The 72,089-nt window shown below is 43.7% G+C and overlaps 1 protein-coding gene and 3 pseudogenes across 1 annotated transcript in view; 3 read left to right on the forward strand and 1 right to left on the reverse strand.

Moving 5' to 3' along the window:
* Positions 1 to 5,660, forward strand: part of LOC123441072 (ABC transporter C family member 14-like) — a 7,495-nt gene extending 1,835 nt beyond the window's left edge. The window contains exons 1-11 of the mRNA XM_045117594.1: positions 1 to 305; positions 1,156 to 1,476; positions 1,599 to 1,685; positions 2,021 to 2,656; positions 2,737 to 2,901; positions 3,015 to 3,309; positions 3,976 to 4,181; positions 4,295 to 4,600; positions 4,711 to 4,774; positions 4,990 to 5,229; positions 5,336 to 5,660. The exon at positions 1 to 305 is cut by the window's left edge and continues 1,835 nt beyond it. Of these exons, the coding sequence (XP_044973529.1) occupies positions 1 to 305; positions 1,156 to 1,476; positions 1,599 to 1,685; positions 2,021 to 2,656; positions 2,737 to 2,901; positions 3,015 to 3,309; positions 3,976 to 4,181; positions 4,295 to 4,600; positions 4,711 to 4,774; positions 4,990 to 5,229; positions 5,336 to 5,442 (2,732 nt within the window). The 3' untranslated portion in view covers positions 5,443 to 5,660. The remainder of the gene's footprint in view (positions 306 to 1,155; positions 1,477 to 1,598; positions 1,686 to 2,020; positions 2,657 to 2,736; positions 2,902 to 3,014; positions 3,310 to 3,975; positions 4,182 to 4,294; positions 4,601 to 4,710; positions 4,775 to 4,989; positions 5,230 to 5,335) is intronic.
* Positions 5,661 to 17,123: 11,463 nt separating this feature from the next.
* LOC123442246 lies at positions 17,124 to 23,755 on the forward strand (annotated as a pseudogene).
* A 324-nt stretch (positions 23,756 to 24,079) lies between these two features.
* On the reverse strand, positions 24,080 to 24,454 carry LOC123442247 (annotated as a pseudogene).
* Positions 24,455 to 28,435: 3,981 nt separating this feature from the next.
* LOC123442248 lies at positions 28,436 to 36,111 on the forward strand (annotated as a pseudogene).
* Positions 36,112 to 72,089: the final 35,978 nt, after the last annotated feature.

The following is a 72,089-nucleotide window of genomic DNA, read 5'->3' on the forward strand; positions in this document are numbered from 1 at the left end:
TGTCTCTCGGCAGGCTGGACAAGTTTCTCTCGGACGCCGAGATCGACAGCGCGACGGTGGAGCGTCTTGGCAGCAGCGGTTCCGGGGATGAGGTGGCCTTGAAGGTGAAAGATGGAGTGTTTGCATGGGATGTCGAGGGCAGTGAGGGCGGGGAGAAGGATGTCGGAGGGGATGAGCCGGTGCTGAAAGGGATCGAGATGGAGGTGAGGAAGGGTGAGCTCGCGGCGGTGGTCGGCACCGTTGGCTCGGGCAAGTCGTCGTTGCTATCCTGCATCATGGGAGATATGCATAAGCTCTCCGGCAAGGTGAGTGTACTCCTTTACTTTTATATGAAATAGCAACACCAGCAAACACTTGCATTAGATTTATGAAGGATTCATAGGATTTCTGAAGGAATTTCCAATGATTTTAATCCTCAGCAAGAATATGTATATACATGACATGAGTTGTCTGATTTGTAGGATTGCAATAACCCACATGATTTTTGCTTAGAATTCATTTGCATTAGATTTTGTAGGAAAAAATTTCATCTACTCCAACCTTGATTCTTGTGATTTTATATTGAATTAACACAGTAAGTTGGAACAAAAGGTAATTAATGTGATGATGTGAAGTTGTGAACAAGATGTTTTTTTGGGTGGACTATGTTATGGTAGGATGGATTTCTGTACAAATTTACTTGACAGTGGAATCTTGAATTGGGTTGTCCATCAGTCCTACAGAACTACATGCTATACTTATGTCACAGTCTACAAATGCAAGAATGTACAAAATCATTTGAGAGTACAAACTACAAAGTTGCAACTAGCTTAGAAGACACTCCGCGCACACTCTTTCACTCGAGTTCTCCGATTTACAGATACGCAATGTAGAAATAAATGTCACTTGCAGTCCAATCCGAAACCGCACATGAGAATAAGAAATTGGAGGGGGAAGAAAATTGTAGCTGTTCGACAGGAGAGCGTGCAAATTTATTATAGAAAAAAAAATCATCATATGGACAATTAGCTCCACTCTTGTCATATATAGTAGATTGCAGATGTTGATATGAGGATTCAGGAATTTATACATTAACATTGCAAAGCTTTTCAGTTTTTCAAATCAGTTTAGTACTTTTTTGCCTGACAAACATATTGTATTTTGTCTTTGATATAGGTTAGCATATGTGGGAGCACAGCATGTGTCAGTCAGACAGCTTGGATTAGAAATGGAACCATTCAAGAGAACATCTTATTTGGACAGCCAATGCATCTAGAAAAGTACGGGGAAATCATACATGCTTGTTGCTTAGAAAAAGATCTAGAAATGATGGAGTTCGGCGATCAGACTGAAATAGGGGAGCGTGGGATCAACCTCAGTGGTGGCCAGAAACAGCGCATCCAGCTGGCTAGAGCAGTTTATCAAGACTGTGATATATATCTTCTTGATGACATATTCAGTGCGGTCGATGCTCATACTGGCTCAGCTATATTCAAGGTAAATATTATCTATTTTGTACTAATAATGGACAGGTGACAAACCCTCTAAAGAAATGTATGTTATGTAGGTACTTTAGCCGGTTATTAAACAGCACACTAACACTTAGTCCTCTTCTGCAGGAATGTCTCAAGGGCATACTGAAGAGCAAGACTGTTTTGCTTGTTACTCACCAAGTGGATTTCTTACAAAATGTGGATACCATATTCGTAAGTTCTATTTTTCAACTGTCGGATTGATTTTGGAGAAAATAGAGTATACATATATTCTTGCTTCAGAAATGAAGTGATTGCAGAGCATCACTAGGAATGTTTTTTTTTCTTTGGTTCAGTAAGTAGAGAAAGAACAGCTGAATTCTTCATACCTATGGTTCTTAAAAACTTTCTTTAATTGTATGTTTAGTTGTGTTTACTTGCCAACATATGCCACACTTATGGTACTATGAAAGATAGCACGGTGGTAAAATTAAAAAAAAAGATAGCACGGTGATGATATCGACAGATAACAGAGATGAAACTGTATTAACTTGTGTGTGAACATGCAGGTAATGAAAAATGGTGGGATTATTCAATCAGGCAATTACGTGGATTTACTAGGTTCGTGTTCAGATTTTGTGGCTCTTGTTGCTGCTCATCACAGTTCCATGGAAGCATCTGGGGTGCAAGGCCACAATATTCAGAACACTGAGAATTGTCCAGCCACCACGACGTCACAGGAGACCCCTTCTGTTAACTCCAACTCGAGTAATGTAAACAACGATACAAATACTGTTGTGCCGAGCAAAGAAGCAGGTTCGTCGAAACTGATCCAGGAAGAGGAGAAGGAGAGTGGACGAGTAAGCTGGCATGTGTACAAGCTATACGTCACGCAAGCTTGGGGCTGGTGGGGAGTTCTGCTCATTCTAGCATTGTCAGTGCTGTCAGAGGGCTCTACAATGGCAAGTAACTACTGGATGTCGTATGAAACATCAGGGGGCACCATATTTGATATCTCAAAGTTTCTTCGTGTCTATGTTTTGATAGTTGCTGTTTCGATTGTGTTTGAATTTATCGCCTTTATTTTCCAAGCATTTTTGGGACTTAAGTCAGCCCAGGCCTTTTTCAGCAAGATGTTAGACAGCATTCTGCGAGCTCCGATGTCGTTTTTTGACACCACTCCTTCTGGACGGATCCTAAGCCGGGTATGTCTTCTGAGGCCATAGATTTAGTGTTTTTACCCGTCATGTATATAGATAGAATCATGTGTTTATTATTTTTCCAGGCATCAGAGGACCAGACTAAAATAGACGTATACCTTTTATTCTATACGGGTGCTGGCATATCGATGTGCATTTCATTGGCGAGCAGCATTGCAGTTACCTGCCAAGTAGCATGGCCGTCACTCATAGCAGTGCTTCCCCTACTGCTTGTGAACATTTGGTACCGGGTATAATCCAGCTACTACAATGCATCTTAATTAGAGAGTGATATCATTCTTCATATCACTAAACCTTAACTGAAACATGGCAAAAACTTCTTTTTATTATTATTATTTTCCAGAATCGTTATATTGCAACATCCCGAGAGCTAACTCGTCTTCAAGGAGTAACAAAGGCACCGGTTATTGATCACCTCACTGAGAGCTTTTTGGGCTCTCCAATTATAAGGTGCTTCGGGAAAGAGGATGAATTTTATCAGAAAAACTTGGACATGATAGATTCGAATTTGCGCATGTCTTTCCATAATTATGCAGCAAATAGGTGGTTTGGGTTTCGCTTGGAGCTAATCGGCACACTTGTGTTGTCTATAACTGCTTTTCTCATGATCAGCTTGCCGAGCAATTTCATCAAGAAAGGTATTATTAAGTCTCGGTCAACTTAGTATTTATAGAATTGCTTTTCATAGGACAGAGTAGAATTTATGGCCCTCATGTTCTATATGTTTCCTTGGTCTAAATTTACTTTTTTCATTGAATCCGTCATCAACTCTATAAGAAATTGAATCTTGTGCAAACTGTTAAGCATGTAGGTATGTGAAGACTGAAGTTGCAACTGATAGAGTAACAAAACATACTCTCATATTGAATTATCCATTCATTCATGTCGCACTCCAATTACATTATGTCACAGAACTAGAGTAATCGGTATCGCAATCCAGAGACCCACCGTCGAACCAGATTCTTAGGAAGTCACAGACCATGAACCGAGTGAATTATGGATCTGATAAATCTCATGTTACACAAGAACAATCAACTCATTTAGCAGAAAAATCAGGCATTGAGATTGTAACACATTCATACCTGTAATAAACTACTCCCTCCATCCCATAATATAAGAACGTTTTGACACTACACTAGTGTAAAAAACGCTCTTATATTATGGGACGGAGGGACTAGTTCGTGCAACTGCTAGCAACTGGGCAAAGTTTCTTAATTTTCCGCCTTTCTGGCTCTGTATAATTATGTGTGGCCTTCAAATGCGTTATGACATTCCTTCATTGATATTTACTATTTCTAATGTAGAATTTGTCGGCATGTCTCTATCCTACGGTCTTTCTCTCAACTCGTTGGTGTACCATGCAATTTCCATAAGTTGTATGATAGAAAATGATATGGTCTCTGTGGAAAGGGTGAATCAGTACAGTAGCCTTCCTTCTGAGGCAGCAGTTTCTCTGCGTTCCTCACCAAATTGGCTCCGACGAGGAGACATTGACATAAAGGATCTAGAGGTCAGCAATTCTTCTTTTCTTTTCTTGGTTCTTCCTTTAGCAAGCTTCTTTTTGTAAGCTACTATTCTCTAGGTGACTGATAGAAATGAGCCACAAAATGCTGTTGTTTTCAGGTCAGGTATAGACCAAACACACCTCTAATCTTGAAAGGCATTACAATAAGCATCCGCAGTGGAGAAAAGATTGGCGTTGTGGGAAGGACTGGCAGTGGCAAGTCAACTTTGATCCAGGCGTTGTTCAGGCTTGTGGAGCCGGCGAAAGGCCAGATGATCGTTGACGGAGTCGACATTTGTACTCTGGGCCTTCATGACCTGAGGTCTTGCTTCGGTGTGATTCCTCAGGAGCCCGCGCTCTTCGAAGGAACCGTGAGAAGCAACATTGACCCAATTGGGCAGTACTCTGAGGCTGAGATATGGCAGGTAACAGGGTATAGCCGATGTGTGTTTCAATACATGAACTTCCCTTTTGACACGCTGAGTAATTCACTATTTTTCTGTTGACCTTAATATGTTTGTTCGTATATATGCAGGCCCTTGAGCGTTGCCAGCTGAGAGATACAGTAGCTGCAAAGCCTGAGAAGCTTGACGCACTAGGTATGATATGATTCCTTACCATATGGAAATCTTGATCCTTTGTAGGATCATGACTAGGTGGTCCATAGATACAAGTCTGTTAGATAATATAACTTTTTTTTGGTGTGTGTCAGTGGTTTTCAGAAATTACAACACAAGTTTGATGATTCTTAGTGCAATGTATGCATTCATTTCTTGTTCTTTAGTGACAACAGGAACTTATTGTTTGTCTGCAGTTGCGGACATGGGGGAGAACTGGAGCGTGGGGCAGCGGCAGCTCCTGTGCTTGGGCCGTGTCATACTGAAGCGCAGCCGGGTGCTGTTCATGGACGAGGCCACCGCCTCTGTCGACTCCCAGACAGACACAGTCATCCAGAGGATCATCCGGGAGGAATTCCGTGAGTGCACTGTCATCAGCATTGCTCATCGTGTCCCGACCGTCATGGACAGCGACAGAGTTCTGGTGCTGGATGCAGGTAGGCTGCGCCCCTTTTCTGTTACATACACGATGGAATCATACTATGTGTTTCTCGTGTCTTCCACACAAGGAGACTGAATCATGTGTGTATTTTTTTGTTTCAGGGTTAGTGAAAGAGTTTGATGCACCATCCAAGCTGATGGGAAGGCCGTCAGTTTTCGGGGCGATGGTTCAGGAGTACTCGAGCCGCTCGTCGCAGGCAACCGACTGATGATGTGCATGTCTACCTAGCAAAGGAAATAACATAGATAAGATCTTCCTCACAAAAAAAAACATAGATCAAGATTCAAGCTGAAAAGGTTTAGAAAAACAAGCAGTCGTAGGAAAAAATGAATTCTAGAATGAAATCTGTAAAGCATGCAGCCGTAGGACAATAAGCATATCTGAGTTCAGTATGCCTAACAGATATAGAGGATATCTGTGAACTTCCCTAACTTCCCTAACTCTGAGTTCAGTAGGCGCTCCAGAATCAAGATCCAGGGCTTAAGGTCGCTTTTAGCCATCGCTTGGAAGGAGGCTCCACTCGTGTTGTGTTTTTCGAGAAAAGAGGGCTCCGATTTCATTCTAACAGAAAACTTGATTACAAGCTGGAGTACGAGACTAAGGATTCCTGGCGGTTCAGCCAGCCCAAAATAAGGAAGCTCATACAGCTATCACTCTCACTCTCCCTAGCAAACATATACATTTCAAATATCATTGCGATTTCTCCAGATAGTCCAAAAGAATAGCAGCCATACCAATAGAGACTAGATGCTTATAAACTTTCAGATAAAAAAAAAATTAGCCATGCTCCATAACTGTTATTCAGATCAATAGGAGACTAAAAGCACACCGTCAAACTCAATATAAGTCATTAAAAAAAACGCAAGACAAGTCTGGATGAGCACGAGAGAAAAAATGATGGTCCACAGTTTCATCTTGTCCACATAACGGACGAGCATTGCTATCCTTTTTCAACATGTCATCTTTGTCAACACACTATTTTTATATGATGACGAAAAAGGATTCCCCTGCTTTATATTATAAAGCAACCAACATCGCTACGTTCGAGATCACCGATACAAACACACGCCCACACCTCACTCAACACACACACCCAAGGCAAGATATAAGGGTGCCGGACACCGACACACCATCCCAACAAGTAGAAAGCACACTACAAATGAGCAAAGAAGAACCGCTTTGAGCCGATGGAGACCATCACAAGTGTGATGTACCGAGGAGGGCTAGACGGTCAATGTCGGAGCAGGGACTCTAAAACGACAAGCCGCCACCGTCTGATCCCGCGGATCAAGTTTTCATCCACAACAATACGAAGGGAGTGGGAGCACCGCAACGGTGCTTGAAAGGAAGGAACGACGGCCATCGTCGCCGCCATCGTCGGTCAGTCCAAAGACTGGGCAAGCGATGTACCCCAATGCTCTGACCCCTTTGATGAAACCCCGCTCCACCAACCACCCACATCCATGCCGCCCAAGCAGCCATGTCCGCTTGCCCGCATCCGAGCCGCGCAATCTGCCAAGACTAGCACGTCCCCCACCGCGAGGGCCGCTGCCCTGCATCCAGACCACCCCGAGACCATCAAAGGGGATGGCCTTGGACAGCTCCGCCAACCCCAACCAGCGCCGGAACCGGCAGCGACCATCCCGCCTCAAGCACCACCAGGAAAGCGACCAGAAAGAACCATGTCGGAGAAGGGGGAAGGGGAGGAGCGACACACGACCACGACTGGCACCCCCCCTGTGCCAGCGATGGGCGGCTCGGCCATGCCGGAGCCCCCATCCCTCCTAGCACCCTGCTTCACGCCAACACAGGTACTGGCGCAGACCGATGAGAGACCACTAGCAGCCCTCCGCCCTTCGAAGAAGGGGGGGGGGTAGATCCACCGCCCCCATGGCCAGGGATGGGCCCACGAGTAGCCTTCCCATGCCACATGCCGTCGTCCAGATGCCGGGGAAGAAGAGCCCAAACAGAAGCCGGGACACACACACACACCACCACTGCCGCTGCCACGCCACCAGCATCGTCAAAAGAATCACAGCCGCACCAGTCGCCCGTGGCCCCTGTTGGCCTCAGCCCTAGCCGCTAGATGGGCCACCGGCAGTAGGTCTGGCTGGATCTGACCGGGCCAACGCACGCGAAACCACCCGGCGAAGAAGCCCCGTCACCACCGTGGACCGCTTCGCCAGCAGCTGTCGCGCCGCCACCAAGCAGCAAGCAGAGGCCGCGCCACCGCCGGACGGTGCCATAGTGCCCGTGCATGGCCGGCACCGCGCCCCTGAGCCCTGCCGTAGCCTAGCACCTCCGGCGGACAACCGTCCCGCGCCGGCTAGGGGTTTCGCATAGAGGGGAAAGAGGCGGACCCGTCGCCGACTATGCGGCCGGGCTTCGCCCGCTGGCTCCTCTAGGTAGCGGGGAGGGAGGGGCAATCAGAGGAGTGGGTGAGAGTGGCGGTGGCCGTGAGATCCCTTGTCCGCTCGTGGGAGCTAGCGGCTCGGGGGAAAAAGTCCGCCCCCCTTATTTTTGTACAATTTAATCTCATGAGGTACTTTAACTTCCCACATAAACTTGCATGGAAAGTTACTATCATTGGTCCCATTTTTGATAGAGATTTGACAGAAAATTTACCATCAGCGGTAAGCATCCATCTAATGTTATCTCTATGATCCGATAACGCTATTTCATCACATTCTTCCTTCAATTCATTCCACACCTTCAAAGCATCCCCCCATAGTGTTGTTTGAAAATTTATTATATCCCACCCTTTTACAAACTTAGTAGAAACAAAAATGTTCCTATCAAAACCAATATTTATAAACTACTAGCATGAGACTTATATAAAGGTCTAAACCTAGCCACCAATCCCCCAAAACCTGGTATTTTTACCATCTCCTATAACCTTCTTACATTCTGATGGAATGTCTAGATTTATAGTTAATGCCTGACAGACATTTACCTACCATCTTTACTATTAACGGGGAGTCCGCGCTTGTGATGGTATCTTTGGTGCTTGTTTGTTCGTCTATCGTGCCTCCTCCCAATACCACGGTTTGCATTAGCTCAATCAAATCTTACCAACACTTCAACTAAATCAAAATCAAATCTGTTTTATTACCCTATCCATACCAAATCCAATCAAATCTTACCAAAACCTCAACTAGATCAAAACATTCCTTACCTTCCTTGTCCATACTCAAGTCAAATCAAATCTGACCAAGATCTAGAATATGGTAGATGCAAGGTATATGTCGGACATGAGTGTTGAACCACTAGAATATTTATGCCCTCATTGTCTGCCACAAACACTGCTCAGTCTTCATTTCCAAAACCATTTAGCCAACAAGACCTTGATCATATGTTACAAATTTAAAATGTCTACTTGTTTTTTGGCTAGGCAAACAGTGCCTCAATTAATCAAGTGTTTTTTTTCTCATCCTCTTGCCAAACCATCCTAGGGTTATATGACATGAACTTAATACAAAATTTTATCTTCAATTGAAGGTCACGTGCATAGTATTTTAGTTATGTGCTATGCCCCCAAACGATAATTTTGTCATACATGAAGGCAGACAATCATGATTCTGACTTCTTTTGACGTTTTTGTACAAAATCCAAGTCCTAATCCGCTCTATTTTGGCCGACATTTGGCAGGTCAATTACTTAATGATGAAAAAAAACTAGGTGTACACTTTGCTGGCTATATATTTTGGAATACTTGACAAAGCGTACACATCGCAGCCGATGATAACTTATGGCATGGTTTTGTCGAGTGCCTGGCACACGATGCTTGACAAAGCAGCCACGTGTCAGCACCTGGTGATGTCTGGCAACTCCCACATTCCAAAGTTTGCCGAGTACCGGGTGGATGACACTCAGCAAGATGGACAACATGTGGTGCCCGCTGGTAGCCCCTCTAGTGCCGTTGGCTGTCGCTTTAGCCAAGTGCCCGGTTTGTTGCACTCGGCATATCCCTCTGTGAGTCTTTGTCGAGTGTCAAGTGTCTCGTAGCTGGCACTCAGCAAAGTATGGACACTTGACACTAGTGGTCACCCCTCCATGCCGTTTGTGCACATTTTTGCCGAGTATCCGATTACAACATTGGATAACAAAACAACCAAAAAGGATGGCTTTGCCGGCCCGACCACTAGAGTGTGCCGTAACACTCAGAAAACATTTGATGAGTGTTTCCCAACTTTTGCCGCCAATTTCAACGGTATTCACTATCATCCACATATAATCCCTCTGTTTTTTATTTACTTTGCATACTACCTATGTCCGGAGTTAGACTTTACAGAGTTTGACCAAATTTATAGAAAAAAAATATAAACATTTACAATAAAAATACAGTGCTCGTTAAAATATATGCAAAATAGTATCGATTTGGGATTATAGACGCTAATAAAATTGGGTCCCGATATTCACCACATGTGTGACATATTAGACATCCGTTCACACATTATGTGTAGAGTACGCAGGAGGCAGCCCACACGGGTCGTGTGTGGACGAACAGTAGAACTACCAACACGTGTGGGCACAGCTACTTTGTGTCACAGGCCCAACAAGTACTATTCATCCCTATCCGTGCATGTGGTGCGAAGTAAATCTGCCCACATGTTCTGACGGAGCTATGTTAGTTACCTGCGGGATGACATGTTAGTTACCTTCAGGGATGGCAACTTAGTTGGACGGGATGGCAAATATAGTTGTAAAAACATGTCAACTCTCTCAATTTTGGTTAACTATAGTTATCTGCGGGATGATACTTTAGTTACCGGGGATAGCTGCCATATGTGTTTATCTAGTTGTCACGTATGGTTCAATCATAGTTGCCATGTTGCCATGTGTGTTTACCTGGTTGTCACGTACGCGCAACTACAGTTGCCATCTAGTAACCAATCATAGTTTCCATATGTGTTTACCTAGTTACCACGTACACGCAACTGCAATTGCCATCTAGCAACTTACGAGTGTTGTGTTGGTGAAGGGCACTTCACCCACACGCGCGTGGACTAGGTGATGACTGTGTGGGCAAAAAGTGATTAGCCCACACGGCACAGCTAACAACCATGCGATGCGGGTCGTGTGGGCGAACTCTTCAATGCCCACACACACGATGATGTCTACGTGGCACTGAAATTCCAACAGATTTCTTTAGGATTCGTGCAAAACAGAATCTACGTAGATCGACGCGTATAGGTGAAATGCAAACATGCCACACGTGTGGGGTCATCGTTTGGCATAAAATTTTCTATAAAAATGGTCAATATTTACAAAGTTTGCCCGGACAAGGTAACATGCAGAGTGAACAAAAATGGTGCTAGTATCAAAATCTGACCAATTTTTTCATTAATGAGTGGAATGCATTCAATTTGTTTTTCATAAGCTTGGGCAGGTATAGCAACTTCCCAGGGATGTCTGGTTTTCCATAGCTGACTATTCTCATGTATGCATTTCACATTGCAGCCTGCAAAAGGTAGCGTTGTAGAGGGAAGTACACAAAACCTAAAAAAATCAAGTAATTAATTTGGAACTCTGAGTTTCGGCTGGTCTATGTATGGATAAGGCCCCTCCCTTATCACCTGTATTGGGGCACAAGATTGTCATCAAGATTTTTATCTATTCTTATGCCAAAACGATAGTGTTTTCTTACCAGTCTAGACTTTAGGTGACCTAATCTGTCTAACACATCGTGAATGATATAGCGCCTTGAGGCAGTGGTACCGCATATTTTGCATGAAGGAGGTTGTACCACTTTTCGTTTCTCTAACCATGTATCACAGATATTCAGGATCATACATTTTCTACCATGCTCGTTCACCTTTTGTTCATGTAAAATATTAGCATATTATTGTACATGATAATATGCATTGATTCAGGATACATCATTTCATTCCACGTTGACATTTTCTATTTTGTTGTGTTTAGTCGAGGGTAACTTGTTTCCTAACTTATGCTAATTATTTTCATTTATTATAAATCATTTTCTCAACATACCATCAACAATATTTTTTTTAGGAGTGACTATGGCTTAGTTTATTAGATATTGGTTTTCTAAGTTAACACTTGATTCACAAACACTTATTTCAAATATATTCTTTAACTACGGTGACATTTAATTCTTTGATTTTGAAAATATTACCTCATAAAAAGTCTTTAGTTAATTGATTGTTTCTAGATAAGAGGAAATATAAAATGACAAAATTGTGTGCCTCCACATATTAACTTCCGGTATTTGAATGAATAGTAGCATATGTAGGTGTTTTCATTTTTTCTATTATTCTTAAATATCTTGGCATGTATGTACAATCTGACAAATATCTTGATAGGAATTCTCAAAGTGCATAGTTTTCTATCTTATGTGTAGTGAATGGAAGAATTTTAAGTATGTATTATGTCTACTAGGTGTTTGTTGTCGAATTGTTGCCTTTCCTTGGTCCAAAAATCTGATAAAATAATTTATGCGTACATTGTACTTTGTGTGAAACATGATGGATAGTGAACCAAAGTGCTTCTTCTCTCACCAAGAGATACAAGAAGACTCTCATATGTTCCTAAAGTGTGTCGGCAATGAATAATGTTCTTATGATATTGGCATTCATGGTATCTATCTATTGTATACTGAAAATGTAATATAAGTCAAAATAGAGATAGGCTAGAAATTGTTCTGTGGTTGGCTTCTAGGACGAGAGCACGTAGTATAGCGGTCTCGGTTGTAACATGTATCTGATAGTTGTTGGTCATGGTCTTGTCTTGAATGGTCAGTTGGCTTCGCCTAGTCTTAGGCTTGTAATTATTATTCATTCTATCAATGCATCAAGATTTGAGACGCAAGCTTGGTGTTTTCTAAAGAAATAAAAATGGTAAATATCCAACAAAAGACAACCTGATTGGCGTAGTTATGTCTGGTATTCCCGTTGATTTTTATTCCATGATTCTTTTTAAGTAAGAGCTTGGTAGATCATCAAGAGAGCCCACCTCAATTCAAATGGCTATGGAAAAGAACCTACCAGCTCAATCACAAAGTGTTCTTTTGGCTCCTACTCAGTGATACAGTGAATGACGGAAACATTTTGACTAGGAAAAACAAACATCTGCATAGCTATATCTGTATTTTCTGCCGAAAAAGATGCTGAAAAACCATCAACTAGCTTGGGACTATTTTTTGCTCAACAATATTGGGACCTTCATGTCTTCAAGCAATAAGGGTATCTTCCAGCTCGATTAAATCATCATCTTTAGGGATAGTCCCAGTGTACCTTGCTTAATGGAAATTATTGCAGTAGTAGCTCGGAGCATATCAAAAACCACATGGTTGAAAGAAAATTTGTAATTTTATCTTTACCTCCGTCCACTCTACTGAAAAATTAGTAATGGTCCTTGAACTCCAAAACCAGCAAAGCTTAGTCCTTCAACTTTCAAAACTGGATAAGTTCAGTCCCTCATGCCTCTTTGGGTGGTTTCCATATGATGTGAACATCAAATTAAAAAAATAGCAGAAATAATAAATCTGATTTTCTTTCTGGCATCGAAGGTACTCGGTTGTGCAAAGTGCATGCACATATTTAAAAATAATTTGAATTTATTGTAATAGAAAAGTGAATAGTAAATTGTAAAAAAAATAGCAAAGCAATTTAAAAATAATATGAATTTATTGTTGCAGCCAAGGTTCTTTGGTGCGCGGGCTGCATGAAAATTTTCATGGTGTTTGTACATTTTAGGAGCCCGTGGCCAAAAATAAATTTGGCTCTAAAAGAAATTTTAAAAAGTGCGCTCTTTTTTTGGCTAGAGCTCCTTGGATGTCATTTGATCATGGAAATTTTCAGACACTTTATGCACCTGAGGATGATGCCAAAAAAATCTATTTTCAAAATTCTTTTGCTTTATTTATTTATTGCTCACCCCAGGGCAAATTCTGTCAACTTTTTCCCATAAGCTCCTCGAACGTCCAAACACCATGGAAGTTTGCAGCCATCTTGTGCACCCAAGTATCTTCGATGTAAAAATAGTTGCACGTTAGACGGAAACCACCCGAAGAGGCACGAGAGATTAAAAATATCCGGTTTTGAAAGTTCAGGCACTAACTTTTGCTGGTTTTGGAGTTGACAGACCCTTTTTAAACTTTGGGAAGAGTTGAGGGACGAAAAATATACTTTTCTCTTTCTTTTTTTATTTATATAAACTCATTCTTTGCTAATACAAATACAGTAGGCAATTCTCCCACTGGTCCCCTCAATAGAAAGTATGTCCACGCCGCAATAATTTGCTTCTCAGCGTGAAAGGGCACAACAATTTGACGCAATTTCTTGAAATTAACACAAATGTAACAATGTGACAGTCTCTTGATGATTTGACACATGAAGCAATATTCCATCTCGATTCATAAATTCCACTTTTGTTGGGCATATAAATCGATCGTGTCCCAAGTATTATCCATACCGAAGTCAGTCAACGTATGTCCACACACATATATCACAATCGGCAAGAGCGGAGGGACCACATTGAAATATATGCCTGACGTTTCGTACGGACTAAATTGTAACATTAAGTTGGAAAATGACTTCAGGATCACACACATATTATCCTGCTCTGTTCTTTTGCAGAAAGAGGCAAGGCCCAGGCACATCGCAAACTAAGTCTTTTAGCGCTTCTTTGATTCAAATGAACTTCGTAGGATTTTGGATCATTCGAAATTATTTTTTCTACATAGGTTGTTCGATCTGCAGGATTGAAATCATCCTTAGGAAAATTTCGAAGGATTGCTTTGCACACTATTTCGAAGGGTGTACAATTTATTTGTTTTCTTGGCAAACACTTTAATTACAAATTCTTGTCATTTGCTAGTCCTATAGGATGAGGAGATGCCACTACAATGATCCAATCCTATGTTTCTATATATATTCCCACATTTTGAAAATCAGGACCTAATTATTTTACGTAAGGCAATGCTCAGCACAATCCGTCATCTCGCTCCGAGACTGGAGAGCTCACACACCCAACGCCACCTATAGCTAGCCGGCCAGCTGCGTCCATGCATCTCCATCATGCAGTGTGTAAGCGCTCCCTGTGGACTGGGCAAAGGAAATGGTCAGTCTTGATGAACATGAGCATGCACGTCCTTCTCCTTGGACGCAGAATTCAAGCTATATTCCTCCTTACTCATCTCCTCCATCCACGTTGCACCGTATACATCAAAGGCTACATAACTCCTTCATACTTCCGAAGACCAGAGGCGAAAAGTTGCAGTACTAACTGCATATATTCAGAGATCTATGTATGATGTTTATCTAGCAAACAAAAAACTGGACCACGTACTCATTAATAATTTGTGGCCAGTGTCTATCAATACCAAAAGTATGGGCAACCACGTCACAGCCATGGCTGAAACCTCACACTCAAAGAGTTAATGGCAAATAGACTCTCCTTGTATGTCCAACAAAGGTAGTGAGGTTGTCTCTGTCCTAGTCGGCAATTTCTTGTTGCAAAAAAATAAAATAAACAAAATGAAAGGTATATTCACTTATGTGTTTTCCTACTCACATCCTGCAGTAAGCCGAACCAATCAAACACATGCCCATGTGAACGATAGCCTAAGTACATCACTATTATTATGTGAGTACCATCATTATGCTTTTTAACTTAGTTCCATTGCATTCTGGAAAAAAATCATGCTCCAATACTCGGGTGACTTGTAGAAGGCGGTCAACAATCTCTAAGCTCACGATGATCGCAAAAAAGTAGTTAGAGCAATCGTCGCTTCACCTTCACATATGACCCATTTCTTCTTAAAATCTAGATTTTCCCTTTTACGATTGTCTGTTTTCTAATAAGAAGTGTACATCACAACTTCTGCAAAATCTCCTCAAAATTTTATCACGGCATATTGATGCCATATATGATGACAACATTACAAGTTTCATGTTTTTCAGACAACATTAGCAGTTTTAATTAAAAACCAATAACCTCTATGTTCGGAGTCGAGTCTTCGTACCCTGAGGTTTGGGTTTGCTTTCCTTTCCTTTGATAAGGCCTAAACATGTTTTCACGAACAGAAATACGGGTTTCAACCTAATTTTGCCATATTTTCATGCAACTGAAGTTCAAATTAATTATATACACTAAATGACGACAATATAGCAAACGAACCTCGAAAAATGGACAACACTTCGTAGTAGACCGAGTAAGAGGAAAGATTGATGGGGCGTGGGGTAAAGAAAAGACCTTAAATTATTTAGGGAGACAAATGGTGACAAATTAAATAAAAAATAGAATGAAAGGAAGAAAATAAATAAAATGCAAAAGATAAATTTGCCGAGAGTACCCCACTCGGCAAATGAAAAATAAAACGAAAGAAATGAAGTGTAGAAAAATGAAAGGCTTTTGCTAAGCTCACAACTTGCCAAATGAAAAAAAACAAGTGGAAAAACAAGAGTAAAAAAATAAGAATGCTATATCTACTGCGGCCATCAGGGACACATCTCTAACCATTTGTCGAGTTCTAGGTTCTCAGTTCGAGGTTTCCAAGCCCTTAGTCTTTGCTGGTTTTTTTACCGATGCACTTGGCTTTCTTTAGGTTTGCCAATCTCGATAAAATGGGCAAAGTTCCATACTCCCTTCGTCACGGATTAGAAGGCGTGCATGCAAATTCTCTAGGACCTGGGTGGTTATTGATTGGCTGTGAAATGAGTTAAAAAATAGCATTCACACTACGCATGCATATAGAAATAGTACAACGGAGTTCTAATTAGCTGGTAGGAGTAAATGCAACGCGTCTTAATCTTTGTCTATTTTAGAAACGCACGCAAGTCTAACTGTGCCTTCTAAACCGTGACGGAGGGAGTATTTCGGTAGTGTGTAGCAATAGTAATGGACGTTTGAGTAGGACGTGCCCTCATTGTATAAGGTGGGCACTGGGTTTTTTTTTTGCAAGCATCAGTTGATTCCAATGAGGTTGGAGACGGTGGTGACGTGAGGAGCTCCACGATGAGCATCGACCCTGGCATGGCGCGGCTGAGCCAGGATCTCGTCAAAGACGGCAACGACACTACAAGAAGTAGGGGGGGACGGAGGCGAGGATGTCAAGGCCAAGAGAGGTGCATGCTTAGATGGCTGCCTTTGACAGTGGCAAGCAGAACGATGTGTGTGTGTGTGTGTTGGGGGGGGGGGGGTCGAGGAGAGCATGGGGTGGAAGAAGTCATATGGCAAAGGGTTGGGAGGCGGCACGGCAAGAGGAAAATCAGGCAGGGAAAAAGTAAATAAAGATCGAAGAACAGTTGCCACACGATCTCAGCCATTGGGTAAAGATCCTAAAAAATCCATGACCCTATTTTTTTGTAATGTAGCTGATGAATAGATGGTCATTGAGAGTAGGTTTCAACTCTCGGGTGTCCCTACACCCTCTATGAATAGTAAATTCAAAAATATAAAAAAAAAACTTTGTGACATCAAACATGCTCAAATTTTGTAGGTTCTTGCAAGTTCTAATGCAGAAAAAATATTTGAAGAGCTCTACACAAGAAAATGATTTCGGTAACTTTGAGCACTGAAATCTGAAAATCAAGCATACACCTTTCTTTATATGATATTTCATTATGAAAACTCGCAATAACCTTCAACGTTTGAGCGTATTTGATGTCGCAAAGTTTCAGAATTTTTGAAACTTCTTTTATATCTGATTGAATTTACTGTTCGTAGAGGGGTAGGGACACCGGGGTGCTATCACACCTTTCTCATTTTATATTCCTTTAGATATCCTTTTCTATATTTATATATGTAAAAGTTTGACTTGACTAATCCAAATAGTATTCCTCGTGTCAAGCTTGCAATTGTCTCTAGGGCCTTTGTCCACTCTACTTGAATCAAACTAATAAATAGTTCTCCACCCCAGCATGCATCGTCCTCCATGAGCTGACATGTGTTGATCACTAGCTTAACTCCCTCGGGTTTCTGCTAGCTGCAGCCATGGCCCATGCAAGAAGCATCCTCATACCCACGTACTTCCTGTTTCTAGCCGCCTACACGACTGCTCACGCCGCCGCGCTCTCCTTCGACTACAACTTCACCGTCCCCGGCGACCGCGAGCACCTCAAATTCATCAACGCCTCCTACGCCGGCCGCGCCCGGATCATCCTCACCGACGACAGCTCCAACCTCATCGGCCGCGTCGTGCACCGTAAGCCGGTGCGCCTCTGGGACGACCGCACCGGCAGGACGGCCAGCTTCACCACCAGCTTCCGCTTCGCCATCGTCCAAGACAGCAACATGACAGACAACCTCTCACGAGGGGACGGCATGGCGTTCTTCCTCGGTCCCTTCCCGGCGACGACCCCTCCTCCGGGATCGGACGGCGGCCTCCTCGGGCTCTTCAGCAACCCCAACAGCACGGGCGCCGCCGACTCGCGACGGCCGCCGCACACCCTCGCCGTCGAGTTCGACACGCGCTGGAACGATGGCTGGGACCCCACGAACGAGGACGGACCCGATTACATCGGCATCGACGTCAACGGCATCAGGTCCAACCGGACCAGGAGCCTGCCCCCGTTGAGCCTCCATGGCATCATGTGGGCGAGCGTCACGTACGACGCCGAGTCCAAGGTGATGAAGGTGGCGCTTCGGAAAACCGAGCTGGCCTCCGAGTCCAGCACCACGTACGAGTTCAACGCGACGATGGATCTCAGGGACGACGCCGGCCTTGTACAGGACGCCGCCGTCGGATTCTCGGCGGCCACCGGTGTCCTCTGCGAGTCGCACCAGCTGCTCGCTTGGTCCTTCCACTCAACAGGTAACCCATTTCAAATCTAACGATGTCACCATGCATGAACGAATTTCTAATCTTCCGATCGATAAGGTGTACCAATATGTCACCAGTAATTGTAACACTGGCGAACGTTCCCTGTAACTGTAATAAACCATTTTTACTGTAATAAACCATGCACAAGAACGTTCCCTGTAACAGGCAAGCGAACCATTTTTACTGTTAGTTTTAGACAAGCTTTAAACTCACCAGCCGAGTTTAAACTGTATTAGTTTGATGTTCTCTTTTGCATGTGGCACTCTAAACTCAAGTAATAAACCTACCGTACCCAACTATTATCATAAATCATCCCTAATCTGATGCGACATTCTCATCACCCCATCTGATCGAGCTCCTTCTAGAAGTTACACATCACCAAGCAAGGGTCTTGATTGCATTATTATCGATCTTATCCGCTCGTGCATGACAAAACCTACGACCCTGCTATTGTTGCATGGCAACATCATGTCATCATGTGCACCTGCCCCGGCGCTCACGTCTGTACGGACTACGGACAATCGTCTTCATGCTCAATTGCCAGTCCACATCATGATTCCTAAGATCTCAGAGCTGAGACTGAGGGGACTATGATGAAATCCATATTGTTAATTAGACTAATTTTTAAATGCAACTTCCGTGCTATTGCTTTTTCAATTCAATTTTGATTATGTGAGAAAGAGGAACACATTTTAAGAAAGGAAGAAATTCACTCCCAATGAAGGTACATGCTTGGCTCACATAAACTATGTTTGATATTACGGTCGATTCTTGTAAATCCTAACCCCGTTTACCCAACCCATTTCCTCCTATTTTAGTGGTTCTGTGGATAGTTTTTTTTTTCTTCTTCTTTTTTGTCAATAATTTTATATTATTTAATAGATAATCACATCACAACATCATTTAGCTACCTAAAACTAAGCGCTAACCTCCCAAAGTATCAAAAACAGGAGCAATTTACTCCTTCTCCCATTCTCGCATGCATCGATTGGCTTATGTAAGGTGAAAATTATAGTGAAAAATCAAATAAAATTTGAAAGTTTTAATACATGTAGATTACATGATGAAGTAATTAAAATATGCGTGCATATATTGGTTGCAAAATATTAACATTTCAATGTATGCGCTAAATATCTTTATTTGATTTGCATAATTTGTAGATGGTCATACCTATTGGAAGAATATGTGTATAAACTACAAGATTTAGGATTCATATCTTAACATTTTAAAACAACAATTTTTTCCTTCACAAAGATTGACAAACCCGAACATGATGATTTAGAGAGTTTGGTGAGCATAAAAGAATTAGCTTATATATCAGTCAAGCCAATGTTTCAGGAACGTAAAACGGACTTTCTATATATTTGAAATTTTGTGTAGCATAAACTCTTAGAACTATAGTTAAGCTAGATTTATAAATAGTAGGATAAATAGCAATCTTGACACATGAAAAGAAACATCTAACAAAGTGAGCTAATAAACCCAATAAATGGAGATTATCCCCAATAATTTGTGACTTTATGTAGCCTATTGGTTGGTGTGGACGCCATTCGACTCCGCTCACTAATAGCATACATCAAAGAGTCGAGATCGCATAATTGATTGCGCGGCAGAAACTAATATAAACATAAAGCTTAGGCATCCTCTCGCCATTAGCATACTTAAGTATATATCTTTCAGTACTATAATGTCTTATGTATTAACTTCATTTTGACCCAGACCAAAATGACCCAACACAGAATGTATTAACTTCATTTTGACCCAGACCCTTGCTTGGTGATGTGTAATAAAAACAGAAAGCTTCTTTTCTATTGTGTATGTACGTGAACTAGCTTGTTTCCTGCTGGTCCATCACAAAATGTACCACCTTGTCACGTGCACCTGCATGGACTCTCACGTCCGTACGAGCAATCGTCTTCATCTTCAACTGCCACACATCATGCTTCCTAATATCTTAGAGCTAAGATTGGGGGGGGGGGGGGGGGGGGGTCATGTTGAAATACATGTTGTTATTGATGTTTAAATGCAATTCCATTGTTATTACATTTTCAATTTAAATCTTGGTTATGTGAGAAAGAGGCGAATTTTTTTGAAGGAAGAAATTCACTCCCGGTGAAGCTACTAGTTTGACTCACTTAGACTATGTTTGATATCACAGTGGATTCTTGTAAATCATAATCCCGTTTACCCAAGCCTTTTCCTCCTATTTTAGTGATTGTCTGAATAGGTTTTTTCTTCTTCTTTTTGGCAAAAAATCATAGTATTTTATTAAATAATCACATCACAACATTATTTAGCGAACTAAAACTAGGCCTTAACCTCCAAAAGTACCATACCCTGGAGTAATTTACTCCTTCCCCGGTTCGCACACCCACCGACCGGTTTATTTAGAACAAGATTATGTTGACAGCAAGTCCTAAAACTTTAATATTTCAATACATGTAGTTTACAAGATAAAGTATGTTTGTGTATATATTGGTTACAAATATTAACATTTGTGATGTATGTGGTAAATATCTTTCTTTTCTTTGCATAGTTTGTAGATGGTCATACTTTTTATAAAAATGTGTGTATAAACTACATTATTTCGGATTCATATTCTAACATTTTACAACAACATTTTTTCCATCACAACGGTTGGCAAACCGGGACGTGATGATTTAGAGAGTTTGGCGAGCCTAAAAGAATTAGCTTAATATATGAGCCAAGCCAATGTTTCAGGAAGGAAAATGGACATTCTATATTTTTCAATTTTTGTCTAGGGTAAATTTTCAGAATTATAGTTAAGCTAGATTTATGTTTTTATAATGACCTTACCATTTAGCACAAAAAATACAATAATTGATTGTTATTTTGCTAACAGATCCATCTCACACGGAGACAAAAATGTGGGTGATATTCCTAGCTGTCACGGCAGTTTTGTTAGCCGGTTTACTAGTGGCTCTTCTCTCTCTTATCTATACTACATTTATAAAAAGACCAACACGGTGCCTCGACGGAAATTGTTTGCAAGGTAAACATATGTATCATGGATTTTATTTAGTTATTTGATTAGAAAAGGTTCTCTATCAATTCCCTTCTCTTAACTAACCATGTTATTCGATCATGGAAAAATCAAAGTTGCGAGAAAATTCTCCTACTCTGAGCTGGTAGCGGCGACGGACAACTTCTCGCGAGATAGGAAGATCAGCAAGGGTTCCTTCGGTGACGTGTACAGAGAGTTGCTACCTATGCCGGACCTACGGGAGGTGGCAGTGAAGGAGATGCGGCAGCCAACATTGAAACGGAATCGGAAGAACTATGTGCATTAGATCGAGACCCTATGCCAGCTGCGCCATATATAAGAACCTCCTACAGCTCATTGGCTGGTGCGATGATGGTGGCCGGTTGGTGCTCGTCTACGAGCTCGAACCCAACGGTAGCGTCAGCGACCATCTCCACGACGGCGGTGCTAGCGGCAGAATATTGACATGGCCGTAGAGGTACAATATCCTTCTCGGTATCGCGGACGCCATTGACTACCTCCACAACGGTGCCTATGACTCAACAAAGAGGTACGTGTTGCACCGGGACATAAAGCCCAGCAATGTGATGCTGGGAGAGGGCTTCGAGGCCAAGCTCGGCGACTTTGGACTCGTACGACAGGTCATCCGCCATGGCGGCGGGGGTACTCCTCGGACAACCGTTATCGGGAGCATGGACTACATGGACCCCAACTACATTGAGCTCGGCACGCTGAGCCCCGCCTCTGATATATACAGCTTCGGGTTGGTGCTGCTGGAGGTGGTCACTGGGGTGAGACTCAGCCTGGACGTACCGAGCGGGCTTCGTGGCCTGCTCGTGGACCGTTCGGTCCGAGCCGGCTCAGTCCAGGCCCGACCACAAAAACCGTCCGGTCCGGTCCCTCAAAACAAGACCGAAATTTGCTCGGTCCGGTCCGGTTAAAGCCCGGTCCGACCGAGCGGACCGAACAGCTCACCGGCGGCATGGCGAGGCATGGCGGGGGCATGCTGGAGGCATGGCGGGGGCGTGCTGGAGGAGTGCCGGGGGCGTGCTGGAGGTGTGGCGGCTCAGGCGTGGCGGGGGAGATGTGCTATGCCGCCGCCGCCGTCCAGAGCACGAGATGGAGGAGGACGCGGCCACTGTCCTTTCCAGGACGAACCACCATGTACAGGAGCTTCGCAAGCATCGGATCTCCTCCCCCCCGTAACAAATCGATGGGATTCGCCGCGAGTCAGTCGGGATCTTGCTCCATCTCCAGCTTCGGCCGTCGCCGTTCGTCGTCGATTCCGTCGCCGTCGCTGCTTCTCCGACCTCCCCGACCTCGGTATCGAGCTCTACATGAGTGCCCGCACCTATTCCCTCTGTCTCCGCTTCCGATTACGACCTATAGCCTTTGATAGCCGATACCATGGTCACCACCTCGCCGCCGGTGAGCTGTTGGCCGGTCCGCCGGTCCGGCCCGGGCTTTTGCCTCGCCGGTGCGGTCCCTGAAAAAAGGACCGCCAGCCTACTCGGTCCGGTCCGGACCGGACCGCCGGCGGCCGGTCCAAACGTCGGCTCGGACCGGGACCGGACCGGCCCGGACCGTGTCCACCCTGAGGTGAGACCGTCTATCCCGGGAACGGCGGCACATCGGAACACCCTCATCGCCGCCGTCACAGAGTCTCACAGCAGAAAAGCCATCCTCGAGATGGTAGATGAGCGGCTGAAAGGGGAGTTGAATCAGTGGTGGTGGCAGATGGAGCGTGTCATGGTCACCGGACTGACATGTGTTGACCCGGCGCGTGATGAGCGACCATCAATCAAAGATGTCATCGACCTGCTCTCCAAGCACGAGCAATCTCCTACATCCAGCCGTTACATGAGAGATGCTTCAATGAGGCCCAGGGATCGATTTCCTTTCATACTAACTAGGAATGTGGCTCTCGCAAATGCAAAGGTAACATCTTTAGCATATTGAACATGACCGTGAAATAAATTTATGACTTCATAGATATTAAATATGTGGAATTTTAAATCATATGGCTCAGTAGGCGTGTACAAGATCATGTTAAGTAAAAGAACTCTAGTGTGGTAACTATTTTGAATTATGTTAATTTGTGGGCAATAATAGTTGTAACATTTCCGAAAAGACCACGTCACTATACTACGAAACTTCGTCTATTCTTAAAGTAGGTAGTGCTATTGTGATGTGTTTTTATGAGAGAGCCTCCAGCATACGGAGACAACTGATACGTGTAGGGGCAGTGGCGGAGCGTGAACCAAATATTTTTGGGAGGATAATGACTGAATACGACATAGAAAAGGCTAGGGAGATCAAAGAGACTAGAGGATAAGTAGAGCGATTAGGTGAAGGATAAACTTATTTGGCAGAATTTCTTCTACCAGGGGGGGGGGGCAAGGCCCCTGATTGTTCCCAAGACGCTCAGCCATTAGGTAGGGGTAGGTACCGATCGAGTGCCCACTAGTCCAAATCTAGGGCGTGAGAGAAATACTGGGCTGATATATATTACTTTCAGCATAATTGTGTATATTGTGTCTAGGAGACTGGGACCCTCCATTTGGGGATATATTGTGTATAGAAGCTGGGCATAGGTTGGGAAAATAGAAAACAAAAACAAGCGTGACATGTTGGATCTTCAATGGATTTAAAAATGTTCAGAGATTTTATAAATAACGTTCATTAATTTAAAATGTGTGTTAACAGTTAAAAACTGTTCGTGTAATTTTTTAGAAGTGTTCATGAGTTTCAAAAATTGTTCACGTAATATTTTAGAAGTGTTCACGAGTTCAAAAAATTGTTCATGTAATTTTAGAAGTGCTCACACATGTATTCATACAAAAAATCATGTACTTTATATGTTGCATTTTCTCATGTTGTATATTCTTCAGATTATCTCTTTTGATTTTACACCTATGACAGCAAAACTTACAACATTTTCCTGTAGAAATGATCCACCATCATACCCCTAATTTTATGCCTAAACTTCTGCCTTTTGTATCTCGATCTACATTATTCGGCTTTGCCACGAAGAGAAGCACATCATCCATCGGTTACCTACTCGCTAGAGGAGCGGTTCACGTATTCCTGAACCATCGCCCCAAAGGCCAACGACCTTCCCATCAGCTTGGATGGAGCATCAAACTCTTTCACTAAACCTGAAACAGTAAAATACATATAGAACAAAAACAGAAGCGCAATTTCTTTGTTGAAAAAAGACTCTTGAAGAAGCTAGAAGTAGATCATTATCCGTGTAATGCCAAAGCGTACCTGCATCCAACACAAGAACTCTGTCACTGTCCATGACAGTTGGGACTTGGGACACGATGAGCAATGCCCGCTGCTGACAGTGCACTCTCGGAACTCCTCCCGTATGATCCTCTGGATGGCCGCATCTGTCTGGGTCTCGACAAAAGCGGTCGCCTCATCCATGAACTGGATCTGGCTGCGCTTCAATATGACTCGGCCGAAGCAGAGAAACTGTCTCTGTCCCACGCTCCAATTCTCCCCCATGTCGGCGACTACAAACAACAAGCAACAAGTATTTGTCCGCCTTTATTACCAAATAATAGGAAATGTCCTAGATTGCACTGAAAATCATCAATTTTTGGCAGTAATCGATAATAACAATGTCAGACACGGAGGGGTGAGCAGGGGTCATACTCATACCCCTGCCAATCGCTCGCCCCCCTCAATTATTTGTACCAGGTAGTGTGTATGTGCTATTACTATATGTCTAACGGCCGCAGCTATTTACATAATTAGCCCATATTGTATAAATAATTATTGAATCAACAACAAAATGGAGAAGCCCAATAGCCCATATATTGTATAAATAATTACTGAATCATGCATGTACGGGCTGTGGATGGCTATTACATTGCTGCGGTCGAGTTTTTAATCCATCGGATACGGCTAGATGCTGGGTGAGCAGGATAGATGGAGGTATACCACACACTACTAGCATACAGACATTAGTTATTAGTACCACCTTTCTAAAAATAGTTAAAGTTTATGTCTGTCCTTGGTGAACTTGTTTGAATTTGATCATATTTATAGAAAAATGTGATACGATATGTTCCCTCGGTTTCACAATATAAGGTACATAGCATGAATATTTTCTGAAGATTTTAATTTTCAGGCATCGATATATTTTCTATAAACATGCTCAAGCTTGAAGAATTTTGAATTATGATAAACCTAAAACTCCAATTATTTAGGAATGATGGAAATATATGTTTAATATACATAAGAACCTTATTTGCTCAATTAATGTTTCACATGAAACCATAGTTTTAAATAGCGGGCTACGACAAATAGCGGCGAGCCTCTAAATCAGCTATAGCGTGCTATAACGGCATATTTGTACAAGATACCATTTAGCGGCACCCTGCTGAAAAGGCTATAGCGAGGCTATAGCGGGGCCATAGCGGGCTATTTAAAACTATGCATGAAACAGTAAATTTGTCTAGTAGTAATTATGTATATCTTTCATATTAGTCAAAGGTGAAGTGAAAGACAACAACAAACTAATGGGGTGAATACTTTCTCAAACCAATTGCTTCATCTTCAAGCTCCAACCTTCTTGCCGAGAATTATCTTTTTTTTTTGTAGTTTCAAAACAAAAAAATTATGCTTAATCATCGATGCTATCATTGCACTTAATATACTGTGATATTTCATCTTTTATGTCAACAATAGTATTTCGCCCCCCTCATGTTCAAATCCTGGCTCCGCTCTTGTTTGGTTCCCCTCTGGCAAATATATATATTACCATTTGATGGACCTGTATCTATGCAAGGATTGAATTTGTGTATTTCAAGATCAATATGACTATTGGATCCGAGCAAAGAAGCAAATCCAAATCGTCTTTGAAGGGCTCGCTCAAACAGAAGGTAGAGGCATGAAGCTGAATGGCGTGCTCAGCCGTGAGGTCGTCCTACAAAAGCATATAGATGAAAATTGATCTCGTAAAAGCTTGCGGGGATGTAGGAGTCTTTCGCAGTGTGCTTTGCATTTTCCCGTACTAGTTTATTTCTACACCCCACTTGACTCATTCATATTTCACATTGGATGCAGTGGTTTATCAATAACTGTGTTTCCTGACACCCTGCATGAATAGTAAATTCACAAAAAATAGAAAACAAATAAAAAAATCTGAAAATTTGCAACGTCAAATATGATCAAACTATGTAGGTGCTTGTAAAGTTTTCATGCCAAAACCATTCGAGGAGCTCTACACAAAAAAAAAATTAGTGCTTGAAGTTTTGAGCACACATTTAGAACTAAAATATGAAACTTGTGTGTACACCTTTCTTAACATAATATTTTATTATAAAAACATGCAAGAACCTATAAAGTTGGACCATATTTGATGTCACAATTTTTCTGATTTTCTGTAATTTACTGTTCGTATGGGGTGTGGAAGTTATCACAACTTTCTCACAGACCTCGATCACAACGTTGCAGCTCAGCCAGCAACAAAGAATGAAGTAATCAACGTCACTTTCTTAGCTAGCTGGACATAATTAAACTTGGAAAGATGATCACAAGAACGTAACGCCGACGTTGATGCCGACCTTTGATCGATCAGTAAGCACTTCCCAAGCCAGCCCTCTACAGCCATTCTATGCATATAAGGAGACCCGTTTTTGGGTTCCCAAGCCAGCCCTCACCCTCGTTCATGCCATGGCAACACCTCCCTCCTCACACCTCCTCGAGGGCTGCCGTCCGGAGCTGTGGCTGCCGCCGAAGTGGAGCGACGAAGCAGAGAGAGGGAGGAAGTGGGAGGTGGAGGACATGGCAAGTGGCAACGCCCTCGCCCTCGTCTTCACTCCTCCTTGAGGGCCGCCCTCCGGGCCTATGGCCGCTGCCTGAGTGGAAGAAGAAGGCGAAGCCACAGGAGGTAACCAGAGACTGGGCGGAGCTGCCGCGCGATGCGCTGCTACTGGTGCTCGAGAAACTGCAACAGGTCGACGTTCTCCTAGGGGCCGAGCTGGTGTGCCGTCCCTGGCACCGGGCTACCCGGGACGAGCCGTCGTTGTGGCGCTGCATCGACCTGCGGTTCAGCCATCTCCCCGACCACTCCTCTTACCGTTTCCTCCCATGGGCCACGCCGCCATCCGGCGCAGCCGAGGGAGCTGCGAGGCGCTGTACAGTGAGGATGTCATCGATGAAGAGGCCATATCCCTTCTCAAAGAGTCGTAAGTGCTTCTCTTCGCTTACTACACGAGTCATGAGACATGGTATTCTTATAGCCAAACGGGCCGTGCTTTCTGGAACGGCCCCGAGGCACGGCGGCCCGGCACGCCACGGGTCAGGCACGGCACGGGTTAATCACGCCGTGTCAGGCACGCAGCCCGCCTCGGGTCATGCCTGGGTCTAAAAGCTGGGCACGCGGGCCGGTACGGCATGACCCGTTTATTGTTTTTATTATTTATTTATTTATATAAGATAAAAACATAGCTCAACAGACTTAAATCGGTCCAAAAAACAGGCCAATGTATCAAAATCGATCCAAAAACAGCCGAACAAGTCCAAATCGACCCAAATAACAGCCGAAAATGCTAAAAGCGTAGGAGGCTAGCGGGTCTGGCGTGTCGATGGACCGGCCCGTATAGCCCCGTGCCGTGTTTGGGCTGGGAGGCTGCGCACGTGGGCGAGCACGACACGGCCCGGCTAATATTCGTGCCTGGGCGGGCCGTGCCGGGCCGACGGACCGGCCGTATATCCCGCGTGTCGTGCCTGGGCCGGGAGGCTGCGCACGTGGGCCAGCACGACACGGCCCGGCTAATACCCGTTTGGCCAGGACTGGTTCGGTGTCATCCTCCTTTCCGGAAAAAAACTAATAAGTAATACTCTAACACTGCATCCTCTTTTCATAAATACATGTAACTAAACCTTACTAACTTTCACTCTTCATTGCGAAAATAATATCTCTCCATTTATTATAAAAAAACATATTCATTATGTTGTAAATCTGTAAGTTTGAGTAATTTGGATCAGAATTATATACATTAATTTTTATTTGCAGGGCGCTCTCCTTGAAGAGTCTTCGACTAATCAATTGTGTATGGATCAATGATAGGATCAGTCATAACATGTCACATTTGGTTATGCTTGAGGAGCTAGAGATCTCAAACTGTAGTTTCAGCACGTTCTCTTCCATATGCGTTGCGGTTGGATACTCTTGCCCGCGCGTGAAGCGCTTTCGTCTCATCAGTTTCTGCTTCATTAAACGGCCCGTCTGGGGCCCGATTGACAGCCAAGTTGGGGGGATCACCATGATGCATGGGCTGCGTTCGTTGCAGCTCTTTGCTCAGACTATTAGCACTGCTGGTTTGACAGCCGTCCTCCATATATAGCTGCGTCCAAATAGTTTCTCTTGACATTCGCCATTGTTTCCATGTTGAGATGGGAGATGAGTTAATGTCAAGGTGTTCTAGGTTTGAGACTTTGAGGCTCCCACATGATTCTACCGACGACTACGATCTTGAGTTTTCCGCCCCAGATATGAGCACTGAGAGCCCACGACCTAGACGCGTATGCAGTTACGGGGACGAGGGCGGACCCTTTTGGGATGATTCATATTAGTGTGGCCAAAGACCAAACTGCATTAGGGATTTAGAGTTTGTTGGAACTCAGCCCTCAGGATCGATTACATTAAATCACGACAAACACGCGCACACAAAATCTTGTATCCAAGGGCCCTTGTCGTGCCCTAATTTTCTCTCTTTATTTTCTTCTTTTTAGCTCAACTCAAGGTATTAAGACTGGAGCTCCTCGTGCACATATATATGCAAGAGTAGCCGACCCAAGAAATACCTAGGCCTACACGTACTTGGTCTTGAGTCCAAACCGGACTCAACCTGCACTTTCCTAATCAAGCTAATTACACCGACACGTGAAACTCAAACTCTAAACCGGACACATACAATAGCCAATTATACTAATCTTAGCTGGACTAGGATAACTCACGCCATGCAAGCCACGCAACCTAATTAAGTCTAACACAAATCAAATCTAATTCTAGATTATTCCTAACAATCTCTCCCTAATCTTCACTTGCCATCTTCTTAGTGTTCCGTCTTGTCTTGACTCGTTGTTGACTCGTGACTTGTCGACACATCGACTAAACCGTCGTATCCGTACATTGAGTATGACCCGTCTGGAAACATGTAGAACCTCCTTGCTCTACAGTATTGTGCCACCGCCATTGCTTGGCCGCTGCCTTGCACTCAGTCCGCACCATACTCCTTGTACTTGCTTGCAGTAGATCCACTCTCCACTGCTTGCACATCTCCTCGTTTTACGATGGCATCGCCTACCATCGTCCGCCTTCGGCATCACACCGAATCCACACTGGCCGCAACCAGGGCGCTCCACGGGGACATGGATATGACTCACGGAACACCGTGCACACTCCTTGAACTCTAACAAATCATCACCAAGATGAGCACTTGGACATGACGACGCCGACGACTCACTGACACGACGACCGAGATGTGCAAACCCGCACGACTCCTTGACTCATCTAACACTCCGGGACGACGATCTTGACGACTTTTCGGCACCGTGCGTCGGCACCACCGCTCCCCGTCAACGATCATCTTCCACCGCCTTGCCGAAGACAGCCCGCCGTCCCTCCTTGTGGCTTCGCCGAACGACGATCTCCTCAACATCCTCATCTGTCGCTGCACGAACGGCTATTGCCTGCTGCTCCTCGTCGTTGCACCACCCAGCGACCATATCGCCTGCCCCGAGGCGCTAGTCGGATCGCCTCCCCGGGGCAAGCACAACTACACCTCGACCTTGCTCTGATACCAAATGTTGAAACTCGCCCACGGGATCGATTACATTATATCACGACAAACACGCGCACACAAAATCTTGTAGCCAAGGGACCTTGTCGTGCCCTAATTTTCCCTCTTTGTTTTCTTCTTTTTAGCTCAACTCAAGGTACTAAGACTGAAGCCCCTCGTGCACATATGTTAGAGCATATATATCCATATGTGGTTTTGGTAATTGATGACAATTCCTATGGACTAATGGTTGCCTTAAGTTACATTTATAGGATTTGTTCATAGGCACTTCTTGAAGTCCATCTGTTGGGTTCAAGGAGTTTATATGATGACCAAGATGGTATTCAAGGTATTATCCAAAGAATGGTCATAGAGACACATGGTTGATCAAGATCTCAGACAAAAAGTAAATCAAGATGATCAACACACAAAGCGTACAAGATGTACCGAGAGGGATCAAGTGATCCCATGGTATGGTAAGCATTGTCCATTACGTGTTTGTGTACTAACCCATGGTCTTCGTGAGAGTTCTATGTGGCGGTTAGGTGTGTTTCCATGGGCTTGCGTCAAAAGGAAGATCTCATACAACCCATGAAGTATAACGTCAAGTTGTGATCGTCATCAAGATTGCGATGTGCAAGTTCAAGTGGATCAGCACGAAGATATCATGCTTGAAGCTTGCCGTCCATTGTGGTGGCAATGGACTTGTGAAGATATGCTGAAGGGTGGCTCACCCATAGTGAGTATGGGGGAGCAATCAACTAGTCTTCATCAAGCCAACGCAATCAAGAAAGGTGGTCCATCTTGAGGAAGCCAAGATCATCATCATCTAGCTCAAGAGGACGAGGTGCAAGGTATAGGTTTGTCCTTGATAGGTTTTCTGTTTAGGATAGATTGTTGTACTATCAAGGGGGGCTCTCAAGTGAGTAGCTTGATCATATCGTTCGTTGAGAGCTCAAACCATTTGCATCCTTGCATCATACTTCTTGGTTCTTGTTTGGTGTTTCTCTTTGTGAGTTTTAGAGCTTATGGTCATCTTCGTGACAAGCTCGAGTTCTTCGAAAACGGAGTCCATATGCATCTACTATGATGTTTTCGATGTTGGAGTTTTTGCCGGTTCTTCATTCATAGAGGACTCACATCTCTATCGCTGTTTGGATAGCTCTTGTCGTCCTGAATCCAACAAGCTTGGGTTTGCTCGATTCAGAGCTCGTATGCGAAAGTTATGGCTGTTTCAGTGGCGAGCGGTAGTACCGCTGAACCTAGCGGTAGTACCGCTAGAGTTGGCGGTAGTACCGCTGGCCCTAGCGGTAATACCGCTAGAGCTGGCGGTAGTACCGCTATCCCAATGGTAGTACCGCCCCTGGCCAGCGTTAGTACCGCTCCAAGTTTTTAGTACCGTCATCTTTGCGGTTGTACTGCGTCGGACATTTTGGCGAAGACTTTCTTGGCGGTGGTTGGCCCGGTAGTATCTTTGCGCTACCATGGGCTCAGCGGTAGTACCGCTGCAGCCAGCGGTGGTACCGCTGGAGGGTCAGCGGTAGTACCGCTGCAGCCAGCGGTGGTACCGCCGGAGGGTCAGCGGTAGTACCGCTGCAGCCAGCGGTGGTACCGCCGGAGGGTCAGCGGTAGTACCGCTGGGCTCGGGCTGTAAGTGGGGGTAACGGTCTGATTCCTTCCCCCACTATATAAAGGGGGTCTTCTTCCCCCTTGGCCTTATCTATCCATTCAGCTCTTGTTCTACCTCCAATCCGAAACCGCACATGAGAATAAGAAATTGGAGGGGGAAGAAAATTGTAGTTGTTCGACAGGAGAGCGTGCAAATTTATTATAGAAAAAAAAATCATCATATGGACAATTAGCTCCACTCTTGTCATAGTAGATTGCAGATGTTGATATGAGGATTCAGGAATTTATATACATTAACATTGCAAAGTTTTTCAGTTTTTCAAATCAGTTTAGTACTTTTTTGCCTGACAAACATATTGTATTTTGTCTTCGATATAGGTTAGCATATGTGGGAGCACAACATGTGTCAGTCAGACAACTTGGATTAGAAATGGAACCATTCAAGAGAACATCTTATTTGGACAACCAATGCATCTAGAAAAGTACAGGGAAATCATACATGCTTGTTGCTTAGAAAAAGATCTAGAAATGATGGAGTTCGGCGATCAGACTGAAATAGGGGAGCGTGGGATCAACCTCAGTGGTGGCCAGAAACAACGCATCCAGCTGGCTAAAGCAGTTTATCAAGACTGTGATATATATCTTCTTGATGACATATTCAGTGCGGTCGATGCTCATACTGGCTCAGCTATATTCAAGGTAAATATTATCTATTTTGTACTAATAATGGACAGGTGACAAACCCTCTAAAGAAATGTAGGTACTTTAACCGGTTATTAAACAGCACACTAACACTTAGTCCTCTTCAGCAGGAATGTCTCAAGGGCATACTGAAGAGCAAGACTGTTTTGCTTGTTACTCACCAAGTGGATTTCTTACAAAATGTGGATACCATATTCGTAAGTTTTATTTTTCAACTGTCGGATTGACTTTGGAGAAAATAGAGTATACATATATTCTTGCTTCAGAAATGAAGTGATTACAGAGCATCACTTGGAATGTTTTTTTCTTTGGTTCAGTAAGTAGAGAAAGAACAACTAAAATCTTCATACCTATGGTTCCTAAAAAAATTCTTTAATTGTATGTTTAGTTGTGTTTACCTGCCAACATATGCCACACTTATGGTACTATGAAAGATAGCACGGTGGTAAAAAAATTTAAAAGATAGCACGGTGATGATATCAACAGATAACAAAGATGAAACTGTATTAACTTGTGTGTGAACATGCAGGTAATGAAAAATGGTGGGATTATTCAATCAGGCAATTACGGGGATTTACTAGATTCGTGTTCAGATTTTGTGGCTCTTGTTGCTGCTCATCACAGTTCCATGGAAGCATCTGGGGTGCAAGGCCACAATATTCAGAACACTGAGAATTGTCCAGCCACCACGATGTCACAGGAGACCCCTTCTGCTAACTCCAACTCGAGTAATGAAAACAGCGATACAAATGCTGTTGTGCCGAGCAAAGAAGTAGGTTCGTCGAAACTGATCCAGGAAGAGGAGAAGGGGAGTGGACGAGTAAGCTGGCATGTGTACAAGCTATACGTCACGCAAGCTTGGGGCTGGTGGGGAGTTCTGCTCATTCTAGCTTTGTCAGTGCTGTCAGAGGGATCTACAATGGCAAGTAACTACTGGATGTCGTATGAAACATTAGGGGGCACCATATTTGATATCTCAAAGTTTCTTCGTGTCTATGTTTTGATAGTCGCTGTTTCGATTGTGTTTGAATTTATCGCCTTTATTTTCCAAGCATTTCTGGGACTTAAGTCAGCCCAGGCCTTTTTCAGCAAGATGTTAGACAGCATTCTGCGAGCTCCGATGTCGTTTTTTGACACCACTCCTTCTGGACGGATCCTAAGCCGGGTATGTCTTCTGAGGCCATAGATCTAATTTTTTTACCCGTCCTGTATATAGATAGAATCATGTGTGTATTCTTTTTTCAGGCATCAGAGGACCAGACTAAACTAGACGTATACCTTTTATTCTATATGGGTGCCGGCATATCGATGTGCATTTCATTGGCGAGCAGCATTGCAGTTACCTGCCAAGTAGCATGGCCGTCAGTCATAGCAGTGCTTCCCCTACTGCTTCTGAACATTTGGTACCGGGTACAATCCAGCTACTACAATGCATCTTAATTAGAGACTGATATCATTCTTCATATCACTAAACCTTAACTGAAACATGGCAAAAACTTTTTTTTTAATTATTTTCCAGAATTGTTATATTGCAACATCCCGAGAGCTAACTCGTCTTCAAGGAGTAACAAAGGCACAGGTTATTGATCACCTCACGGAGAGCTTTTCGAGCTCTCCAATTATAAGGTGTTTCCGGAAAGAGTATGAATTTTATCAGAAAAACTTGGACATGGTAGATTCGAATTTGCGCATGTCTTTCCATAATTATGCAGCCAATAGGTGGTTTGGGTTTCGCTTGGAGCTAATCGGCACACTTGTGTTGTCTATAACTGCTTTTCTCATGATCAGTTTGCCGAGCAATTTCATCAAGAAAGGTATTATCAAGTCTCCGTCAACTGAGTATTTATAGAATTGCTTTTCATAGGACAGAGTAGAATTTATGGCCCTCATGTTCTATATGTTTCCTTGGTCTAAATTTACTTGTTTCCTTGAATCCGTTATCAACTCTATAAGAAATCGAATCTTGTGCAAACTGTTAAGCATGGAAGGTATGTGAAAACTGAAGTTGCAACTGATTGAGTAATAAAACATACTGTCATATTGAATTATTCATTCATGTCGCACCCAATTACATTATGTCACAGAACTAGAGTAATCAGTATCGCAATCCAGAGACCCACCATCGAACCAGATTCTTAGGAAGTGACTGACCATGAGCCGAGTGAACTATGAATCTGATAAATCTCATGTTACACAAGAACAATCAACTCATTTAGCAGAAAAATCAGGTATTGAGATTGTAACACATTCATACCTGTAATAAACTACTCCCTCTGTCCCATATATAACAGTGTTTTGATACTACACTAGTGTCAAAAACGCTCTTATATTATGGGATGGAGGGAGTAGTTCGTGCAACTGGGCAAACTGTCTTAATTTTCCGCCTTTCTGGCTCTGTATAATTATGTGTGGCCTTCAAATGCCTTATGACATTCCTTCATTGATATTTACTGTTTATAATGTAGAATTTGTGGGAAATGTCTATCCTACGGTCTTTCTCTCAACTCGTTGGTGTACCATGCAATTTCCATAAGTTGTATGATAGAAAATGATATGGTATGTGTGGAAAGGGTGAATCACTCTTCCTTCTGAGGCAGCAGTTTCTCTGCGTTCCTCGCCAAATTGGCTCCGACGAGGAGACATTGACATAAAGGATCTAGAGGTCAGCAATTCTTCTTTTCTTTTCTTGATTCTTGGTTCTTCCTTTAGCAAGCTTCTTTTTGTAAGCTACTATTCTCTAGGTGACTGATAGAAATGAGCCACAAAATGCTGTTGTTTTCAGGTCAGGTATAGACCAAACACACCTCTAATCTTGAAAGGCATTACGATAAGCATCCGCAGTGGTAAAAAGATTGGCGTTGTGGGAAGGACCGGCAGTGGCAAGTCAACTTTGATCCAGGCGTTGTTCAGGCTTGTGGAGCCGGCGAAAGGCCAGATGATCGTTGACGGAGTCGACATTTGCACTCTGGGCCTTCATGACCTGAGGTCTTGCTTCGGTGTGATTCCTCACGAGCCCGCGCTCTTCGAAGGAACCGTGAGAAGCAACATTGACCCAGTTGGGCAGTATTCTGAGGCTGAGATATGGCAGGTAACAGGGTATAGCCGATGTGTGTTTCAATACATGAACTTCCCTTTTGACACGCTGAGTAATTCACTATTTTTCTGTTGACCTTAATATGTTTGTTCGTATATATGCAGGCCCTTGAGCATTGCCAGCTGAGAGATACAATAGCTGCAAAGCCTGAGAAGCTTGACGCACTAGGTATGATATGATTCCTTACCATATGGAAATCTTGATCCTTTGTAGGATCATGACTAGGTGGTCCATAGATACAAGTCTGTTAGATAAAATAACTTTTTTTTGGTGTGTGTCAGTGGTTATCAGAAATTACAACACAAGTTTGATGATTCTTAGTGCAATGTAGGCATTCATTTCATGTTCTTTAGTGACAACAGGAACTTATTGTTTGTCTGCAGTTGCGGACATGGGGGAGAACTGGAGCGTGGGGCAGCGACAACTCCTGTGCTTGGGCCGTGTCATACTGAAGCGCAGCCGGGTGCTATTCATGGACGAGGCCACCGCCTCTGTCGACTCCCAGACAGACACAGTCATCCAGAGGATCATCCGGGAGGAATTCCGTGAGTGCACTGTCATCAGCATTGCTCATCGTGTCCCGACCGTCATGGACAGCGACAGAGTTCTGGTGCTGGATGTAGGTAGGCTGCGCCCCTTTTCTGTTACATACACGATTGAATCATACTATGTGTTTCTCGTGTCTTCCACACAAGGAGACTGAATCATGTATGTATTTTTCTGTTTCAGGGTTAGTGAAAGAGTTTGATGCTCCATCCAAGCTGATGGGAAGGCCGTCAGTTTTCGGGGCGATGGTTCAGGAGTACTCGAGCCGCTCGTCGCAGGCAACCGACTGATGATGTGCATGTCTACCTAGCAAAGGAAATAACATAGATAAGATCTTCCTCGCGAAAAAAAAACATAGATCAAGATTCAAGATGAGAAGGTTCAGAAAAATAAGCAGTCGTAGGAAAAAATGAATTCTAGAGTGAAATATGTAAAGTATGCAGCCGTAGGACAATGAGCATATCTGAGTTCAGTATGCCTAACAGATATAGAGGATATCTCTGAACTTCCCTAATCTCTACAGTTTGTGCATCGCTGGCACTGCGCCTGCGCTACCATGTTAGGCGCTCCAGAATCAAGATCCAGGGCTCGAGGTCGCTTTTAGCCATCACTCAGACGTGTGGCTTTTCCGGCTGCGTGAGGACCGGTGGCTATAAGTTTTCAGGGGCTTGGTTGGTGCTCGGAAGGAGGCTCCAATCGTGTTGTGTTTTTCGAGAAAAGAGGGCTCCGATTTCATTCTAACAGAAAACTTGATTACAAGCTGGAGTACCAGACTAAAGATTCCTGGCGGTTCAGCCAACCCAAAATAAGGAAGCTCATACAGCTATCACTCTCACTCTCCCTAGCAAACATATACTCCCTCGGTCCCAAAATTCTTGTCTTAGTTTTGTCTAAAAATGATTGTATCTAAATATTAAAGTGTGACTAGATACATTCATATCTAGAAAAATCTAAGATAAAAATTTTGGGACGGATGGAGTACATTTCAAATATAATTTCGATTTGTCAAGATAGTCCAAAAGAATAACAGCCATCTTCTCGGGTGCGGCGTTTTGGCTCTCGGGTGCATCTGCACCCGGGCCGACGGAAAAAATCAAAACAAATACAAAAACAATTCAAAAAAATCCATTTTTTATGTGGTAGATAATTAGATGCGCGAGGCCCGCTCCAATTTTGAGTTCATTTGGGGATCTGAGGCGCTCTCAACAAAAAAGACAAAATCTGGGTCTGTGAAAAAGGTTAACTGTTTACAATTTTTTTGATTCAATTTGTCTTTTTTGCTGAGAGATGCTCGAATGTCCAAATGATATGAAATTTGGAGCGGACCTTGCGCATCAAATTGTATACTACTCAAAAACAAATTGGATTTTTTTGGATTCTTTAGTATTTCCTTTTATGTTTTTCGTCAGCGGGAGCATCTGAGCCCGTGCTCAGAAGCGAATTACTCCCATCTTCTATATCTAAATAGGGGCACCCCACTAGCTGATTTTCATGGATCCTCATGAAGCCACGTCATCAAAATAGTTATAGCCATTGATGCAGTATAACTAAGCAGTCTGCAGCCGTTTGATCAGATGTTACTGATATTACCGAGACTTGCCACCGCGAAGTGGAAAATACCATTTTGTTTTTTCAAGCGACCCCTCTCGCTAGCTGCCTCCTAGCGCTACGAGTTGGTTGGGATGTAGGTGTATACGTGTTTAACCCAACAACTAGGCTGCCAGGTCCAATAAACCCGATGTAGGCCTGGCCAGGTTATTTGGCGTGTGGGGTAGGACCATGTACTTGTAGTTGATCAATCAGGTGACGAGGCATCATCTTCGCTCCCCGCCGCTCTCTCTTCAGATCGACATGCTCGACTCACGATATGAAATGACAAGCACATACTCACATCAAAGAAGAGGATTAATCGCCCCACTATTTTTCGCTCTGTGCTAGATTTAACAGAGGGGCTTTTGGCATTTGCTCTTCCACCCAACGAATCACATCTCTCTCTTCACCTTCTCCATCAAATCTTACTCCTCTACCTCCCATTGCAGGACTAACCGATGCAGCTGCTCCCCAATCAGTGTCAGTGGCTAGATTGTTTTGCCTTGCTATATATACCGCGGGTCTATTGCATGTTTTGCCTCTCCAAATTCAAGAGGGCACCTATGAGAAGTAGGTTGGAAGGATTCCAGGTGAGCGATTCGTGCTGCTTTCCATGTTTGACCTGTGCATTACCTTACTTTTCTGTGGAGCAAGAACATAGATTGACTGTTGGTTTTTTTGGCGGCCCAAACAAAAACATCAAAAAGTTGGCGTTTCCGAAACAGATATACCTTGCCTGATCCTTGGGGGAGATCCTGGTCGTGTGGAGATGCCTATAACTAAGTGTTAGAAGACGAAGGGATAACAAAAGGAGGACCATAATTCATTTGTTTCTATCAAGGAGGTAAATACGGTCCAAAATTCATGATTTATCTTAATTCCTTATTAATTCCCAGTCCCTTTTACAGTTCATCATCCATTGCCGGGGAAGCTTTTATCCATACTTATATTATTGATTAAAATGTCCCCTGTTCATCTTGCTTAATTATAAATTTTGGTTATAAAGTCCGATGCATACATGCAAGAAGTGTGGAATTTGAAAAGTTACTTCCCCGCACTAAATCTCTACTGATACACTACTAAGTGTATTATTCCTTCAACATATGGTTATATTCGTCTTATATTCATGTAATAAGGTCGTCGCTCTTTTGTATCAGCTATCCTATATCTCCTTAACAGTGGCATATACACTGTCAAACTACCGCAGATAAAGATTGAAGTGTGCATACGGACTTGCTGTACAGGGTGTATTTTTTGGTATGAACAGAATTCCTTTATGGCCAGTAAATTTATTTTTTTGGTTCTAGTCATTTGCTTTAGATGTACTTATATTCTAAGATCTGGAGAAATACATCTCTCAACAAATTTTGCATAGTGAAATAATTTGGATGTATGAAATTGGGTTAGTTCGTACTAGAATAAACTTGGGATCATTGCAAGAGAAGTAAATTATTTCTGCATGAGTCATCATCTATATCTGTGTAATACACCAAGCTTGCTTGAGTTGATTACATTATTCGTATACGTATATATCTGAACTTAGTGAGAATTTTGACATAACGTATTGTACGTGTTCTTACATGGCCAAGCTGTTATGGTCCTCGAAGTTAATTTTTGTCCATCTATATTTATTTATCTACTGTTGGAACATTGTAAAGGGACTTTGCAGAACGATTACCTTACTACAATAGCTTCATTGATTTGACAAGCTTACTGTAATTTGCATGACTGAAAGTATGGAACTAATATTTTAGTATGACAATCACTTATAAATTTTACAACTGTGGTTTGCATGATCTCACAAACATGCTACTTCAGGACAAGTTCATTTTCGTCTTATCTCTTACCTGCAGTCTAAGAATGCACCTCGTTAATGTTTGCAATATTGCATACTAATATTCCGCAGCAACGCGCGGGGTATCACCTAGTACCAATAGAGACTAGATGCTTATAAACTTTCAGAAAAAAAATTAGCCATGCTCCATAACTATTATTCAGATCAATAGGAGACTAAAAGCACACCATCAAACTCAAGATAAGTCATTAGAAAGAACGCAAGATAAGATGGTCCACAGTTTCGTCTTGTCCACATAACGGACGAGCCTTGCTATCCTTTTTCAACAGGTCATCTTTGTCAACACGCTATTTTTATTTTTATATGACGACGAAAAAGGGTTTTCCCTGCTTTTTATTATATAAAGCAACCAACATCGCTACGTTCGAGATCACCGATACAAACACACGCCCACACCTTACTCAACACATACACCCAAGGCAAGATATAGGGGTGCCGGACACCGACACACCATCCCAAATAGTAGAAAGCACACTACAAATGAGCAAAGAAGAACCACTTTGAGCCAATGGAGACCACCACAAGTGGATCTACCGAGGAGGGTGAGATGGTCAATGTCGGAGCGGGGACTCCAAAACGGTGCCTCCAAGGAGGGCACGACCACAAGCCACCACCACCTGATCCCGCGGATCAAGTTTTCATCTCGAGCAATACGAAAGGAGTGGGAGCACTGCAACGGTGCTTGAAAGGAAGGAACGACGACCGTCGTCGCCGCCACCACCGGCCAGTCCAAAGATGGGCAAGTGGTGTACCCCAATGCTTTGACCCCTTCGACGAAACCCCGCTCCACCAACCACCCGCATCCATGCCGCTTAAGCATGTTGGGGAACGTCGCATGGGAAACAAAAAATTTCCTACGCGCACGAAGACCTATCATGGTGATGTCCATCTACGAGAGGGGATGTGTGATCTACGTACCCTTGTAGACCGTACAGCAGAAGCGTTAGTGAACGCGGTTGATGTAGTGGAACGTCCTCACGTCCCTCGATCCGCCCCGCGAACCGTCCCGCGATCAGTCCCACGATCTAGTGCCGAACGGACGGCACCTCCGCGTTCAGCACACGTACAGCTCGACGATGATCTCGGCCTTCTTGATCTAGCAAGAGAGACGGAGAGGTAGAAGAGTTCTCCGGCAGCGTGACGGCGCTCCGGAGCTTGGTGATGATCTTGTCTCAGCAGGGCTCCGCCCGAGCTCCGCAGAAACGCGATCTAGAGGAAAAACCGTGGAGGTATGTGGTCGGGCTGCCGTGGAAAAGAACGTCTCAAATCAGCCCTAAAACCTCCGTATATATAGGGGGAAGAGGGGGAGCCTTGCCTTGGGGCTCAAGCAGCCCCAAGGGGGTCGGCCGAGCCAAGGGGGGAAGGTCTCCCCCCCAAACCGAGTCCAACTTGGTTTGGTGGGTGGAGTCCTTCTTCCCTTTCCCACCTCCTCCTTTTTTTTTCTTTTCTCTTTGATTTTCTTCCTATGGCGCATAGGGCCTTCTTGGGCTGTCCCACCAGCTCACTAAGGGCTAGTGCGCCACCCCCAAGGGCTATGGGCTTCCCCGGGGTGGGTTGCCCCCCCGGTGAACTCCCGGAACCCATTCGTCATTCCCGGTACATTCCCGGTAACTCCGAAAACCTTCGGGTAATCAAATGAGGTCATCCTATATATCAATCTTCGTTTCCAGACCATTCCGGAAACCCTCGTGATGTCCCTGATCTCATCCGGGACTCCGAACAACATTCGGTAACCAACCATATAACTCAAATACGCATAAAACAACGTCGAACCTTAAGTGTGCAGACCCTGCGGGTTCGAGAACTATGTAGACATGACCCGAGAGACTCCTCGGTCAATATCCAATAGTGGGACCTGGATGCCCATATTGGATCCTACATATTCTACGAAGATCTTATCGTTTGAACCTCAGTGCCAAGGATTCATATAATCCCTTATGTCATTCCCTTTGTCCTTCGGTATGTTACTTGCCCGAGATTCGATCGTTAGTATCCGCATACCTATTTCAATCTCGTTTACCCGCAAGTCTCTTTACTCGTTCCGTAATACAAGATCCCGCAACTTACACTAAGTCACATTGCTTGCAAGGCTTGTGTGTGATGTTGTATTTCCGAGTGGGCCCCGAGATACCTCTCCGTCACATGGAGTGACAAATCCCAGTCTTGATCCATACTAACTCAACGAACACCTTCGGAGATACCTGTAGAGCATCTTTATAGTCAGCCAGTTACGTTGCGATGTTTGATACACACAAAGCATTCCTCCGGTGTCAGTGAGTTATATGATCTCATGGTCATAGGAACAAATACTTGACACGCAGAAAACAGTAGCAACAAAATGACACGATCAACATGCTACGTCTATTAGTTTGGGTCTAGTCCATCACGTGATTCTTCTAATGACGTGATCCAGTTATCAAGCAACAACACCTTGTTCATAATCAGAAGACCCTGACTATCTTTGATCAACTGGCTAGCCAACTAGAGGCTTGCTAGGGACAGTGTTTTGTCTATCTATCCACACATGTATATAAGTCTTCATTCAATACAATTATAGCATGGATAATAAACGATTATCTTGATACAGGAATTATAATAATAACTATATTTATTATTGCCTCTAGGGCATAATTCCAACAGTCTCCCACTTGCACTAGAGTCAATAATCTAGCCCTCACATCATCATGCGAATTACATTGTAATAAATCTAACACCCATACAGTTCTTCTGGTGTTGATCATGCTTTGGCCGTGGAAGAGGTTTAGTCAGCGGGTCTGCTACAGTCAGATCCATGTGCACTTTGCATATATTTACGTCCTCCCGTTCGACGTAGTCGCGGATGAGGTTGAAGCGTCGTTTGATGTGTCTGGACTTCTTGTGAAACCGTGGTTCCTTTGCTAAGGCAATGGCACCCGTGTTGTCACAGAACAAGCTTATTGGATTCAGTGCGCTTGGCACCACTCCAAGATCCGTTATGAACTGTTTCATCCAGACACCCTCCTTAGCCGCCTCCGAGGCAGCCATGTACTCCGCTTCACATGTAGAATCTGCTACGACGCTTTGCTTGGAACTGCACCAGCTTACCGCACCCCCATTAAGAATAAATACGTATCCGGTTTGCGACTTAGAGTCGTCCGGATCTGTGTCAAAGCTTGCATCGACGTAACCTTTTACGGCGAGCTCTTCGTCACCTCCATACACGAGAAACATCTCCTTAGTCCTTTTCAGGTACTTCAGGATATTCTTGACCGCCGTCTAGTGATCCACTCCTGGATTACTCTGGAACCTGCCTGCCATACTTATATCCAGGCTAACGTCCGGTCTAGTGCACAACATTGCATACATGATAGAAGCTATGGCTGAAGCATAGGGGACGGTGCTCATATGCTCTCTATCCTCATCAGTTGCTGGGCACTGAGTCTTACTCAATCTCGTACCTTGTAAAACCGGCAAGAACCCTTTCTTGGACTGTTCCATTTTGAACCTCTTCAAAACTTTGTCAAGGTATGTGCTTTGTGAAAGCCCTATGAGGCGTTTTGATCTATCCCTGTAGATCTTAATGCCTAGAATGTAAGCAGCTTCTCCTAGGTCCTTCATAGAGAAACTTTTATTCAAGTAATCCTTTATGCTCTCCAAAAACTCTACGTTGTTTCCAATCAGCAATATGTCATCCACATATAATATTAGAAACGCCACAGAGCTCCCACTCACTTTCTTGTAAATACAAGATTCTCCAACCACTTGTATAAACCCAAATGCTTTGATCACCTCATCAAAGCGTTTGTTCCAACTCCGAGATGCTTGCACCAGTCCATAAATGGATCGCTGGAGCTTGCACACATTGTTAGCATTCTTAGTATCGACAAAACCTTCCGGTTGCATCATATACAACTCTTCCTTAAGGAAACCGTTAAGGAACGCCGTTTTGACATCCATTTGCCAGATTTCATAATCGAAAAATGCAGCTATTGCTAACATGATTCTGATGGACTTAAGCATCGCTACGGGTGAGAATGTCTCATTGTAGTCAACTCCTTGAACTTGTGAAAAACCCTTTGCCACAAGTCGAGCTTTATAAACGGTCACATTGCCGTCAGCGTCCGTCTTCTTCTTAAATAGCCTTGCGGCCCTCAGGTAGTACTTCCAAAGTCCACACTTTGTTTTCATACATGGATCCTATCTCAGACTTCATGGCCTCTAGCCATTTGTTGGAATATGGGCCCACCATTGCTTCTTCATAATTTGCAGGTTCATTTTTGTCTAACAACATGATTGACAAAACGGGATTACCGTACCACTCTGGAGCAGCACGTGGTCTCGTCGACCTGCGTGGTTCGACAGGAACTTGAACCGGAGTTTCATGATCATCATCATTAACTTCCTCTTCAACCGGCGTCGCAACGACAGAGGTTTCCCCTTGCCCTGCGCCACCATCTAGAGGGATGAGAGGTTCGACAACCTCATCAAGTTCCATCTTCCTCCCACCCAATTCTCTCGAGAGAAACTCCTTCTCGAGAAAAGCTCTGTTTTTAGCAACAAACAATTCGCCCTCGGATTTGAGATAGAAGGTGTACCCAACTGTCTCTTTTGGGTAACCTATGAAGATGCACTTTTCCTCTTTGGGTTCCAGCTTTTCAGGCTGAAGCTTTTTGACATAAGCATCACATCCCCAAACTTTAAGAAACGACAACTTTGGCCTTTTGCCATACCACAGTTCGTATGGTGTCGTCTCAACGGATTTTGATGGTGCCCTATTTAAAGTGAATGCAGCTGTGTCTAATGCATAACCCTAAAACGGTAACGGCAAATCGGTAAGAGACATCATAGATCGCACCATCTCTAATAAAGTACGATTACGACATTCGGACACACCATTACGCTGTGGTGTTCGAGGCGGTGTTAACTGTGAAACAATTCCACATTGTCTTAAGTGAGCACCAAACTCGAAACTCGGATATTCACCCCCACGATCAGACCGTAGGAACTTGATCTTCTTGTTACAATGATTTTCAACTTCACTCTGAAATTGCTTGAACTTTTTAAATGTTTCACACTTGTGCTTCATTAAGTAGACATAACCATATCTACTCAAATCGTCAGTGAAGGTGAGAAAATAACGATATCCGCCGCGTGCCTCTACGCTCATCAGACCGCACACATCGGTATGTATGATTTCCAACAAGTCACTAGCACGCTCCATTGTTCTGGAGAACGGAGTTTTAGTCATCTTGCCCATGAGGCATGGTTCGCATGTGTCAAGTGAATCAAAGTCAAGTGACTCCAAAAGTCCATCTGCATGGAGTTTCTTCATGCGCTTTACACCAATATGACCTAAGCGGCAGTGCCACAAAAATATGGTGCTATCATTGTTAATCTTACTCTTTTGGTCTCAATGTTATGTATATGTGTATCACTATCAAGATTCAGTATGAACAATCCTCTCACATTGGGTGCATGACCATAAAATATGTTACTCATAGAAATAGAACAACCATTATTCTCTGACTTAAAAGAGTAACCGTCTCGCAATAAACAAGATCCAGATATAATGTTCATGCTCAACGCAGGCACTAAATAACAATTATTCAAGTTCATAACTAATCCTGATGGTAACTGAAGTGAAACTGTGCCGACGGAGATTGCATCAACCTTGGAACCATTTCCTACGCGCATCGTCACTTCATCTTTCGCCAGCCTTAATCTATTCCGCAGTTCCTGTTTCGAGTTGCAAATATGAGCAACAGAACCGGTATCGAATAACAAGGCACTACTACGAGAGCCGGTTAAGTACACGTCAATAACATGTATATCAAATATACCTGATTTTTCTTTGGCCGCCTTCTTATCAGCCAGATACTTGGGGCAGTTGCGCTTCCAGTGACCCATACCCTTGCAATAGTAGCACTCTGTTTCAGGCTTAGGTCCAGCTTTGGGTTTCTTCGTCGGATTGGCAACAGGCTTGCCGCTCTTCTTTGAATTACACTTCTTGCCTTTGCCGTTTCTCTTGAAACTAGTGGTCTTATTCACCATCAACACTTGATGCTCTTTACGGAGTTCAGACTCTGTGACTTTCAGCATCGCAAACAACTCGCCGGGTGACTTGTTCATCCCTTGCATGTTGTAGTTCAACACAAAGCCCTTATAGCTTGGCGCCAGTGATTGAAGGATTCTGTCAGTGATAGCCTCTTGCGGGAGTTCAATCCCCAGCTCAGCTAGACGGTTTGAGTACCCAGACATTTTGAGCACATGTTCACTGACAGACGAATTCTCCTCCATCTTGCAAGCATAGAATTTATCGGAGGTCTCATACCTCTCGATCCGGGCTTTCTTCTGAAAGATAAACTTCAACTCCTGGAACATCTCATATGCTCCATGACGCTCAAAGCAACGTTGAAGTCCCGGTTCTAAGCCATAGAAGACTGCACATTGAACTACTGAGTAGTCCTCCTTACGTGTTAACCAAGCGTTCTTAACATCCTGGTCAGCCGTAGCGGGTGGTTCATCTCCTAGCGCAGCATTAATGACATAATCCTTCTTCCCAGCTTGTAGGATTAACTTAAGATTACGAGCCCAGTCTACAAAGTTTCTTCCATCATCTTTCAACTTAGCTTTCTCTAGGAACGTATTAAAATTCAGGGTGACTGTCGCGTGAGCCCTGATCTACAACACAAATATATTCAAAGTGGACTTAGACTATGTTCAAGATAATTAGAGTTTAATTTAATCAAATTACTTGCTAAACTCCCAATCAAAAAGTACATCTCTCTAGTCATTTGAGTGGTTCATGATCCACTTACACTAGCTCAAGTCCGATCATCACGTGAGTTGAATATAGTTTCAGTGGTAAGCATCCCTATGCTAATCATATCATCTATACGATTCATGATCGACCTTTCGGTCTCATGTGTTCCGAGGCCATGTCTGCACATGCTAGGCTCGTCAAGCTTAACCCGAGGGTTCTGCGTGTGCAACTGTTTTGCACCCGTTGTATGTGAACGTTGAGTTTATCACACCTGATCATCACGTGGTGTCTCGAAACGACGAACTGTAGCAACGGTGCACAGTCGGGGAGAACACAATTTCGTCTTGAAATTTTAGTGAGAGATCACCTCATCATGCTACCGTCGTTCTAAGCAAAATAAGGTGCATAAAAGGATTAACATCACATGCAATTCATAAGTGACATGATATGGCCATCATCACGTGCTCCTTGATCTCCATCACCAAAGCACCGGCACGATCTTCTTGTCACCGGCGCCACACCATGATCTCCATCAACGTGTCGCCATCGGGGTTGTCGTGCTACTCATGCTATTACTACTAAAGCTACATCCTAGCAAAATAGTAAACGCATCTGCAAGCACAAACGTTAGTTTAAAGACAACCCTATGGCTCCTGCCGATTGCCGTACCATCGACGTGCAAGTCGATATTATCTATTACAACATGATCATCTCATACATCCAATATATCACATCACATCGTTGGCCATATCACATCACAAGCATACCCTGCAAAAACAAGTTAGACGTCCTCTAATTTTGTTGTTGCATGTTTTACGTGGTGACCATGGGTATCTAGTAGGATCGCATCTTACTTACGCAAACACCACAACGGAGATATATGAATTGCTATTTAACCTTATACAAGGACCTCCTCGGTCAAATCTGATTCAACTAAAGTTGGAGAAACTGACACTTGCCAGTCATCTTTGAGCAACGGGGTTACTCGTAGCGATGAAACCAGTCTCTCGTAAGCGTACGAGTAATGTCGGTCCAAGCCGCTTCAATCCAACAATACCGCGGAATCAAGAAAAGACTAAGGAGGGCAGCAAAACGCACATCACCGCCCACAAAAACTTTTGTGTTCTACTCGAGAAGACATCTACGCATGAACCTAGCTCTGATACCAATGTTGGGGAACGTCGCATGGGAAACAAAAAATTTCCTACGCGCACGAAGACCTATCATGGTGATGTCCATCTACGAGAGGGGATATTCGATCTACGTACCCTTGTAGATCGCACAGCACAAGCGTTAAGAAACGCGGTTGATGTAGTGGAACGTCCTCACGTCCCTCGATCCGCCCCGCGAACCGTCCCGCGATCCGTCCCACGATCTAGTGTCGAACGGACGGCACCTCCGCGCTCAGCACACGTACAACTCGACGATGATCTCTGCCTTCTTGATCCAGCAAGAGAGACGGAGAGGTAGATGAGTTCTCTGGCAGCGTGACGGTGCTCCGGAGGTTGGTGGTGATCTAATCTCAACAGGGCTCCGCCCGAGCTCCGCAGAAACGCGATCTAGAGGTAAAACCGTGGAGATATGTGGTCGGGCTGCCGTGGCAAAGTTGTCTCAAATCAGCCCTAAAACCTCCGTATATATAGGTGGGAGAGGGGGAGCCGGGTCGGCCGAGCCAAGGGGGGAGTCCTCCCCTTCCAAACCGAATCCAACTAGGTTTGGAAGGAGGAGTCCTTCCCCTTTTTCCACCTCCTCTTTTTTTCCTTTCCTCTTCGATTTTCTTCCTATGGCGCATAGGGCCTTCTTGGGCTGTCCCACCAGCCCACCAAGGGCTGGTGCGCCACCCCCAACGCCTATGGGCTTCCCCGGGGTGGGTTGCCCCCCCCGGTGAACACCCAGAACCCATTCGTCATTCCTGGTACATTCCCGGTAACTCCGAAAACCTTCCGGTAATCAAATGAGGTCATCCTATATATCAATCTTCGTTTCCGGACCATTCCGGAAACCCTCGTGACATCCGTGATCTCATTCGGGACTCCAAACAACATTTGGTAACCAACCATATAACTCAAATACGCATAAAACAACGTCGAACCTTAAGTGTGCAGACCCTGCGGGTTCGAGAACTATGCAGACATGACCCGAGTGACTCCTCGGTCAATATCCAATAGCGGGACCTGGATGCCCATATTGGATCCCACATATTCTACGAAGATCTTATCGTTTGAACCTCAGTGCCAAGGATTCATATAATCCCGTATGTCATTCCCTTTGTCCTTCGGTATGTTACTTGCCTGAGATTCGATCGTCAGTATCCGCATACCTATTTCAATCTCGTTTACCGGAAGTCTCTTTACTCGTTCCGTAATACAAGATCCCGCAACTTACACTAAGTCACATTGCTTGCAAGGCTTGTGTGTGATGTTGTATTACCGAGTGGGCCCCGAGATACCTCTCCGTCACACGGAGTGACAAATCCTAGTCTCGATCCATACTAACTCAACGAACACCTTCAGAGATACCTGTAGAGCATCTTTATAGTCACCCAGTTACGTTGCGACGTTTGATACACACAAAGCATTCCTCCGGTGTCAGTGAGTTATATGACCTCATGGTCATAGGAACAAATACTTGACACGCAGAAAACAGTAGCAACAAAATGACACGATCAACATGCTACATCTATTAGTTTGGGTCTAGTCCATCACGTGATTCTCCTAGTGACGTGATCCAGTTATCAAGCACCAACACCTTGTTCATAATCATAAGACCCTGACTATCTTTGATCAACTGGCTAGCCAACTAGAGGCTTGCTAGGGACAGTGTTTTGTCTATGTATCCACACATGTATATAAGTCTTCATTCAATACAATTATAGCATGGATAATAAACGATTATCTTGATACAGGAATTATAATAATAACTATATTTATTATTGCCTCTAGGGCATAATTCCAACAGTCTCCCACTTGCACTAGAGTCAATAATCTAGCCCTCACATCATCATGTGAATAACATTGTAATAAATCTAACACCCATACAGTTCTGGTGTTGATCATGCTTTGCCCGTGCAAGAGGTTTAGTCAGCGGGTCTGCTACATTCAGATCCGTGTGCACTTTGCATATATTTATGTCCTCCCCTTCGACGTAGTCGCGGATGAGGTTGAAGTGTCGTTTGATGTGTCTGGTCTTCTTGTGAAACAGTGGTTCCTTTGCTAAGGCAATGGCACTCGTGTTGTCACAGAACAAGGTTATTGGATTCAGTGCGCTTGGCACCACTCCAAGATCCGTCATGAACTGCTTCATCCAGACACCCTCCTTAGCCGCCTCCGAGGCAGCCATGTACTCCGCTTCACATGTAGAATCTGCTACGACGCTTTGCTTGGAACTGCACCAGCTTACCGCACCCCCATTAAGAATAAATACGTATCCGGTCTGCGACTTAGAGTCGTCCGAATCTGTGTCAAAGCTTGCATCGACGTAACCTTTTACGGCGAACTCTTCGTCACCTCCATACACGAGAAACATCTCCTTAGTCCTTTTCAGGTACTTCAGGATATTCTTGACCGCCGTCTAGTGATCAACTCCTGGATTACTCTGGAACCTGCCTTCCATACTTATGTCCAGGCTAACGTCCGGTCTAGTGCACAACATTGCATACATGATAGAACCTATGGCTGAAGTATAGGGGACGGTGCTCATATGCTCTCTATCCTCATCAGTTGCTGGGCACTGAGTCTTACTCAATCTCGTACCTTGTAAAACCGGCAAGAACCCTTTCTTGGACTGTTCCATTTTGAACCTCTTCAAAACTTTGTCAAGGTATGTGCTTTGTGAAAGTCCTATCACGGGTTTTGATCTATCTCTGTAGATCTTAATGCCTAGAATGTAAGCAGCTTCTCCTAGGTCCTTCATAGAGAAACTTTTATTCAAGTAATCCTTTATGCTCTCCAAAAACTCTACGTTGTTTCCAATCAGCAATATGTCATCCACATATAATATTAGAAACGCCACAGAGCTCCCACTCACTTTCTTGTAAATACAAGATTCTCCAACCACTTGTATAAATCCAAATGCTTTGATCACCTCATCAAAACGTTTGTTCCAACTCCGAGATGCTTGCACCAGTCCATAAATGGATCGCTGGAGCTTGCACACATTGTTAGCATTCTTAGGATCGACAAAACCTTCGGGTTGCATCATATACAACTCTTCCTTAAGGAAACCGTTAAGGAACGCCGTTTTGACATCCATTTGCCAGATTTCATAATCGAAAAATGCAGCTATTGCTAACATGATTCTGACGGACTTAAGCATCGCTACGGGTGAGAATGTCTCATCGTAGTCAAATCCTTGAACTTGTGAAAAACCCTCTGCCACAAGTCGAGCTTTATAAACGGTCACATTGCCGTCAGCGTCCGTCTTCTTCTTAAAGATCCATTTGTTCTGAATAGCCTTGCGGCCCTCAGGTAGTACTTCCAAAGTCCACACTCTGTTTTCATACATGGATCCTATCTTGGACTTCATGGCCTCTAGCCATTTGTTGGAATATGGGCCCACCATTGCTTCTTCATAATTTGCAAGTTCATTGTTGTCTAACAACATGATTGACAAAACGGGATTACCGTACCACTCTGGAGCAGCACGTGGTCTCGTCGACCTGCGTGGTTCGACAGGAACTTGAACCGGAGTTTCATGATCATCCTCATTAACTTCCTCTTCAACCGGCGTCGCAACAAGAGAGGTTTCCCCTTGCCCTGCGCCACCATCTAGAGGGATGAGAGGTTCGACAACCTCATCAAGTTCTATCTTCCTCCCACTCAATTCTCTCGAGAAAAACTCCTTCTCGAGAAAAGCTCTGTTTTTAGCAACAAACACTTTGCCCTCGGATTTGAGAAAGAAGGTGTACCCAACTGTCTCTTTTGGGTAACCTATGAAGATGCACTTTTCCTCTTTGGGTTCCAGCTTTTCAGGCTGAAGCTTTTTGACATAAGCATCACATCCCCAAACTTTAAGAAATGACAACTTTGGCCTTTTGCCATACCACAGTTTGTATGGTGTCGTCTCAACGGATTTTGATGGTGCCCTATTTAAAGTGAATGCAGCTGTGTCTAATGCATAACCCCAAAACGGTAACGGCAAATCGGTAAGAGACATCATAGATCGCACCATCTCTAATAAAGTACGATTACGACGTTCGGACACACCATTACGATGTGGTGTTCGAGGCGGTGTTAACTGTGAAACAATTCCACATTGTCCTAAGTGAGCACCAAACTCGAAACTCGGATATTCACCCCCACGATCAGACCGTAGGAACTTGATCTTCTTGTTACAATGATTTTCAACTTCACTCTGAAATTGCTTGAACTTTTCAAATGTTTCACACTTGTGCTTCATTAAGTAGACATAACCATATCTACTCAAATCGTCAGTGAAGGTGAGAAAATAACGATATCCGCCGCGTGCCTCTACGCTCATCAGACCGCACACATCGGTATGTATGATTTCCAACAAGTCACTAGCACGCTCCATTGTTCTGGAGAACGGAGTTTTAGTCATCTTGCCCATGAGGCATGGTTCGCACGTGTCAAGTGAATCAAAGTCAAGTGACTCCAAAAGTCCATCTGCATGGAGTTTCTTCATGCGCTTTACACTAATTTGACCTAAGCGGCAGTGCCATAAAAATATGGTGCTATCATTGTTAATCTTACTCTTTTGGTCTCAATGTTATGTATATGTGTATCACTATCAAGATTCAGTATGAACAATCCTCTCACATTGGGTGCATGACCATAAAAGGTGTTACTCATAGAAATAGAACAACCATTATTCTCTGACTTAAAAGAGTAACCGTCTCGCAATAAACAAGATCCAGATATAATGTTCATGCTCAACGCAGGCACTAAATAACAATGATTCAAGTTCATAACTAATCCTGATGGTAACTGAAGTGAAACTGTGCCGACGGAGATTGCATCAACCTTGGAACCATTTCCTACGCGCATCGTCACTTCATCTTTCGCCAGCCTTCATCTATTCCACAGTTCCTGTTTCGAGTTGCAAATATGAGCAACAGAACCGGTATCGAATAACAAGGCACTACTACGAGAGCCGGTTAAGTACACGTCAGTAACATGTATATCAAATATATCTGATTTTTCTTTGGCCGCCTTCTTATCAGCCAGATACTTGGGGCAGTTGCGCTTCCAGTGACCCATACCCTTGCAACAGTAGCACTCTGTTTCAGGCTTAGGTCCAGCTTTGGGTTTCTTCGTCGGATTGGCAACAGGCTTGCCGCTCTTCTTTGAATTACCCTTCTTGCCTTTGCCGTTTCTCTTGAAACTAGTGGTCTTATTCACCATCAACACTTGATGCTCTTTACGGAGTTCAGACTCTGCGACTTTCAGCATCGCAAACAACTCGCCGGGTGACTTGTTCATCCCTTGCATGTTGTAGTTCAACACAAAGCCCTTATAGCTTGGCGCCAGTGATTGAAGGATTCTGTCAGTGATAGCCTCTTGCGGGAGTTCAATCCCCAGCTCAGCTAGACGGTTTGAGTACCCAGACATTTTGAGCACATGTTCACTGACAGACGAATTCTCCTCCATCTTGCAAGCATAGAATTTATCGGAGGTCTCATACCTCTCGATCTGGGCTTTCTTCTGAAAGATAAACTTCAACTCCTGGAACATCTCATATGCTCCATGACGCTCAAAGCAACGTTGAAGTCCCGGTTCTAAGCCATAGAAGACTGCACATTGAACTACTAAGTAGTCATCCTTACGTGTTAACCATGCGTTCTTAACATCCTGGTCAGCCGTAGCGGGTGGTTCATCTCCTAGCGCAGCATTAATGACATAATCCTTCTTCCCAGCTTGTAGGATTAACTTAAGATTACGAGCCCAGTCTACAAAGTTTCTTCCATCATCTTTCAACTTAGCTTTCTCTAGGAACGTATTAAAATTCAGGGTGACTGTCGCGTGAGCCATGATCTACAACACAAATATATTCAAAGTGGACTTAGACTATGTTCAAGATAATTAGAGTTTAATTTAATCAAATTACTTGCTAAACTCCCACTCAAAAAGTACATCTCTCTAGTCATTTGAGTGGTTCATGATCCACTTACACTAGCTCAAGTCCGATCATCATGTGAGTTGAGTATAGTTTCAGTGGTAAGCATCCCTATGCTAATCATATCATCTATACGATTCATGATCGACCTTTCGGTCTCATGTGTTCCGAGGCCATGTCTGCACATGCTAGGCTCGTCAAGCTTAACCCGAGGGTTCTGCGTGTGCAACTGTTTTGCACCCGTTGTATGTGAACGTTGAGTCTATCACACCCGATCATCACGTGGTGTCTTGAAATGACGAACTATAGCAACGGTGCACAGTCGGGGAGAACACAATTTCGTCTTGAAATTTTAGTGAGAGATCACCTCATAATGCTACCGTCGTTCTAAGCAAAATAAGGTGCATAAAAGGATTAACATCACATGCAATTCATAAGTGACATGATATGGCCATCATCACGTGCTCCTTGATCTCCATCACCAAAGCACCGGCACGATCTTCTTGTCACCGGCACCACACCATGATCTCCATCAACGTGTCGCCATCGGGATTGTCGTGATACTCATGCTATTACTACTAAAGCTACATCCTAGCAAAATAGTAAACGCATATGCAAGCACAAACGTTAGTTTAAAGACAACCCTATGGCTCCTGCCGGTTGTCGTACCATCGACGTGCAAGTCGATATTATCTATTACAACATGATCATCTCATACATCCAATATATCACATCACATCGTTGGCCATATCACATCACAAGCATACCCTGCAAAAACAAGTTAGACGTCCTCTAATTTTGTTGTTGCATGTTTTACGTGGTGACCATGGGTATCTAGTAGGATCGCATCTTACTTACGCAAACACCACAACGGAGATATATGAATTGCTATTTAACCTTATACAAGGACCTCCTCGGTCAAATCCGATTCAACTAAAGTTGGAGAAACTAACACTTGCCAGTCATCTTTGAGCAACGGGGTTACTCGTAGCGATGAAACCAGTCTCTCGTAAGCGTACGAGTAATGTCGGTCCAAGCCGCTTCAATCCAACAATACCGCGGAATCAAGAAAAGACTAAGGAGGGCAGCAAAACGCACATCACCGCCCACAAAAACTTTTGTGTTCTACTCGAGAAGAAATCTACGCATGAACCTAGCTCTGATACCACTGTTGGGGAACGTCGCATGGGAAACAAAAATTTTCCTACGCCCACGAAGACCTATCATGGTGATGTCCATCTACGAGAGGGAATATTCGATCTACATACCCTTGTAGATCGCACAACACAAGCGTTAAGAAACGCGGTTGATGTAGTGGAACGTCCTCACGTCCCTCGATCCGCCCCGCGAACCGTCCCGCGATCCGTCCCACGATCTAGTGCCGAACGGACGGCACCTCCGCGCTCAGCACACGTACAGCTCGACGATGATCTCTGCCTTCTTGATCCAGCAAGAAAGACGGAGAGTTAGATGAGTTCTCCGGCAGCGTGACGGCGCTCCGGAGGTTGGTGATGATCTAATCTCAGCAGGGCTCCGCCCGAGCTCCGCAGAAATGCGATCTAGAGATAAAACCGTGGAGATATGTGGTCGGGCTGTCGTGGCAAAGTTGTCTCAAATCAGCCCTAAAACCTCCGTATATATAGGTGGGAGAGGGGGAGCCTTGCCTTGGGGCTCAAGGAGCCCCAAGGGGGTCGACCGAGCCAAGGGGCGAGTCCTCCCCTTCCAAACCGAATCCAACTAGGTTTGGAAGGAGGAGTCCTTCCCCTTTTTCCCACCTCCTCTTTTTTTTCTTTTCCTCTTTGATTTTCTTCCTATGGCGCATAGGGCCTTCTTGGGCTGTCCCACCAGCCGACCAAGGGCTGGTGCGCCACCCCCAAGGCCTATGGGCTTCCCCGGGGTGGGTTGCCCCCCCCCCCCGGTGAACACCCGGAACCCATTCGTCATTCCCGGTAACTCCGAAAACCTTCCGGTAATCAAATGAGGTCATCCTATATATCAATCTTCGTTTCCGGACCATTCCGGAAACCCTCGTGACATCCGTGATCTCATCCGGGACTCCGAACAACATTCGGTAACCAACCATATAACTCAAATACGCATAAAACAACGTCGAACCTTAAGTGTGCACACCCTGCGGGTTCGAGAACTATGCAAACATGACCCGAGTGACTCCTCGGTCAATATCCAATAGCGGGACCTGGATGCCCATATTGGATCCCACATATTCTACGAAGATCTTATCGTTTGAACCTCAGTGCCAAGGATTCATATAATCCCGTATGTCATTCCCTTTGTCCTTCGGTATGTTACTTGCCTGAGATTCGATCGTCAGTATCCGCATACCTATTTCAATCTCGTTTACCGGCAAGTCTCTTTACTCATTCCGTAATACAAGATCCCGCAACTTACACTAAGTCACATTGCTTGCAAGGCTTGTGTGTGATGTTGTATTACCGAGTGGGCCCCGAGATACCTCTCCGTCACACGGAGTGACAAATCCCAGTCTCGATCCATACTAACTCAACGAACACCTTCGGAGATACCTGTAGAGCATCTTTATAGTCACCCAGTTACGTTGCGACGTTTGATACACACAAAGCATTCCTCCGGTGTCAGTGAGTTATATGATCTCATGGTCATAGGAACAAATACTTGACACGCAGAAAACAGTAGCAACAAAATGACACGATCAACATGCTACGTCTATTAGTTTGGGTCTAGTCCATCACGTGATTCTCCTAATGACGTGATCCAGTTATCAAGAAACAACACCTTGTTCATAATCAGAAGACCCTGACTATCTTTGATCAACTGGCTAGCCAACTAGAGGCTTGCTAGGGACAGTGTTTTGTCTATGTATCCACACATGTATATAAGTCTTCATTCAATACAATTATAGCATGGATAATAAACGATTATCTTGATACAGGAATTATAATAATAACTATATTTATTATTGCCTCTAGGGCATAATTCCAACAGCCTTCGGGTAGGGCGGTGATGTGGACGCGCCGGCCGCTCGATTAGGTGGAGGACTCGAAGGCTGCAGGAAGAGGGAGGGCGCTTGGCCCAGGTGGAGCAGGGAGGCAACGGAGGATGCGGTCGATGAGGACGTCCATGGCGTCGTCAACGAAGGAGAGGGACGGCGTGAGTGGGCAAGGCGAGGTCAGAGAGCGGCGGCCGGGGAATGGATTGGTGGGATTGGCTGCGTGACCGTGACCTCGATCCAAATTTGGATATGCCCTGGTAGTAGTAGTACTCCACCAGTGAATTTTGCACCCTCTGTCAGACCTAGGGCTCCGTTCCGACTTTTGGGCCGATGGTTGGTCGGGATCGGGACAGGACGCCGCAGGAGTACAATATTCTTCGTGGGCCTTTTCACTTTTTATATATTTTTTCCTCGAATTCTTTTTTTAGAGGAATTTTTTTTGAAAGAAAGGGGTTTCCCCCCGCCCCATTTTATTGAAGCAGAGCAAAGCCAGAACAGACATCGCATCGAAACGATTACGTCTTTTCGAACCTGTAGGTCATCTTCCCTACAGCCCCTTTTTCTAGGAAAGGAAAACAAGTACTCAGCACAGCTACAATTTAAACCACCGAAACACAACTCTTAGATATTACAGCTAGGTGGAGAAAGAGAAGAATCAGCTTTGGTCTCTACTCCAGGCGATCCTCAGCAGCTCCCCCCGGCGCCTGTCCAGCATTGTGACGAAGTTCTTCAGTATAACCATTTGAGCAGCGTCGCAGAGAGCCGACCATTGTTGCAAAATCCCTTTTAACTTGACAAGGACGCAGCCTAGACCTCTCCAAGTGCGCCCCTGGAAGCAAAATTCATTTCTTAGTGTCCAAACACTCCACAAGGAGGCAGCAATAATCATATTGAGCATTTTTTCCTTCTTATTCAGTTTCCAAAAGGAAGCTACATCACGAAAACAACGCATTTCATTGCAATGAAAAAATTCAGATATAGTTGTCTAGATAACACCAACATTAATGCACTCAAAGAAAAGGTGTTGTATAGATTCAGGTTCATTACAAAACAAGCACGTCAAATCATCAAGGTGTTTCCTTTTAGCAACATTATCTCTGGTTAATATTTTATTATATAAACAAAGCCAAAGGAACACATGAATACTTCGAGGGCACAAAGTTTTCCATAAGCTATCTCCAAAAGGAGAAACCACACCACCAAAGTTTATAAACTTGTAGAAGGAGCGTACAGAGTAGATCCCATTAGATTCTAATTCCCAGATTGGTTTATCATGTAGATCAGTTAGGCAAAATCTCTTAATAAAATCAATGAGCTTATTCCAGTCATTTTACCATTATTATCTACACACCTTCTAAAGGACAACCTAAGAGATGTCCCATTCCAAACCTGAGAAACTGTACAGTCCTATTGATTACATATCTCAAATAGGCTCCAAAATCTTACTTTCAGAGAACAATCTCCAGCCCAAATGTCATGCCAAAAACTAATATGATTACCATTACGAATATTCCATCTATATAAGGTTCTAGTGGCATTCAAAGCCCAGGTCACACTCTTCCAAAAGGGAGAGCCTCCCTGCTGCCTAGACCAGAATATATTTGGGTTAGACACATTGTATTTATATCTCAGAATTTTCTTCCAGTCACTATCCACATCATTAAAAAATCTTTTTCCCCATGAAGCTAGTAAGGCCATATTAAATTCTCTAATGTTGGGTATCCCCAAACCACCAAACTCTTTCTTCCTAGAAACTAGGCCCCAATGGGCTAGGTGATACTTATGTTGTCCCCCCCATGTTCCCCCATAAGAAGTGAGACATCTGGGAATCAATAGCTTTAATGGCCCATTTTGGAAATTTCATGACTCCATTAGATAGGCCGAAATACTCACAATGCAAGCACACAGCAGGATAATCTTGCCTCTGTATGTTAAGTATCTACCCAACCAGCCAGATATACCCTTAATGATTCTGTCAATCAAAGGTTGGAGGTCCTCCTTTCTCAATTTATCAAATTGCAGCAGAAAATCTGGGCAAAAACCCTCGTTCTATCCTCAGCCACGTTAATAGTAATGGGATCACTTTTATGAAAATTAATTTTCATCCCTGACAAATTTTCAAAACAGGATAAGATCCATTTAAAATTTCTAGCTTTATCATATGAATCCTCTAGAAAGAGGAGAGTATCATCCGCATATTGGAGACTAACAACTCCCCCCAGAATGATATTATCTAATAGGCCCGAGATCAACCCACATGAGGCAGCTTTGATAAGCATTTTAGAAAATACATCAACAACCAGGTTGAATAGTATAGGGAAGATAGGATCACCTTGTTTAAGAACTTTACCACCAACAAAGTAAGGACCAGTAGTATCATTGATCCGCACACTAAAGGTGCTATGTAATAACAGGCATTTAATCCAAGAGATCCATTTAGCACCAAAACCACGGGATTCTAGCATCTCAAACAAGAAATCCCAGCTAACTCTATCATATGCTTTCTCATAATCTAATTTGAGCACAAGCCCAGGCAGCTCAGACTTTTTAATCTCGTGGATAACTTCATGAGCTAGCACCACACTCTCAAGGATATATCACCCTTTAATAAAAGCAGTTTGATTAGGGGAGATTAATCTATCACTGATAGGAGATAATCTGTTGGTAAGGATTTTAGAGAAAAAAATTACCGCACAGTTACTCAAGCTGATTGGTCTAAATTTCTTCATAGTATTGGCCCCAGGCTCTTTAGGAATCAAAACAATCAGCGCAAAATTGAGTCTATGAATATCTAATCTACCCTCCTCAAAATCTTTGACCATAGCCATAAAGTCAGTTTTTAAAAGATCCCAGAATGTTTGGTAAAATAAAAAGGAATATCCATCAGGACCAGGAGCACCATTATTATAAGAGCCAAAGATGGCCTCTTTTACTTCCACCTCAGAGATGTTTTTCTAAAGATTCTCATTTTCTTCTTCAGAAATCAACTCCTCCTCCTTCCAAAAGGAAGGCCCCAGATGAATGTTATGTCTCTCTTCATGGCTGAATAAATCTTTATAAAAATAAGTCGCCACATCTAACATCTCTCCCGTGGTATGCACAGTCCCATGATCTCCAACTAATTCCGTTAAGTGATTCTTACGATGTCTATGATTAGCTAGAGCGTGGAAATACGCATTGTTCTTATCACCATCTTTAATTCTACGATCTCTAGATCTCTGCCACAAGGCAGTCTCCTCTTTCCTCATAATACTCTCAAGTTCCAACTTGATTTCTTTCATCCTAGTTTTATCCTCCGTAGAACTGCGGTCATTCTCGGCAAACACGTCTAAAATGTCAAACTCTTGAATCAGGTCTTTTTTTTCCTCTTAATGGCCGAGTCGATATTGATACTCCAACCTTTAATCTTCTTCCTGAGACGTTTAGATCTACACATCCAAACTTCTATAGCGCCTCTCACAGAGACTGGGGTGTTCCACGAATTCTCAACTATGTTTTTAAACTCAGGTTGATCTAACCACCACTTCTCAAATCTGAATAATTTTGGAGATGTAATTCTCCTAGCCAATGTATCAATCAGAAGAGGGGTGTGGTCGCTCCCAATTCTCGGAAGGGCTTTTAGAGTTGATAAAGGAAAAAGAGCATCCCAAGAAGGGGATACAAAAACTCTATCAATAGTAGCATAAATGGGGTCCTCCTGGTTGTTGCTCCAAGTAAATTTCCTGTTAGCAACATTAATCTCCAGCAGACCCCATTTATTGACCCAATCATTGAAAAGAAAAGCAATTGATTGGTTAATATTGCTACTGCTTTTATCAGCAGCAGATCTAATGAGATTAAAATTTCCTCCCACAATGACCGGATAAGAAACTGTGTCAAGCACTTCATGCAGTTCATCAATAAATGCAGTCTTCCTATCATTATAAGCAGTCCCATACACAGCAACAAATTGCGAGACACCATTATCAGTTTTGTTTCTAATAGTAGTTAACACACAGAACTCTCTATCAACCAAAACCAATAATCTCAAATATGTCATTATCAATGCCCACAAGGACACCACCAGCCGAACCATGCGCAGGTAAATGATGCCATATCATATTCCTATTACCCGCAATTCTATTTAAAATGTTCCAAAAGGAACCTATCATGATATTTTAAAGGGGTGAGACAGGCTACACAACCTCTTTGCTTGCTTAATGTCTGGGCAAGAGTTATCTAAGCTAGCAGCGTCACCTAGTTTGAGATTAACTCTAGCACCAGAATCAGAGCACACATTCTCAATCCCATGTGGAGGGGTGTCTAAATTTTCTGGTAAAACGGTTTCAGGGTTGGAATCAGCAAAGTCCAAACATCTAATGTTTTCTCTCAAAATTAAGTCTTGGACTATATCTTTCTGCTCATTATGGTCATCCCCTATGATAATATCAATGCTGGAAACTTGTGCTACAAGCAGATCAGTATCAATGCTAACAAAAGATTTACCTTGAAATGAAGCAGGAATTTCCAAGTTCTTCTTCTTCACATATGCAGTAGCTTTTTCCATGATCTTTACATTCCCATGTTGTCTTGTAATTGGTCTCGTAGCTAGGACAGGACCCCACTTCTTTGTCAAGGTAGGATCTCCCTTCTTAGCATTACTTTCCTCAGCTTCTTCCATAGTTTCAAACAGAGATCTCTTGACAGAGCCAATCTTTGTTGCAACCTCCACAGGCAGGCACATCATTTCAGGTAGGTTCATCCCTTCTTCCTCTTCATCAACATCCATCTCAAAAAAATTGAGTTGAGCAGAGCAATATTCCATATGAGACTGGATATCAAAATCATCTTTGTCTGGGACCATTCCATCATTTGCCTCCTCTATCTGGACATAAGATTTCCTACTTTCAGCTTCTTCAATAAACTTTTCATGCACCTCATTTACTAGCAGTCTGGGATGAAACATAGTTGAAGAAACAGATGCTTCATCCTTCTTTTTTCCAGATCCAGATTTCTGAGATTTAGAGAAATTAGCCTCATCTAATTCATCAATAGGTTCACAATCTCCATCTAGAAAATCTTTGTTCACATCAGTATCATCCTCAGATTTGCCTTCATCCTCAATGTCTAAATCTGGGTCATCACCATCCTCATCAAGACCATCACCAATCTGATCAAAACCCTCCACAGTGAAGGCCAGAATATACATCTTCTTTTTAATCTCCACCAGCCTTTCAAATGGAATTTTGGTGGGATCTCTACAAGCCACCTTTATTCTAATTTTTTCATAGAAACTCTTAAATATCCCATTCCAATCCACATCCACCAATATTCCAAAACATGAAGCAACTTGAGCAAACACTTTCCAAGCACACCATTTAGGAGGTATCCCTTCCACTTGAATCCAGACCTCTTTTAGTTCTCCATAAGATTCAATCATCCCAGCCCATTCACAGATCTTCACAGAAACTCCATCAATTGGGAGATCAAATGCTGGAAATTCAATTAAATCCTCAACTTTTTTCCAGGGAGGAAATCTCAGCAGAAACTTCTTCTCCTCCAACTCTCTGATTTGCCATGGCCACTCCTTGCCTTTGCAGAAAATCCCATTCAATTGAACAATCAGGTGAGAAGCAGAAACTTCTCCTTTCAGCACCTTAAGAATTGCACAGTTGTTGAAATTCATCCAGTTAGATTCAGCAGAAACAGGGATATCAATGTGATAAAATCCCAATCCTACTGCTGCACTTCCAAAATATTCAGCTGTAGGTTGTAACTTGGCCCATGCCACACAATTTTTCACATTGTGATTTCCAAAACATATGAAGCATTTTTTGGCTTCCACATAGTTTCCCACGTAATGACCAGGCCAACTACAATTGAAGCAGATCATGTCTTTATATCTAGGATCTAGGGGTTGTACAGCAGGACCTGGAGGAGGTGTAGGGACTATCACCTGATTGTTGATGGTTGAACCTCCCTTAGCAGCATTACCAGGGTTGGTTTTGTTTGCTGCTGGTACGCCCACAGCCACAAGGCCTGCAGGGTGTGGGGGAGGAGCACCCTGACCCCCCTTCTTAACAGGTTGCTTCTTAGGTCGCTGTTGAGCCCGTGGATCCATGTTCTTCTTCACCACGGCTGCAAAAGAATCCCTACCAGCACCACTCCTCTCACAAATCTTGAACTTGGTGGGGACGGGATCAAATCTTCCAGGGCAAAGGATGGGGAAGCAGTCTTCTACTGAGAAGCACCCTGATTGGAAGAGATCCCTCCGGATCCAGAACAGGTGGCTGCCCAGAGTCGATCTAGGGTTAGGAGGGGGACGGGGAGTGGGGAAGAAGCGGCCACGATATTTGTGGTGGCGGCTGGGGGAGGGGACAACCCACAGCTGACCATAAAAGGTCTCCACCTCCTCCTCATTCCTGTTATATGGTCTAGAAAGCGCCTTTCTCTTTTCTGTTTTCCCCTTAACCACAGATCCATAGATCAACGGCCGTGATCCATTCTGACATCCCAAAGAGGGCCACATCCTATCCATATCTCCCTTCACTGTACCCGCACAAGCAGGATTATCAGCTATATTGTTTCCTTTCAAAGCCTCATTATTGTTATCACGTAAGCCACAAAATGTTAGACTATCAACTCGCTTAATCTTCTCATAAACTTCCTCATGAACATTCCTATTGTCCTTTCCATCCGTCATAATCTTAACCTCACCCGTAGTTTTAGAGTTTATAGCCACTACATCAAGATCACTCCCCTTAATTGTTTCCCCCACACAAACAGGATCATCAACAATATAGTCCAGGTGTTGGGAAACATTCTCATGATTAGATAATTTGCAACCCCTAATGTTGTGTAATCCTTCAACATCACCAACAATTACAGGATTAGAAACTCCATTTCTATTTTCCTTACCAGCTTGATCAGAGCAATCTGATAATTTCGCATTGTCAGGAGTAGGACCACCGTGTTTCACACTGTCTATCAGGTCCCTATCATTCGACACAAATCGAATCTTACCACTACCTCGGACTGGGATCCTAACATCAGCTTCGTCTGTTTTTGAGAGAACCGAGATCTTACTGTCCTTACCCTTAGTCCAAACAGGGGCCCGAGAACCATGAACTGCATGAACAGACGTACGAACAGAAATAGGATGAGAACGCACCTTATTCTGTGGATGAACCTTCCCTCGATCTCATGGCCATGGCGGCGGTTCGAAGCGGGTGCGCAACTCCTTCCCCACCTGACTCCCTTGCCGCGAATATGTTCGCCGCAAAGCACGCCCGCCAGGAGTCCGCGGGATCAATTGGCTTGAGGAGGATCGACCCCCGGCGGCAACTCCTCGCGAGGGATCTGAGACAGCTCCACCACCGACGGCGGATTGATGTTGAGGAGGAACGGAATCGACGATTTGAATCGACTCCATTTCCTCGCCACATCTGGATCCAAGACCTCCGCCTCTCGCATCGCCCAATAGATGAGCTCGAAATCCATGCCTCCATCGTCACCGCAGAAGCGAGCTCGCTCCGCAAAAGTCGCCATGCGAATGATCTCCACCATCATCTCCGGCCATCTCGCTCGCTCCGGAAACTTCCCCCGAACCACATGCAGCATCTCCGCACGAGCCTCCGCCGAACGAAGCTCTGCTGATGGCAGGAGCATCATCGGAGTCGGCGCGCCGAAGCCTCGCGGTGGCGACACCATCTCCGCACGGATACGCCGCACTTGGATACTCCTTCTCTCTCCCACCATCGAGATGAGGAAGAGGAGAAGCCGAAGGAGAGGAAGAGAATCCGAGATCTGGAGACGGTGTTTCGTCGCCGCGCAATACCTGGATAGGCCCGAGGCCTAGCGGTGACGGGAGGGAGTCAAGGGCGGGCGGTGGGTGGCAATAACTGCCATTAATGGCGGTAGGTGGAGGTTCGCCCGTCGCTTCGCCCGAGCGGGCAGGGGGAGCGGGATGCGTCATCCTCGTATTTGTTTTTCACATTAACGAGAATCAACCTTTTTAGAGGAATTTCCTTCGAATTCTTATTGCTTTGTCGTCTTAGGCCTTTTTTTACCTCCCGTTGACTAGTCTTGAAGTTGCGACGTTCACTCGTCATTGGAGATATTGTCTACAGATATTGTCTACAGTCGTTGGAGATATTATCATATACTCCCTCCGTTCCTAAATATAAGTTTGTTCAAAGATTTTAATAGATGACTACATACGAAGTAAAATGAATGAATCTGTATTCTAAACTATGTCTATATACATCTGTATATAGTTCCCCAGTTAAACATCTAAAAACACTTATATTTAGGAATGGAGGGAGTTTTTTTTAAGGAGGATAGCACGTCAGCCTTTGCGTCTGCCGGTGCACAGTACAATCACATTTATACATGTGACGCACACAATCACATAATCCTATTATTGATCATTCCGCTATACTAAACAAATTAAGACAAGCGTTGCACTAGTAGAAAATAAGGCTTTCGGCCGGAACTCCAAATCCCATTAGCCTGGGTCCAAGTAAAACCGATACCAATGCCACGCATTGATCCCGGTTCGAGCTGCCAGGGCCTCGCGAGGCAATAGCCCCGGTACGATTCGATGCATTAGTCCCGGTTCGTGCCAAAAATCGGGACGAAAGATCCAGCGACTGACACGTGGTGTGCCGCGGAGCATTAGTCCCGGTTGATGGCTGGAAGCGGGACTAGATGGTAGGCTATTAGACCCGGTTTTAAACAAAAACCGGGACTAAAGTTTTGCCTATATATATCCACCACCCCCTCCCATTTCCTTTGTTTTTTCGCCGTGGAAGGGTGGAGACAAGTGGAGTGTGTGTTCACCTATCTTAGTTCAAAATTATAATTACACACATGTCTTAGTTCAAAATTACTAATTGAGCAGTACTCCTTCCAAAGATCCCTCTCACCTAGGTTGAGACAAGTAGAGTGTGTGTCATTTGTCGCAACCTGAGAGTTTTATCTTTTTTCATAGATAAGGTGCGGAGGCGTCTAATCCCACAAGTTTTGGTCTAGGTGTCATTTAAAACTGGACGGAGGTAGTACCACCTTAAATGATTCTTAATATTAGAGTATGACTTAATATATATTTACATAAACGGACCGACATATCTAATGAATAAAAATATCAAATGTACTTCCTTCTATCATAATCACGAGAAAATGAATGGTATTTGTAGTTCTTTTGGCAGAGCGCCATATTATAGTTAAAATTAATGTATTTCTCATTACAAACAAATAGAACATGGGTATAAACATCACTCCTCTTCGTTTGTGTGAACTTATTGTTATCCACATCACACCTCTTAAATTCATTATAACCCAAAAAGCCTCCAACGCCGGAGCACATCTAATCATACCCTCGCAGGGGGTATAAACGTTGAATGGGTTCACCTCCCAGTATGAAATACTCAAGGCATGATAGTGGCGAAGCCAAAAATAATTTCTAGGTGTGGCAGAGTTTATGACGGAAAATACATGTAGTATAATGCAACTATGCAAGAGTTCATCAAAATTCAAGATATATGTTTTAATTTATCTGTGGGGTGAAGCCACAGTTCACAGACCCACTGACCGTTGCATCAGCTCACCGGTAGGAAGCAACCAGGTGTAACACACACTGAATTTTTAAAGTTCTACATGTACTAGTATATCTACTAAGTGCATTCGTAGAAAAAAAAAGGTATGGCACCTGCCAAACCATGCCAGATAACTGGCACCGCCCGGTGAGCTCTTTTGACGGAACAATGTGCTAGTACAGGACACATCTAAGGTTGATGCTAAGGAGGCATGGGTGGAGCGACATTTGTATTTGGGTGAGTACCACATGTAATTCACATATATAAAATAGCATAAACAAATAAAAGATAAAACATGATTAAATCGACGGGTTTTAGGGACTCTATAAACCTTTTTTTTGGATGTTGGCTCCACCATAGTAATGAGGTCGATGTAGGTCAATTCCACGCGGACAAAGATGAAAGCTAGCTTCTCCAACTTGCGGTCACTGGAGACCATCCGAACAAAGTTTATATCTGACATAAATTGGTGGTGCACAAGTCAGGCTCTCGTGTCTAGGTGCACCAAGGAGTACATTGCAGGATCTCATTGGGAAGACGGATAGAGACGAACTCCTGATGCTTGTTGGCTCCTGTGGAGCAGAGAAGAGGCAGAGGGTGTGGTCAATGATGAAGTCCATCGATCCAGTATTTATCCCCAATTAAAACGCATGAATATTTTTAGAAATGTCATGTACACTCTATTTAACATGTGATCGAACATTTTTTAAATGGCATGAATACTTTGAGAAATGTATGAAGATTATATTAAATGTAACGAACATTTATTAAGGATGTGCTAAAAGTTCTTGAAATTAATGAAGACTTTTCTAAATCTCTCGACCATTTTTGAAAGTTACATGCACAATTTTTGAAATACGTGCAAACGTATTATTATAACTGAGCTAAAAATTTATCAAAAATTACATAACAATGCGAGCATATTTTACCCAAAATACACTCAGATAAACAAAGGGAAAATTAATCATAATTAGTATGCATGTTGGAATACCCAACTCCAAGGGCTCGTGGAGGGCAAGAGTGCCATCCGAGCCATCTGTTCCGTGGTGGCATGCCGCATGGGCCTCACGGGGCCTCTCAACGCCATCTGAACCCGGACGGCGCACACCCCGGCGGGCCTGGTCGGCTGTCCATGATGGGTGAGCCGCGCACTCAGGGTGACCTTCATTGAGTGGCATTGTTGGTGCTTGCGAGCGGGACCCCATGCGAAATGGCATCTGTGGACCTACCTGTTAGTGCCCTCGGCCTTGCGCAGCCTGGTTCGATCGCGCCATCCTAGGCCACGTCGCACCCACCTCAGCATTATGACAGGTTAGAGAGCTACCTGTGTTGTGCTGGCTCCCACACGTGGCTCGCTTCTGCATGCATGTCGGACATCTTAGCTGCACTTGATGCCTACCTCTGCCCCTGTGAGCTAATCGATTAGGGTAGGTCCATCTGGCCATGGGTTGTCGCGGCAAGTGGTCAGCGTGCGCAATCGTCCCTCGAGGGTGCTTCCCTATCGCTAGTTGGGCACTGTTCCTGGCCGCCCCTATCGGATTGCTTCATTGTCGTCATCCGGGTACTCGCACTCGCAATATCTCTTGCTTTGTGCCGAGTTGTTTCACTAGGTCATTTTGAACTACACTGAGATGGAGGGTCGGTTGCTTGCTTGATAAGCTGGTTGTTTTTGTCGGTGTTTTCATCTCTTTCTTAAGGAGGCTCTAATTTCCTATAAGTTATGTTTACGCTAGGCTGCCTTTCACTTCATTTTGCTCCATCTAGGGCGAGCACGTCTTCGAGGTAGTCATTCTCTGTTGTGACACACGGCAGAATCAAGACCATCGGTGGGTGCCCGAGGACATTCGAAAGTGAAGGGGTTTTGAGTAGGAAGAGAAGATCAAGGGGGTCTAGATATATAGTGAAGGGGAGAGAAGAGAGGAATAAGAAAAGCAAAAGAGAGAGAGGGAGAATAGAAATAGTAGATTGAAAGGAGAAAGAAGAAAGAGGTGAACGGAGAGAGAAGAAAGAAGAGAAGGGATGCATGAGGAAGAAAGAGGTTGCCCAAAGCTGAATTTTGGTGCGCCCAACTAGTGGAGTGTTGTCCAATTAACACACAAATTGTATCTAGCTCCCTAGTGGTGTTGAAGCGAAAAACACACCACTAATAATTGACTTGTTACTAGTGACGTGGAAGTTTAGAGTCGACGCAGTACTAGTGACAATACTAGTGGTGTGCCCTTAGGGTCCACATCTCTAGTAGTGCATGATTATGCCACTAGATCCCACACACTTGTGTCGTATGCCTATCTAGCTATGCCACTAGTAGTAGCTTATTGGTGGTGTGGGTCCATTTTACATGCTACTTGTAATTTGTGTAAATAACAATAATGTGGCTCTTTAGTATCACGCAACTAATGGTGATTCCCTATAAACATCGATTGAAGTTGGCAGTGAAACCATGTGGGATAACGGCCCTCATTTTTGTGTTGTTTAATCATAAATGGGCGGGGAAAATATATTTGGATACTAATTTTAACTATTTGTATGTAGTATTTGGTATGAGTGCCAACATAACAATTATCCAATCATCCCAAGCAGACTATACTATATGCAATATGAAATTACAAGGTAAAGAAAATGTTGAAAGCTATAGTATAAATCCACATTTTGTATATCATAAGTTGTCAGCGATATAATTCACATACAGTAATAATTACCTCTTTTCCAAGAAAAGGGGAGACATTTTTTTGCCTTGGATCAAACACAATCGCCCAATTATTTGGTAGCAAACCAATTGAAAATTTTCAAACACGTACAACTTATCAAGGAAACACCACATGGAAATAATCGCTCACATGCCTACCCATGCAAATCCCATTACATGTCATCAAGAAGAAATGCAACATCGAGGTTGCCATCCAGTATCATTGTCATCACTCTTCTTGCAACCCAGCAAGTCCAACTCACCTTTGATGACCACCAACAATTCCATCACCTCAACGGACATCAAAACCCATGCACCCATGCCAGTCCATGCAAATAGTCGACCACTCACATCGGTGACCAAACATCCATGACTCTCATGATGAACAATGCAGGAGATATACTCTGAGGTGGCACAAAGCAAGACCCAACAATAATGACTTTATGTCATGTCATTATCACTGCTAAGGATCCCCCCTGAGAACTCCAACTCCATGAGAATACAGTGAGGCATGGGAACCTAAACACGCACCAGATGGATGTCGCTAGAAAACTCAACCGTGAACCAGCTCAGCTCAATATCGCCATCTTTTCCAAACACAAGTCACCATACCAATTGATTTGAGGCCTCCAGACGGTATCCACGCCACAAGAAGACAATGATTTAGTTGATTGAACAAACTCCGAGAGGATGTCATGAAGGAACACGATACCAAACCGCTGATATGAACCTTACCAAAAATACCAGAAAAAATAGTTTCTTTTGGACTCTAGCCGTACATAGTCTGACACTAATGCACGAGGATGATCGTGGTCCGCACAAGTATCATCATTGTCGGCCTCGACTGAAGCACAGCAAGTGTTTCACCATAGGTTTCTGCTACTTCCTCACCACAACGAACCTCCTCCCCACCAAACCACCACATCATCAGAGTTTAAAAATATACGTGCCTTGGCTACCTCAGTGCCACCAATCACACTACAGGGTGACGATGAGCAAAGACCCGCCACAACTTTCGTGGGATCCAGCCCAATAGTTCCTTATTCTTCATCCACACGACCACACACACATCAAACATGTTATCAACCTCCAAACCCTACATGCCACCTAGTACTGCCGCGGGCTGGAGGAGACGCTACACGCGTGGCATATAGGGAACCATATCCATCATGCAAGATCCAAGCCAATACCGCTAGGAATGAGATTGTTGCACGTCTAGCACATGTCATTGTGCAACCCTTGTCGATAATGCGGTGGACCCTGCCCCTAAGCATGTGCTCTATCATGTGTGGCATGTTGTTCAGAGCCTTGGAGTCAACATCGCCCATTAAAACACCCCTACCCCCTAAACCACCACCTCTGGTGGGCTCTACCCGCTCGACAAGGAAACCAGAAAAAGCTGGTGGCGGCTGGGTTGGCAACAACCCTGGTGTTCGCCCATGTCGCTCTCTGGGAAGGAACCAGGTGTGGGAAAACTAGCCTTGTTGAGGTTTCTTGGTCCTAATAAATAGTTGTACATTTACAAGGTACCGCAGTGCCTTTCGTGGACCAATTAAAAAAGAAAAACTAATTATAGTGAGTTACAGACTAGCTGACCTTCATTAGTGATTAAGTGCTGAAGCATAGCATTGTGCAGTAGTGAAGCAAGGGAAATAATCAAATCCTCATGTAAAAGGAAACATATATCACATGAAATTCTACCATGTGCAAGTTGAGAGGTAACGACTACTAACTGGAGAAATTTATATGCACTTAGATGTAGAACCCATGTAATGTCAAGTGGTGTATTTAATTAATGTTAGGACTATTCAGTAAAGCACTTGAAAAAACTGATATAAAAATATATAACAAGTCTAATAATATACCTTATTATGTGTCGACTACATCTTACGTAAGCCTGAATGAAGCGGTTAAGGTATATCGAAAATATTATCTTGGAATCACATCACCATGATCTATATTATACTCAAGTTAGAACCAACTGATTTGTGAGACGCACAACCAAACTGTTGTTTGAGTAACTAGTAGGTGATTCTTTCATACATGTAGAATGCTCACCCAGTTGAAGCTAGCCACATGAAAACATCTCATAAAATAAACAATTACTCTGTTATTTAGACATCAACATCCATGGAATTCACATATCATATGAATAATTTATCATGAAGTGTCACAGATAACATTTGGCAAAGGCAAATGTGTATGCAATGTAGGCACCATCTAAGGTACAAACCTTTATTCAAGAAATCAGCCACATGGCTGATAACTTAACTAAAAATAATGGTGAAGCTAGGGTACTTGAACTTGGAGAGCTGATGGCAACCTAACAACACAAAGCACTATGTTGTATTGCCTAAAAGAAGTTGTATTGCCTTCAAGGGACTTCATTGTCAGTTCAATAGCCCTTTGCAGAATATCTAGTAGCTAGGAAGAAGTGCAAGGCCTGTTCACATTAGGCAATCAAAAGGGTCACTAAGTAAGAGATCAGATGTTGTCTTGTAGTTCCACGTGTTGTGTTTAGGCACCCTGACGATTTGCACATTCGCATTAGCTAATTCAACCGAAGCGACAACCCCTTTCAATTTTTCATTCATCTCAGTTTCCATGCCAGTAGAAAATACAGCATCCGAGAAGACAATGTAAATGTCCCTTAGCATGTTCGCGCTTCTCAAAATGGACTTCAAGAATGAAAGTTCGCTATCACCCCCACATAAACCATGGAATACGAGTTTCTTAATGGTTGATTTAACACATTTGATGAGATATATTTTCTTCTTCCATAATGTGCCATCACTGTCAACAGTGGTTTTGAATAGAGATTCACCATTCTACAAAGAAAAGTGTTAGCTGGGCCATATATTGCATGTCAATTGTTGCTGCAAATGATTCAAAATAAGGAAAAGTGGAAGAACATGGATGCCACATATACCTTGACATGCAATATCTGAATTCTTGGAAAACATGTTCGAAATGATAGCACCATGCTTTCTTCCTTGGAGACTCCAAACTGGAAATCAATGGCCAAGATATTGACAGTCGGAACCTCCGCAGTTGGACTAGCATTTGTCCCGGCCTACCGTACAAAACTTAGTAAAATACACAGAAGGTACAAATGCATGCATTCCTTGTTTCCTCGGCATGAAGAGACTATGCAAAATTGCGTGTTCTTTTTTGTGAATCAGGAGACAACAGAACTAAAACTAAACAACTCGGGTTAACACTTCCCCCTCAACGGCATGAAGTACCGCCTTAAATGGTTTTATTATAATGATATGAATCAAGATATATCAACATGAAAGGACCGACACATTTGATAATAAAGCATATTAAATGTAAATTCTTCTACCCTAAATCGCGGGAAAAAGAATATTTTAGATAGTTGGCGGGCATATATAGATGTATTACTTAGCATAATTTTGGATAGGAGCCTTGGAAATTTTATTTAATCGATGTTATATCTCATGTTTAATAAATGGAAGAACCATTGCAGGCTGCAAGTTGATCCTAGAAAAACAAACAAAAATGTCCATTAGATATTTCTATTCTTTACCTAATAATAAAGCACCTATTGCTTTTGTGATACGTCGTGTAAATTGCCCCTGAAATTTGCATAAATTACCCACCATGGCACCGATAAGTAATAAAAAATGTTTCACAAAGCGAAAAATCTCGAACTGGGCTGGCCCATGTAAAAACCTCCTATATTACGCTATAAGCACCCTGGGAGAATATCCACCACACCGTATAGGCCGGCCCATACACAGGCGCCAATTTTTTTAGTTCC

This window comes from Hordeum vulgare, chromosome 3H (assembly GCF_904849725.1).
Source record: "Hordeum vulgare subsp. vulgare chromosome 3H, MorexV3_pseudomolecules_assembly, whole genome shotgun sequence".
Classification (NCBI taxonomy): domain Eukaryota; kingdom Viridiplantae; phylum Streptophyta; class Magnoliopsida; order Poales; family Poaceae; genus Hordeum; species Hordeum vulgare.